The following is a 72089-nucleotide window of genomic DNA, read 5'->3' as shown; positions in this document are numbered from 1 at the left end:
ATTGTCATCATCCAAATGTTGGGCGTATTCATTCGCCTCTTGGGACAGTTTCGCTATTCTAAGTTTTAGTTTTCGATTATGCCTTTGTCGTTTCCATCGTTTTATGAGGCTACGCTTGGCTTCCCAGAGATGCAGTAGATGTGAGTCTACTGCCGGGACGTCGTCTGTTAGCGCCACCTTCTTGGTGGTCCGTCTATAGGCCGTCCGTATTTGTTCTGCCCAGGTCGCCGCATTGTTTAGCTGAGTGTTTGGTTGATTCTGCCGATACGCTTTCCAGTCAGTGATCGTTGCTTGGCCTCGTGGTCGTCTAATCTTGGGCGAGTTTACCGAAATGCTTAAGATGCTGTGGTCGCTACCTAGGTTTTCCTCGAGGTTAGTCCAGCTGATTCGGTCTAAAGTATTTGCAAACGTGAGGTCTGGAAAAGTATCTCTCGTGATGCTATTTCCTGTTCGCGTAGGAGAGTCCAGGATGGTGACTAGCCTCATATTGTGGTCCTCCATCGCCTCCACGAGGTTGCAACCTTTAGGAGAGTCCCTCGGATACCCCCAGTCTGTGTGTGGCGAGTTGAAGTCCCCAAGTATTAATATTTTATCCTGATTTCGTGCTAGGGATTTTGCATGCCAAAACAGATCTTTGAAATTGGCGGATCGTTCCCTTGGGGGGCTATAGATGTTGATTATGATGGTTTTGGATTTGCTGCGTTTACAGGGCCAGATAGTTAGAATTTGGTGCTGAATATTTGTTTGGGACATGTAGCTTACACTCACTGCGATGTCTTTTCGAACCAGCGTTGCGATTTTTGGGTGGTCGGGGTGGGTGTAGTAAACATAGCCCAGTAGGGTGTGTATTTTATTTCCTAGTTCCTGAATACATATTATGTCTGGCTGGATTGGCGCCGTTTGCATGAAGTGGGATAATGCGGCTATCTTATTGTGGAGAGTGCGACAATTCCATTGCCAAATTTCCAGGGTTTCGTTTGAATTTGGACGTCGATTAGCCATGATTAGTACCTTCGCTGTCCGTCGTCTCTATAGCCTTCAGGCGCCGCGTTGGGGCTCCCGGGCTAACATTTGCTCGCTTGCGCATGGCGCCGCGTACGCTGTTGACGGATTCATCTACATAGGTTTTTAATTTTTGTAGCTCGCTGCACATTTGTTGTTGGAAATTCTGCATTTGCTGCGCTAAAATTGCGATCTGATTGGACAGCGTGTCCTGATTGATGGGTTTTGGCTTCGCAGATTCCTTAGCTATCACCAATTCCGTATTTTTGGGTATGGTTTGAGTTTGGGTGGAGCGGAGTGCGGCCAGCTCTTGTTTGATTTCGGCTAAGCTAGCTTTAAGGAGTTTGTTTTCGGCAAGAATGCGTTGGTATTCGGGACTTTCAGTTATGGCTTTGGCAGTGGATGACGCAACTTGCGCCCAGCTTACCTGTGGGTTGGTTTGTTGCTGGCCTTTCTGTACGGCAGCCCTGGACTTTGTAGAGGGTGTTTGGGAGAGATTTGTGGGTTTTGAGAAAGGGAAAGTTTCATGGCGGCTCGTGCTGCGATGTCTGGATCCCGATCGAGATCTTGAGCTGGATCTTGATTGGTGTCTCGCTCGCGGAGTGCGGCTGCCAGATCCGTGTCCGAGTCTCGGGAATTCTTGGTCTCTGTAGGCTGCTTCTTCCTCTTCCGAGCTGAACCATCGGGATGGATGTTTATGTTGCAGCTTGCTACTGGTATGTGGTACAGTTTTCGAGGATGGTTTGTTGCGCCGAGATGCGTTGGTGTGCTGCAGGCGACGGTTTGGCTTCAGTCTTTTTTGCAGCTACGGTCTCCTGTGAGGTGTGGCTCCCCGCACATGGCACAGCGTGGGGTGCATTGGTGCCCTTCCGTGGGGTCCGATGTGCCACACGTGCGGCACACTTGGAGTTCTGGTTGTGGGCACACGTCTGTGCGGTGTCCCACTTGTTGGCACAGTTTGCAGACTTGCACCGTATTTTTGTAAGGGTAGCACGCTAGCTCTCCTCCTTGGTAGTAGACGTAGCGTGGTACAAACGTACCGTAGAATGTGATCACTGCAGTCTTTGAGTCTCCGAGCATGCGGGCTTGAATTATTTCCACACCTTGGGATCGGATACGTAAGTTGACCTTGAGGGTGTCAGATGGGGCGGTATGCCATGCACTACGCCGCGCACAGCCTCGTCTCCGGTGGCCACGTACGCGTTCACTGCATGCGGCCTGCCGTTGATGACGATGGAGGTAAGTTTGCGTACTCGTTCCGCCACTTCTTGCAAAGGGGTCGATACGATAAAAATATTTGAGCCCGGTTTAATACGGAGCATGAAGTGCTCACCTTGTACGTGGCCGTTGCATGCTTCGATGACCGCTTCGGCGAGCAACGGGCTGGTGAGGGATCGGATTGGAAGTCCTTGGTGGGGTCTTATGACGACCTTGAAATCGTCGCGTGGTAGTGGTGGAAGCTTGCGGTATTTTGGCCGTCGTCGGTTATTCCCGGAGGCGTTCTGGCCTTGAGCAATTTCGGAGCTGGGTCCGTTTCTCGATGCTTGTTGTTGGCGTTCCTTTGCTTGCGCTTTACGCTGTCGCAGGGTGAGTACCGTTTGCCAGTCCTCTTCTCCAGCGTTTAGTGTTCTCGTCGGACCGCCGCCGCTGTAGCTGCTGCTTGGTCCTGTGGTCATGGGCTTGGATGCTTGGGGTTCGGTGTCACGGCAATCCATGCCTTCAGTGTCTTCTTCGTGGCCTCCGCGGCTCCGATCTGGGGGATTCTTCGCGTCCTCTGCGCCAGACGCAGGTGTTTGCGCCGCCATCTAGGGCCGCGTTCCTCGGCGTTCCGCCGGGCGCTGCCGCTACCACCTACGCTCCGGTAGGCTTGGCGTGGCGCTCACGAGGTTGGTGACTTCTGAGGTCCGTGGTGGGATGAAAAACGGTCCCTGGTCCAGAAATTTGGTATCCACAGGTTCCGCTTGCATTCATGGATCGAATGGTGTCGGTCAATCCGGTGTTTTGAAGAAAAGTTAGCTGAAACGCATAGGTATTCCAAGAACGATGTGAGCGCGTCTGCCTCATGCGGGGCGCTGCGCGCGTCCTCCTGTCCTCGTTATTAGTATGTAACGTTCGTTTGCTTTCAAAGCGAATAGCGTTGCCTCCATTGACGGGTGTTTCTTATCTAAATGGCTGACAAGAGGCGAGGACCATGCAGAAGGGGAGATGGTTTCGGTAGGGCCGAGCTGGCGCAGTGAAAGTAGACAGTCTGATTAGGACGGTGATGACAGCGTCTGCGATTGGCTTGCGGTGGCTAGTCGAAAATCGCCGCGGCGTGCAACGGTAAACTAAAAACGCCTCTAAAACGGATCCTCTGCTAAGAAGAGTTGGCAAGCGATGTCATATACCTGCCGAAATGGCTGGACAACGTTATACAGCTGGGCAATTTTTTTATACGCAAATCAATATTTTCTCCGGGACCTACGAGTAGTCAGTGCCAGAACAATCGGCGAGCAGCCATCTTCTATTCCTTCCGGAACTGGGCCAGTCTCCGGTAATTGCGAAAAAAGTTTTGTTCGCCATATTAATGCATTTTTAACGCGTACACGTCACTTTGACCTGGTGAGTTTTCGTGGTTTTGTGACATCGCGTGACAGAAGGGCAAAGTGGGCGCTGCCAGAAATCTTTTGAACGTAAACGGATGGTTCATGGCGATAAATGCATAAGATCGGTAATAATTATATTTTTGTTTGGTCAAATCATTGTTAATCAGTGCAGAACATTTAATAACAGATGTTTTTGATGTTCTTGTCACGTCGCGTGACAGATAGGCGAAGTGGGGGTTGGCTCGAAAAATGTTTGACCACTCGGGGATGGCTGGTTGCAGAAACGAAGTATAAACAGTTTGAACTGGCTGTGCGTTATAGCGCCCACTATTTAGGCCGCAAGTGTGGAGGCAGTTTCTGTGTTAAATGCTTCATACACTCAATACTTGATGACTCGCTTTGAATGTCCCGCCTGGGACTTACAAGTAGATCCTGAAGCCAAAAGTTTTACTACTACTGATGTCACGAGCGAAATGACGCAGTTCCACCTACGAGATTGATCGATTTCGTTTTCTGTGTACAATTGCGGGGCTAGTATACAGTGCACTTGGCACCTGTGAATACAGTAAGGCACTGCATGAACTACTCGTCGTTGGGCTCAGATGTCGCTGTTAATTAATATTATGGGGTTTTATGTGCCAAAACCTTGATAGGATTATGAGGCATGTCGTAGTGGGGGATTCTGGATTAGTTTGAACCACCTGAGTTTCTTTAAAGTGCACGTAAGTCCAAGTGCACGGGTGTTTTCTGCATTTCACCCACATTGAAATGCGGCCGCCATGGCCGGGACTTGATCCCGCGAGTGCCACTGCTGGCATTGGCAACGTCAATGCCACTGTTGGCATTGACGTTGTCGATGCTTTCGACGTTGTTCATGAACAGCAACCTTATTCTCGGCACTTGCTCTATTGTGGGTATGTGCCTGGTGTGATGCTTATTCTTATTCTTGACATGTATGTGCACGCCTCCCTTGTGCCGGCTGACGTCGTTCTCACGAGCGTGCATGCCAATTAGACAGAGAGGGAGAAAAATGTTTTTACAGAAAGGCAGAGAGGTTGGCCAGAACTATAGCGTGCTCTGGCCTTAGGTTATTGAGAACGCTATCATTGCTCTTAACCTAATGTGACTCCATCAAGCACTATGCAGACTCTGCCCCGAGATATTGACAAAAGTAAAGAGTGAGCGAGATAGAAAACTGATAGAGCATTTTTCTGGGTTGGACTATGGATAGAGTACCAGTAAAATTTCTGGACCATTGGCATTATACCCAGAATAATTGATATTTAGAGATCGTAGGAACGTGGGAGTGGAAAGGCAGCATGTTTTTGTAAGCCATTCTGCATAAACGTTCTCGAGAATTTCAAGTCGGGCCGCAAGGACCTCACGCGGAGAGTCAGCAAGGAAATCTGCTATTGTCTTTAGTGTCCTCATCGCATGATTGAATAGCTGGTTTCTGTTCATTTTATGAAATGCTGGCCCTGGCATGGTTAGTGATACCATGCTTTTTTGTGATGTATCACAATTCTCTTCAGTATTGATGTCAGCAGCCATGACTCTGAGGGGATAAAACTTGAACCATCGTGCTTTGACAAATTTGGACCGGTCAGGCACAGCACCAGCTCTTTCATACACAGCCAGAATGTGACGACAAAGAAGCCCCATCCAGGAAAAAGTGGTGCACGTGCACGTGAAAAGTTTCTCTGAAACTACATGCCAGGTGTCACAAGCACTTGATACAGTATAAACAGCCGGCTCTAGTTGCTCTATTGCTGGAGGTGCTTTTCTAGCTTTGGCAGCTTCTTTGTAAATTGTAGAACAAGCATAAGGCGTTAACTTCTTGTTACATATTGCTTCAATATTACTTGATGCGTAATACGAGTAAAATGTGGATGTTTTCATGACAGATACACGATGTCGAGCTTCTTGCGTGGGTGCAGTTGACAGCTTCACAACGCGCCTCAGTGCCTAATGTAATTTGCCAGATGATGAAAAAATGTGCTTGATCTTGGCGTTGTGAGATTCGATTCTGTTGGTGGTGTTATTGCCCGCAGTGAATTCATTGTCACAGAGGTGTCTCGCCCACATATTGGCAGTGTTTCTCCAATTTTTTTCAATGTAAGTACATGCTTGACCATTGCCGTGTCGTAAATAGTCTGTCTGTGCCTCTTGAAAATTTTCTGAATTTGGGGCATTCACCATTTCACTGAAGCTGCCGACTAGTCTCGCCCTTTCTTCTGCAGAATGGGCCAACTGTCCAGCAGCTGCCCGGAAAGCCTTCATGACATGAAATTGGCAGAGCTGCACAGCAAGTTTTGAGTGAAACGTTTCTCGTATTGCAGCTATTTCTGTGAAGTCATTGTCCACAATGGCAACATTAGTTCGAGCTGCAGCTGAATTTGCATGAACAAATGTTTCACGCAGCTTAGTGACAACATGTCGTTGTTTGGATGCAACGAAGGCATATGCGACGACATGACTCGCACCTGCGCCATCTTCAACCATAAACACAAACAAAGGCATTCTGTGCTTGTTAGTTCGGTACGTGGCGTCTAGGATTAAAACCTCGGGATACCCCTTAAACATCCGGTGCATTTGTCTTGTTTGCACGCTGAGAACCTGGAGCACCTTGTTTTCATCTGTAATTGAAATAACTGTTGCCTTTTCCTTTTCACGAAGGTCGCAGATCACTTGCATGAGCTTTTCTACATCATTTCCTCTACTCTTGCTAGTTTTTATGTTCTGGATGTCCTTTGCAATGATTACTTTTCTTGTAAAGCAATTGAGACCGAAAGGTACAAGGCTTACTCATAATTACAGCAATGATGTGAGAATAGGGTTACCTGTGTCTTCCTTGAGCTTCTGTACGATGAGGCTGGGTCGCGCGGTCATCTCAAGGAGTGGATGCACAAGCTTGGCCACATTGTCATTCAGCTTCCTGCACTCCGGATAGGAGGCAAACATATCAGATGTGGTGTCATGATTGTGTTCTAGCATAACACAGGTGAGTTCCAGCTCTTGGCCTGCACGCCTGGCAGCAATCACAATTATAGCCGGGCAGTCATTCTTCATTGTTCTAGAAGAAAAAAAAAGATGGCTTCGTTATACCATACACAAATTGTCAAAAGTTACAATACACGAGCCAGCTTCGATTAAGGGACTGACTTACCTCTGGTTTGGCGTATCCCCGTGCCACTTGTTCCGTGGTTACTGACGTGCTTGCATGTGAATGTTGCGTTGGCGAAGTTCAATTTTCTGTCCAACTCAACAGCTCCGGATGCCAGGTGTGCCTTGACAACCTCTATTGATTTTGTAGTCTTTTTGACGAATAACGCATTTGTCTACAGCTGCAACTTGCGCAAAGCCCTATCAAATTCGTCATTCGACGCAAACCTTGCACCAACCTTAATGTCCATGATAACACTTGCGTAAACACCGATCCGCGGAGCCCACGTGAGCGGAGAGACTGACCCAGGCGCTGAACTCACAAACACGTGTTTTGCCCCTATGTACACTCGCAACTCGCATACATGGGGGATGGGGAGATGGAGAGGGAAAAATTCGACGGGATAAGAAGCGGAAACGATACTGCTAGGGCGCCTCGATGTGCTCGCACCCGAGGCATCGTCGCTGTTTCTAGACACGACAGCGGTTGCGGACAAACTGGATTAATTGAAGTACAAGTTAAAGCATGGTACGCTTCTGCTATTTCTTCTTCTTCTTTGTGGGGTTTTACCTGCCCAAACCAGTTCTGATTATGAGGCACGTCGTAGTGGAGGGCTCCGGAAAAATTTTGACCACCTGGGGTTCTTTAACGTGCACTACAACGCAAGCACGCGGGTGTTTTTGCATTTCGCCTCCATCGAAATGCGGCCGCCGCCGCCGGGATTAGATCCCGCGACCTCGTGCTCAGCAGCGCAACGCCTCAGCTAACTGAGCTACCTCGGCGGGCAATCTCTGAAAAATGAACCGCATGCATATTTGTCAAGCGTAGATTTGAGGCGCGGCGTGCATACTCAGAGCCGCCTTGAAGCACCGTAGCGTCTAGGCGTCGCACTTCTATTCAACACTTCTGTGCCCTCCGTGGTATCCTTGCTGCTATGGCATTGCTGTCGTGGTTTCGAGCCCGACCATGGCAGCCACATTACGAAGGAGACTAAATACGAAAATGTTCATGTACTTACGTTTATGTGGTCGTTAAATAACCCAAGGGGGTCAAAATTAATCCGATTTGAAGAAAGCCGCAACCCGCTGGCGGCCACTGGTTATGCAAGAGGTCTCCGGTGTGCGCCTCGTGATCTGCGACTCCAACCCACCATCACCAACTTCCAGAACCTATGGTGGACTCGATCCCGTTTTCGCAAGGGGAAATTCATGCAGTCAACGTTCAGCCCTACGTTTGGTGATTCTCCGTTCACGCGCCCATGCGCACCATTTTGCCGGCGTCGCAGTGTCAGGACGACACTACGCAAACGGCCAACTTAGCATGTCAACGCTACTGCCACGATGTGATGTGCCGTGGGAGATATGGACAAGGATAGCCTTCTCGCTAGCTACGAACCAAGGCTCACAACAACGCCTCAAAAAAAAAAAAAAAAAAAAAAAACATCACTCCGCGTGTTTTTTGTGCAATACGTGGACAAACTCATGTGGTGCAGGCAATGTAACATTTGACATCATATCAAGATTGTCGTATACCGTCAACTTCACCGCTAAATACCGTCAATGAACGCAAACAGCACAGAAAGATTCGCTTTCATCGATTCCCACAGTGCATGGGATATGCATATTCTTTTTTCCCCTTTTGATGGAGTTTAACTACACTGTATCTAATATTTATTGCAGTATCTCCTCACTCATACAGAAAGGCGGGGATCTCGCTTACCAGCTTCACGCGGGTGTGTTCAAGACAGACACAGATCAGTGTTCGCCCAAGACATGACTAGCATTATTAGGCCATATTATGTTTCACGTGCAGACGTTCTCATAAGTCTGGAGAAGCTTATTGTTCTGTAGGCGAACTAAACTAATATTTTCCTAAAACACACTCTGCTCTGTTGAACGCTCGTCACAACCGATTAAAGAATACGGCAGTTACGCTAAAAAACAATATAGCGAGGCTTGAGATCGAGCTCCTTACATTCTGTTCTAACAATACGCGGAGGCGACATGGTGTAATGCAGCGTATGAGGCAGCTTCCTGCTGTGCAGCAGAAACAGTGTCTCGGCAGACACAAGGCGTCTCACAACTTGGCGCGATGGGAAACACCGGCGGCAGCGTTATAGGTGTGGGGCCTCGATGTTTCCGTAGACCGACGAAAAACAAAAACCATCGGCGTTATTGAGGCATACCGTACTATGGGCTCCGGATTAATTTTGGACTCCTGGGGAAACCTAACGCGCTCCCAATGCACGACATACGGGCGTTTGGCCGTTTGCCCCAATTGAAATTTGGCCGCCGTGCGGCCGGAATTTCATCCAGAGACTTCGTGCGTAGCGGCGCGACGCCGCAGCGGCTAAGCCATTACGGAGGGTAACCATCCGCGTTTTTCCTCGGTCCAAAGAAAGAGGATTATACTTGTCGTGACACTTGCTGTCTGTTTCATTCATATCGGTGTATTATGAACCACGGTGTATTCTGCGCGCACCTTCTCCCCTGGAACGCGTATTTGCCAGTGGTGGTGGTGGAAAAAACTTATTAAAGTAATAATTACGGAGAGGTTGTTGGGAAAACCAGCCCTTAGTGAGCGAGCTCCCTTACAATACTAGCAATACTAGCAATACTAGCCCTGACACGACGGACCATGGCTTGTTGGGCCGGAATGTCCAATCAACCGAGGAGGGCCGCCTCCCAGTCCTCTAGGGTTGGGTTGTGGTTGGGGTATAGAGAAGGATTGAGTTGACACGCCCATACCATGTGGTAGTTGTCAGCCACTATCCCACAGTACTGGCAGAGGCCGGAAAAGCAAAGAGCCAAAGTGTTTGAGCACTGCCGGGCACGGTAGCGTATTAGTGAAAAGGCGAAAAAGAATTCTCTCGTCCGCCTTCTTCAGCCCTTTGCAGCGCCCAGGAAAGCGGCGGTGGGATTCCCGATAATGGTTACTTATGTCTTTAAAAGTGAGAAGAGGAGGATTATCTTCTGGATGAGAGTGGTTATCGGTGGACGAGGCAGTGGCCTGGGAATGAAGTGCTGCGGGCTGGCAGCTTGGGCTGCCTCATTGCCTGTGAGTTCCTGATGGCCGGAGGTCCAGATTAGTGAGCGGGGAGAGGGGTCATCTACCCGCGGACAAGGTCGAAGAATTTGGGCAGCTAGGGGTGAGATCCATCCCAGTTCGAAATTTCGGCAGGCTCCTCGGGAGTCAGATATGATGGTTTTGGAAGTGTCATGTGATATAGCTAGGGCTATCGCCACCTCTTTAGCAATGGTAGCATTGGGTGCACGGAAGGAGAGACCATCCACCGGCCGCACAACGCTCACGCCAGCAGCAGCAGCAGCAGCTCGAACGCCGCTCTGGCTCCGCGGCAGAGCGGAGCGAAGCGGAGTCCCGCGTTTGCGCGTGGACACCGTGACAGCACGACGGCGACGGCACTGCCGTCGCCAACGCTGCTCGTGTGTCCATATAACAGCTATCGCAATAAAATTCCTACGTTACAGCGTGTATTGCAGTGAACTTGCAGCATTTTTATTGCGTATGCATTCAAGGGTTACTTCCCTGGGTCCGTCTGTCCGTCGTGCGCCTGTCTGTAACCCATGACATGATGCCCTGACATAATGTGTGGGAATGCCTTATGACTACGTAAGGCCAATGAGATTTATGATTATGACTATATATAGTAAGTACTGAAGAGGTATTAAGAGTAATTAAAGTTAATAAAAGAATAATAAGAATAATTATGATGATATTAATTTAGTTTAAATAAGACTCCTTCTGACAAATTAAGGGTTTAAGGAAGCCTAATTGCTAATGTTTACGCGGAAATCACATAGGCGTATTCCGATTAAACGAAGGTAATTAATAATAGTGATCAGGCTAATTAAATTTATTATAGGGTAGAATATTTATCCCAATCAACAGTAAAGATGTACTTTCATTGAGTCTATTTGTAATAATTAAGAATATTTATTTTAATTACCTAATAATTCGATTGTTATTAAATGAAAAACAAAGAAACCGAGCAAACGTTGCCATGACACGATCATACGCGTCCGGATAACTAAGAGACGTTTGTGTGCAAGATGAGCAACTGAAAAAATGCTTATGCACTGTCTCATAATTCCCACTAGGGTGTCTTTCAAGTGATATTTTTTTCGTCCATTCTCTTCTGTTTGGCACGTTGCCCTCTTCTCCTGTACAAAATAAATAGAAACAGCCTAAATTTTGCCTTTAAAGAAAGTGAGTGTCCTCGTGTTGCTGTTACGGCAGTTCGTTCCCGTTATCCGAAGTGCGCTGATATCAGAGGGCACTTACAAGTATTTGGCGCTAGTTGCTTTCGAGCATTTCGCACCGTTCAAAATTAAAACCCACAATCGAATCCATAAGACGTGTTTGTAATACTGCTTAGTGGGTCCTGAAAAAAAAAAAACTATGGAGGCAGCTGAGCAATCCTTATGGCGTGTAATTGCGAGAGCATTGCTTGTTCCTCCACAGCCGCTCGCTCTGCCTCTTGCGTTGTCGCGAACGTGGGTAGTGAACGTTGTTTCGCTGCAGCAGCTCGCTTTGCAAGTTTCGCTACGATGCGATGGTTTCGTACTTCCTCGGCAGTCAACTGGTGCCTCCGGCCTGGCTTTGTTGTCTCGCCTGGATATGCAGACGCGAGTGATTCAACTTCGAATGATGAAGAACTCCATAGCGCCGACAGTGGCGCCACTGCTGTGCGCCAACTAGTGAATTACCCGCCAGGCCTGAGCCCAGCCACGTGCACAGCCTCGAAGATATTCAGTCATTGTCGCCTGTTGCTGACGGTGGCGCAGTGGTTAGGGCGCTCGGCTACAGAGTGGTAGCAATGGCGGTGGGGCAGAGGGTCGAATTCTCACCGTGGTCACTTTTGTCTTCTAGATGAAGATGACGTAATTTGTGTGCCGTTTTTCTGCCACGGATTTCTGATGACAGCGGGATCGCACAATGAGAGAAGTAACGCTCTCGCATTAACATGTCTTGACCGAAAAGCATGGCAGTCCATCGTAAGAAGGCGAGACTTCCGACAACTTTCACTTCTAAAAAATTGACATGTACGCGAATATAACGATATACGCCACATTACTAACAGTACTTTGTTGTTTCGAATGACCTTATTGAGCCAAAGAACTCCTAGAAATCGCGGTCCTCCAGTATTCCGTTAGGGCTTTGTCGAGAGTCGAACAGCTGAGCGAAAGGCTGTGACGCAGATTCGTACAATAGGTACGAATCTGTGTTGTGCCGCAAAAATTTAATATCTTGAAAATCAATTGTGCATGGCGCGGGTAACACTGCGATTTAGTTTGAATAATTATGCAGCGTGATGAACAATAAAGCAGAAAAGTTATCTTAGTCATTTTAAGCTATCTGGATATTCTTAAATTTAAAAACTCGGAATTCTTGGTAAATATGGGATTGACGTGCGCTTTTAAAACTAACAGAAAACTCGAACAGTATTTTATATACAAATTGTGAAATTATGCTATGATGATGATGATGTTCAGTGTGTATAAAGCCATGAAAGTTGTTTGCAATAGTTGACATACAGGAGGCAATTTTATAACAATGCGGGCATTACATGAGGTGGTTTAACTACAAAGATCTGCTTTCTAGAAACCTTTCTTCGCAATAGGTACAAAATCAATCTATGCTTAAATATAAAAGGTGAATAGAGGAGCATGACTGTGCACAGAGATAACATATACGTAGCTGGTCGGAACTGCCATTGTTCAGAAAAGGTGCAAAGACAATTACCAAGGAATCCCACAACTGAAGGCGATAGAAAACAATATCGCCACTCAGCGCAACACGAGGCAGCCATCATGAACCTGTCGATGAAGCCAAGCAGAGTGTGAACACGAACTTCTAAGGTATCAGGTTGGACCATTATACTTGTTCAAGCTATCATTGAAGTAGTTATATCAAAAGTTTCTTTGGCGCTGTGGGCAACAGTGAAAACGTGTATTTGCTTTAGAATGTTTTCTAGAGGACGCATGTGTTTTAGTGTAATAATGCAAACTGCTTCACTTAAGCCTTAAGACAGGAGCAAAGTTCCGTACGCATGCTGCATAGCCATCGGAAGTAGACCAAGAACCTTGCACTAGTTCTTTTTATTAATTCGACAGCTTCAAGGGCCCCGTTACACAGAAAATTCGGCGTCGTCGGCGTTGTTCGTGCGTTGACCATGCTTTGACCGCGCGTTGGACATGAGCGAATACTCCCGATGGAAGTAAAGAATTGATAACAGGACAAATAATGTTTGCATTGACGCCATATTTCCAGTGCGCTTTCCTGTAACAAGAAAAAAAAAGCACATAACCAAGCTGAAACGAAAATTGGGGTTTAAGTGTTAATCAAACCTAGGTTATTCGGAATGCGAAACGGCAACCAAGGCTCGTTGGTTCATGCTTGTTAGAGGGTTTCGTAGTGAAGGCTTTGGGGTCGTTGCCTTAATAACGTGTCTTAGAGAAAAGTACTGCTTCCTGCATGGTTATTATGACTACGGTATTTAAGAATGCTCAGATTAGACTGACGTGAATGCGAGTGTTGGGGTGGTTCGTTGCACGTAACACTTTATTAAAGAGTGTTGAAAACGGTAAAGCATGAAGAGGTAGACAACGCGTGAGGCGAAGGCTCGCGCTAGCGCCATTTTGGCAGTTGGATGAATAAACCGCACCCGACGGACGTCAGTCTCTGTGTTCAATATAGGTTTTGGTGTCGTGAAGCCTGGCAAAAACACGGAGGTGCTGCACCGACGATGGATCGACTGCGACGCAGCAGACAGTGGCGTAGCCAGACATTGTGTTCTGGCGGGGGGTGGGGGCTCAGGTTGCAGCATGGCCTCCTCCTTATATAATTTGTCGAGGGGTTAAATACATGAATAACAACTGCTTTGCCAATACCATTGTATATTAGATGCTGCAAACGAATTATTGAACGCTACGCACTGTAACGTAAAATGTGTATTTTTTCATAAAAGAATATATTCGTATGTCCCAAAAATTGTGGCAGAAATAACTGATAGAAATGCTCCCGCGTTTTTTTGTCTATTTAATAAGTAAAGAAAATATCACACGAACTTTAGAACTACATCAGTTCGAAACCAGCAAAGCAGTGCATGCAGCTGATGTGAAAAACGTAAAGGCCATGAAATGAATAAGTTGAGGACAAATATTTTGGTGAATCTTTGTCATTGAACGACCTTGTTTACATTTTTGCACGTATGCAACGGCCAGGAAAAAACCTCAATGACGCTGTCCCTCGTTGCAATAGATTGCACAGGAGCAGCTAATTACACCGAGATTATACTCGCAACAGTGAGTACAATAAAACGTAGGACTTCTGCAAAATATACATTAGAAATGCGAAGATAGAATGGAATATACAAATGCGAAGATACAAAATGCAAAAAAAAAAGAGTCGCTGGAAGCAAAGTTCACTGCTTGTACTCGTATACACAAAACCACGCAATAAGATATTTAAATATACGTCTAAGTCTCCAATAAATCTACGTATTTAAGCAAACGTCACTGTATATAATGCGTCAAAGAAGACAAATAAACATGTTGCTCAGTCACAGATAGTAAACTTTGTGCACAGAAAGAGAGATGATCTAGGCAAGAACAAAACTATGATCGCAAATCGTGATATGTACTCGGGCCATGCGGCGGTCGCGACAGCGCCATATGGGTAGAATAATAGAGGAATAATGCGGAAATCAGTACGAAAATATGTAATTTAACTGCCTGCACAGGGGCAACAATTATTCTCCCACGATGTCATTGGTATCCTTGCTTAGGTAACTCTTGCAGAAACAGTGGGCTGTTCGATTCCAGCATGTCCGTTGTTTCGTCAGGAAGTATGAAGAAGCAGCCTGCTTTTGCAACTAGGCTTTCTTTGATAATTTCACCACACATTTCTATAATTTGGTGTTGTGCGTCTGGGCTTAAATACGAGGCATTACTGGGGCAACTTTCCAAATGGTTCCTCAAATATGTATCTCAACAATCAGCTCGCATGCGAAGAAATGCTCTGAAAATACCTGTATTTTCAGCGGGGGCTATGCTTAAATCCATAGGGCCACTGTCCCTGTGGCCACCTTGTCGCCCGCAAAAAGAATATCCTCAATAATAGGCTATTTGCTTTCGTCTGTCTGTTTTCTCATATTTTAGTTTGCCTGCCCTGGTCCAGCTGATCAATCGCATTTGGCGCGCTTCCTGAAAATGTTTGGAGAAAATTATCAGCTACTAGCTCACAGTCACGGTGATATTTAGAATTTTAGTGTGTGTGGAAAATTGCGAGCGCGTGCTTTCATTTCTGGAACGTCTTAGACACGAGGGCTCCAGTGCGCGCATGTTGGCCCAAGCTTATAAGAGCATTAACTTCATAAAGTTCCAGAATTGAAAATCCTTTAGAGCACGCCTTTGGAAATGTCAGTGCACCTTTCGCGTCAAAAGTTTATGAGAACTTTATGCCCATAAAGTATCGTTATAAATATTCATGCGCTCCGTAGATCCCGCGGCCGCTGCGAGATGCCGCAACGCGCTCGCTCGCTATCGAAAAGCCCTTGAATGTTTGTGCTCGAATGGTGCTCCTTGCGTTACGTGACTTCAGGTGCAAGCGCGTTGCCACGAAATTGAGCCCGAGTTCGGAATTTTCGTGCCGAATTGTCTTTTCGAGTGTGAAAAAGACATTATAGACAGAATCCAGAATGATTCGCGGCGTCGGTGGTAGTTTTGGTCGGCGGCGCATGCCGGCACGAAAAAATTTCGGGGGGGGGGGGCCTCTGCTGCCAGGGGCGTAGCCAGGGGGGGGGGGCTGAAGCTCCATCAGCCCCCCCCCCCCTGGCTACGCCCCTGGCAGCAGAGGCGTACTTCGAGCCGCTGCTACAAGGGTCATCTCGTCCGCTATCGATGCGATACAAGCCGAGTAAGTTTCGCCATCCGACCTGCAAGTTATTTTGGTTGAACTGCAGGACAAGGAATCGGAGCTAGTAGCGCTCAACGAGAAGATTGCCGACCTCATGAACGACGGTGACGAGTATGAGGCGGAAGCCACCGTACCTCTGGAATACAACGACAGGATCCGCAACACCATGAGCCGGGTCCGCTTCCTTCTGAATCCGCCTTTTTCACGGTGCGGCGGTGCATGCACCCTGCCCTAGCGGATTAGTCGCGAAACGTTTTGGAAGGGACGCGCACCGCCGTGCGGCCCTGTCTCGAGGGAAGATCCCCGGAAAAAAAATGAAGGACGCTTACCCCCGTGTTCAGAAATGCAACTTCGCTTCAAGTCCGTGCTTGACTTGAATTAAGTGACGCCTATTGTGAACACGCCGAAGCAAACGCAAAGAACGTCCAGGGCATGTTCACAATAGGCGTCACTTAATTCAAGTCAAGCACGGACTTGAAGTGAAGTTGCATTTCTGAATACGGGGGTTAAGCTTCGCCCTTAAGATTGGAACGCGATAGCGTTATCGGGTCCCGTTCGAGCCCCGTTATCGGGCTTGGTCTTCGTAAGCTGGCTTTCCCACGTTCTGTGTGTGTTTTTTTCTGACGGATTTCACTGTGGGAAAGCCCGCTTACGAAGACCAAGCTTACACGGATCCCCTTAAAGTCGGCTTCACTTTTATACAGAAATGCATTGCTGGGAAGACGTTTTCCCATGGGCAATTTAAGTCGTGTTGTATTAAAATGTGAAGGCCCTAGCATCTTTTTTATTGTTTTATTATTTTTTTACTATTGCCTCGATGCGCGCGCGTGTCCAAAAAGCAATAGGCAGGCGAAGTCCCAATTTGACCTGCCGTAGAGAGCCTACATGCAAGCGCTGGTTTAAAAACAGCGCTTGCATGTAGGCTCCCTAACCTGCCGAGGATGCGAGCGCCATCTGGACATCATTTTAGCAAATAAACTACCCGAGCGCGCAGCTGTAGGTCTAGTAGAAATGCTGGAAAAGGGGTTTGTGTTTGAGTTTCCTCGTAACAAAATTATGATTTCATGCACATTAAAATTAGTCCGATGCCACCATGCCTGTCGGTTGTGGTTAAGTCGTACTTCACTGTTTTTTGACGGATTTCACTGTGAGAAAATCAATTTTTGTTCACCAAAACGTCGCACCTTGTGGAAGGCTTGCGCGGTTGGAATGGTTCGGGATGATTTTCTCCTCCAAGGACGCCGACATCGCTAGCCGACACCTACGTCGGACTTTCTGCGACACGGTGCCCTTAACGCTATCGCGTTAAAGAAATAAAGCGCTCGGACGCGCGCTACTGCAAATATTCGTGCCGTGTACCGCGTTGAAAGTGCACTGGTACCTTGACGCCGGTGAGGTGCCGGAAACGTGCGCAGCGTAACTGCAACTCTAATTTGAAACACAAAGCGGCCAGTGTGTCGCCTGGGCTGCACCCTGAGTGACGCAGTTGACGCCTTTCATTGATGGCTAGCAAATTTAACGAAGAACTCCTGCGCTACACTTGGGCGACTCTTAAAAACATCACGTTGCTGGCGAAGTCGTGTTGCAGCGTGGGCCCTCACTTGCTGGTGGCGGCAGCGCGCGCCTGAGTTCACGTATTCGTTTTAGGCGCTGTAACACTGCTCGATACGAGACCTACAAGACGCTCACGCCAATGATTGGTTTACTTCCAACGACCAAGAGGGCCAGAAGAACACTCGCGGCGACTCCACCTGCGAGGTCGCCTTGCTTCCTGGCGCGCTTGTGTGGCTCTTTGTCCCGTTCACCACCCCTGGCCTCTCATCGAAGCTACTCCCGAAATATGAAGGCCCTTACCGCGTCGTCGAACGCGCATCTCCCGTGAATTTTGTTATCGAGCCAGTTCAACCGTCTTCAGACCAGCGCCGTCGTGGACGAGACATTGTCCACGTCGACCGCCTCAAGCCATACTACGATCCTGTCATCCTGACAAGCTGTTAGGTCGCCGGACGGCCCCCTTATCACTCCCGGGGTAATTGTAGCGAAGAGAGACGCTAGTGGGTCCAGCGCTTTTGCTCGCAACGGCGCTCGTGCTTGAAACCCGTCTCGTTTGACTGTCGACGCTGCGCTGCTCCGATCTCTAATAAACCCTTTACAACAACAACAACAACAACAACAACAACAATAATAATAATAATAATAATAATAATAATAATAATAATAATAATAATAATAATAATAATAATAATAATAGCAATAATAATAGTTGCTTTATTTTTCATCATGAAGATGATGGAGGCTGGGAGAAAAGGCTGAGAACGAGCTTGACTAGCTCCGGCCTCCTGAAAATACACTTTGGTGATTGGACAGCATAAGTGCACATAATCAAGATCAAAAGGTGACGTGTACAGCAAATAAGACAAACAGCATTATGACGGGAAAAATTATATATCTATACATATTACACACATAGAAACAGCATTATCCACAACAATGCAAAGCATTTTCATCGGAAAGAAACAGTCAAAAGAACACACTGAAACTTTCATTATGGCAAAAACAAAACCCTCATAACTACAGAATGCAGTCAACTTTCACGCTTAAAACAGTAGCATGTTTCACATTTCTGACGAAACTGAGCAATTTTGCTTAAATTGCATAAGATACCTTTTAGCAGTGCTGCAAAAGATTTTAAAAGAAAGTGCATGGGATTTAAAACTCAAATACACTTAAACTTTCAGAACTTTTTTTCACAAAGGTTTCTTGTTGAGGAGCTGCCTCTTTGCATGTGCCTCAGTTAAATTATTCGAAACATGTGCCATGAAAGGCCTCATGAATTTTCGTAGAAGTAAATCCAGGAGAGCCACTTTGTGCGACACACTGTCATTCATGCTGCAATCAAACAGAGGATCCTTCATGAGGGCAGGAAGCACTGCGCTAGAAAACTTCTTCAACGGTTGCGGCCCTTTCACAAGGACAGCAGCTGCTCTAGAGGCGGTACTTTCAAGTAGGCTCAAAAACCCGACAAATGCTAAAGTCGGATAAGAAAGCCCTCCCCTATCAACTCCTGCAATCAGAGAAACTGTGGTAGAGCTCGATTTTGGTGACTGAAGTTTTAACAAACAGCCTTCACAGTTCACGTTATCTTGCACAGCTCTTACAAGGAAGCCAGCAATCAGTGCCAGCCTGCTCGTTCGCAAACTTTGTTGGGGTGGACCTGGGAGGACGAAGAAATGTTAGAGAACAATGGCGCAATTAGCACGAATGATTCAGTAGCAACATCTAAAATTGTAATACAAAACAGTCTGCCTTCACTGTAGAAATAACATAATCTACCCCTGTAATTCCCAACGTATCATATATGCTACGCTGAGTTTGATGCCTGGAAATGCTGATTGAAGTGGGGGAAAACAAATACAAAGCCCATAGTTGAGTTTTTAATACGCTGCAGTAAGTTTCAGCAGTGGACAGTGTAATAAATCATTTGCTAATTGATTAATTCGTACAGTAATTAAGTTGTAACCGAAAAAAACGTGTCTTGTCTTTTTTTCAACTAATGTATTCTCCATGGAAATGGAGAATAAATGTCAACAATTTGTTCCGATTTCCCTTGATGAGGAACTGTGTTTGGGCATTACAGGCTAAGCAAAGTGAACTAACCTGAGCAATTTATAAATATGTCGAAAAGCAGCAGCCATTGAGTTCACTAAGCAATCATAACGACAAGGGACTTATGACTGCCATTCAAAATTTCTCACTTTGATGCAGCTGCATGTCAGCTTTGCACACAAGTACTAAATCTTTAGGATACATTTTTCTCTTTACCTTCTTCACATGCATATTTTCATTAAAAACTTGCGTGAGTAATAGACGTTGATAACTAATCAAATGAAGAAAAAACACTTGGGTAGCGCTCCAGTGCAGCCAGGTGAGGAAGCAAAAGCTTCTTGATGTCTTTCTCAGGTGTTGCCACTGGCGCAGGTTGAGGGGCAAGTTTTGTTGCCTCCCCAACGGAGCCAATCACATTGCCCACATTGCCACTTGGGGATGAATGGATGATGCCTGTAACTAAAATCTTCTGAAGCGACGACAGTACCGCAAAGGCATCAGTTTGGTCATTTGACCCAAAAACAAGGATTCCACATCATCGCTTGAGAACTTTCCTGTTAAAACGAAATGGCATCCAAGGGCAAGGAGATGCCTGGGGCATAGAACAGTTTACATTGTCGTGATCCTTAGCGCCTCATAAGTTTCCTCGGACAAGAACTCCAGCTTGTATGCTGCATCCTTTTTCCATTTCTCAAAATAGGCAAAGCACTCATTTTCGAGCCAAGTGAGCCTGCAGGAATAAATGATGTATAATGTGATCAGTTAGAAAGTGTTGCTTAGCATATACATAAGCGGCAATACAATGTACAGAACCATGCATTTAAAGTAAAATGCAGCCACGCATGCTTTTACATTAATGCAAGATAAATGGCAATTATAAGCATTATCAGCTGGCATGCTTTTCAGCTGGCATCTGGACCATAGAGGTGCGTCCTCAAGGACTCCTTCCTCAACAAGAATAACGTTGTACTTTTGACATTGTGGAGAGTGAACCACTTATATACACGCTCCATAAATTCAATGGTGGGAAGACACCGGTCGAATCCACGAGCATCAAGTTGCCATCCATGTGTTTCCAGGAACCTGAGGACTGATGTGACCTATAATGAAATTATACTCCGGTTGATTAAGACCGAGTTGACCATTGTGAAATTGTAGGCGTGAGAAATGTGTATAATTTCTGCTAATAAACGATTACGCGTGCTTTACCTGAGGAGAAAAGATGGCAACAGCCCTGGCAACAGACGTCTTCTCAAAATTACTTGGCCAAAGGTGCTTTTTTGTCAAGCACTTGACGAGCTTGAATGCACCTTGCTTATCTTGTATTTCATGACGCTTCCTGTGACAAAATGCAAAGTTAAACTATAAATTTCTAAGGCAAGAAAAAGCTACATTTTTACCTCAGGTAGTCTGGAACGATCTGCACTCCATTATTCTTGAAAATTCTTCTCGTGTCGAGGAACTGATTTCTGATATTTTTCATGACATGGCAATAATCAAATGATAGGAAGAGTGGCCTATCTGGATTAAGAGGGTGGCTGGAACGAATCAGTCAGTACTGTTAGCACAGTGAGTGTAACTGTTAACAGTATACATTTGCTTTAAGCACATTTTGTAGTTATGATAGGAGATTTATTCATAATAAATGGCTTTGCATCCTTTACTAAAAAAAGTTGTCGCAGTTTCACCTGAAAGGCGAAGCATCAATTGTGATAGCAAATTTTTGGAGAGCTATACGGAGTAATGATATTAGCTTTATCAGCTGTATAAACTTGGACATGCAGCAGCACCGGCAACACGCAGAACTGTTGTCGACGCCGTCGGCGTTTTGCCCGCATTCGCTCAAAATGCGTGCGGAGCGAATGCGTTGCCGGAGCCTCTGATATAAATAGGCACTTGGTGCCGCAGCTAAACGTCGCCTCCCTTCCCTCCCCCACGCCCTCTCGCGCGTCGGAAGAAGGCGCGTTTGCTCTACATATATGGTGATTGTAAAGGAGGAAAGAGACGCCTACTTCTGCAGCCCTTAAGCGAGCACGGCGCAGAACGCGCGTTTGTTCTCCGCCGTGCGTTCACTCCCCGTGAAAGCGCGCGCCCCTCGCGCCCTTTCACTCGCACATACAGCGTTCGGCGCCAACCTTTCCATTGGCGCTGAGCCGTGCTCCCTCAAGGGCTGCAGAAGATAGCGCCAACCTTTCCCTTTCCCTCAAGAACCACTTACCACCAACCTTTCCCTTTCCCTCAAGAACCACTTATATCGCGGCGACGATTTCGATAGCGCCAACCTTTCCCTTTCCCTCAAGAACCACTTATCATCATCATCATCTCCATTGACGTCATACGGACCCTCACGGCGACGGCGACGCCGACGGCAGAAATCTGCTTTTGAGTGTCCATATAATTGCTATCGCAATAAAATCTGACTTAGATTTAGCAACTAGGTACGACTTAGCAACTAGGTACTCACGCGACAACAGGGCGTATAAGGCCTCCAGACAAACTGGCAAAAACTTGCAGTTAGTGCTATGGTTATCAGCAACTAAACTCATCACCTGAAAGCCAGCTTCTTCAACTGATGTCATCACTTTGAGAGCAAGGAGCTCAAGCTGCTTTCCTGTCAAACCTTTCGTGAAGTAATACCCCACAGGGAGCCTGGATTTTTTTTGTAAAAGCGCTGTCAGGTGAAAGACATGATATTCCTCTGAGGGATTAAAAACAATCTGCACAGGTCCATGTGACACTCACGGGCACTAGCCAAATATACAATATACCTGTAGTGGGGAGACAGTCCTACAAAGACGAAACAGAGCAGGTGAGTCGCCAGTTCCTCTTCTAAGCCAAAGTCCACTTCAGCACCCCCAAGGTCCATCAATCCATGCACAGCATCCGACTGCTTTTGGTAGACCGCAGCTTGCTTCAGGGACATCTCATCCATTACTAGAGACCCACAGCGTGCCTGCAAGAATTACAAGAACATGGCTCCAATATTTTTACCTCAAGGCAAAAAATTATTTACCTCCTTGGAGTGCAGTTTCACCTCGGCATGAAGGTGCTGCTCGATGAGAGAGGACACTACCTCTCCTGTACATGGACCAATGTAACGCTTAAGAGTAGAGCGACTTGGTAGAGTCAAGACAGCAGTCTCGCGAAGAAGGCGGTACCCAGCTGGTGTCTTTGCATGCCAAAGAACACATTTGCGTATGGTCTCCTCAGGCCATCGTCCTTTTTTTCTACTCAGGAAAGCAAGCTGGTCTTGAAGGAAGAGTGCTTTTTCATCGTTCTCCTCCACCTTTCCCTGCACATATGACATATTTATGCATTGGGAATTTTTCTAAAAGAATGTTGAAACAGAGATTAGTTCGCACCTGGAGGATTGTGACGTTCGTTTCCTTCGACAAAATTCCGCCTTTTTAGCCTGCTGTCTCAGAGTAGACAGCTCTCCTTGTAACTTTTCCTGCTTCTTCCGGAGCCTTTGACATTTCCGGGTGAGGTTTTTCACTTGCCTCAGAAGATTCGTCATTCGTGAAAAAGACATCCTCGTCCTGAACTCCACATGGCCTGGTTGCCTTTGATGAAGTTGTGATGCTTTGGGTAGACTTAATACACTGGGTCCTCTCACATGTGTCAGGCAAGCAACAAGCAGACTCAGGTGAAGGCAGAAATGGAAACACAGAGGGAGATTCACTAACAGGCACTCCCATTGGTGGTGCCTGCGAATGACCCTCCTTGTGTGCTTTTGTTGCTGCCTTTGCCTGAATCTCGTCCATTGTTGGTGCCTGTGAATGACTTTGTGAAAGCGGCAACAGTGGTTCTGTCATCATTTCAGCAACTTGATGAGCGATATTGCTGCCAGACACGCCCATATCTGTCTGTTGGTCAGCTGTTTCAGATGGAGGGCAATTGGGGTTTGAAGTGTCTGGCTTGGAACGTCAAGAACCTCATTTGTAATCATGTTCATCGGTTTATGAGTTAGGCAACAAAGCATATATTATACACAGAATTCAGGTGTGCCTCTGATTGAGAAGGTTGATGCAAAACACTTGCCTATTTCTCTTGGCATCTATATGAGGCTTGCTTCCCAACAGCCCCGGAACAGCACTCCTCTTCACAGCTTCTCGCTTCTTTTTGGGTGGTTCCTGCAGTTAGACTGCGTAGATCGGGAATATTGAAGGTATTTATTTATTTATTTATTTATTTATTTATTCAACATACTCTCAATGCCTGATGGCGTTACAGAGAGGAGTGGTGAATCATTATATAAAGTTAGATACAGCAGTCTGAAAGGATGAATGAACCGGATTGCTGGCGACCGAGGCGGGAAGGTGGTTCCATTCGGATGCTGTCTTGGGCAGGAATGAATTGAAGAAAAGGTTCGTGCGGCATGTTGGTACTTGTACCTTGACGTTGTGGTCGATTCGCGATGAAATATAAGGGGATGATATAAAAAGGTCATTTTTTATTTCTAGGTTAGTATAGTACATTTTATGAAAGAGTAATAACCGCGCGAGTTTCCTTCTTGATAGGTCTGGCAGATGAAGGCTAGTTTTGATTGCGCGAATAATTGCATACAATGAAACGTGCAGAGCGGTTCTGAATAGCTTCAAGTAAGTATGCTAGCTGTGTTGTAGAGGGATCCCTAATTGATGAAGCATACTCTAGTTTAGATCTTACTAGCGTTTTATACAATGGAAGTTTAACGGAAGAGAGGCGCGCGAGAAAAATTGCGACGTAAAAAACCTAGTGCTCGATTGGCGGAGTTTGTCACGTATTCAATGTGAGTTTGCCACGACAGGTTGTTAGTAATGTGAACACGTAAATATTTATAGGAAGTGACAGAGGACAGAATAGTGTTGTTAATTTTGTATGAGGATGTAGAAACAGCACTACCACAAGAAAATTTCATCATTTTACATTTTTTTACGTTTAATTTCATTAACCACTGGTTGCACCACGAAGAAATGGTGTTAAGGTCTGATTGAAGTAAAAATGAATCATCTGGGTTAGTTATTTCACGATAAATAACACAGTCATCAGCATAAAGACGAATGTTAGACGTCAATTTCTCCGGCAGATCGTTAATGTAAATAAGAAATAAAAGAAGCCCAAGGACTGAGCCTTGGGGCACACCAGAAGTTACAAAACGGGTATAGCATCTGCTTTTTAACTTCGCATCTTCAGAGCTTCCCTGTAGTCTTCTAGCTTGAAATGCAAGCTGCAGACCTTGCTGCGGTCGCTCGGCACCCATGGCTGTTTCCCTGGGCCTGCAAATGTATCCGCGTGTATAATTTCGCACCACAAATTTCTGGTGGTAGGCAATGTAAGCATAAATTTGCTATTTATGTGGAGCCCACTACGCGACAGATAAGGAAAGCTTGTAGGCTCACTAGTGTGACCACTATCCCAATTTAGTGGCGGATAGATGCGTTCACGGCAGCTGCACTTGTGCCTGTTGCCCTTAACGAGAACAACCTCGGTGTTTTCTTAAGGTCGTGGTTTTGCCATGGCACAGCGTTTGCGCAAAACAGAGCGCTATGTACTAAAAGAAGCTTCTCATAAAAAAGAAAAGCGTACATCGCGTTAGTATGGATCGGTGGCAAGCGGGTGCTGAATCCCTGCCACGGCGTGGTCAGGCTAGAGCACAACAAAAGGCAACTGCAGTTGTTCGGTTCTGTATATGATGTACACCAGTCGCAATCGTGTTTCTAGCCGCCAGCAAACATGCTGCCGCAACACAGTAATCTAGCTTTCTATGGTAGACAACGTTACGTGAAAAAGGTTTTAAGTAGCAACTGACCAGCCAGTAAGCCGATTTTCACGGAGTACGGAATTCAGCTTTTTCGATAGCTTACCTTCTTCGTGTCGAGATATCTTCTTCAACCACTCGTGTCGAATTTCGGTAATGGCAAACTCGTGGAACGATATTCTTGACCGCCGCCCGCTCGACTTGCAGAAAGGGACGCAACTGCAGTACACCATTTCCGGGAAACGGTGTTACTGCTACCGTAACCTAATGCTGTTGGTGACTGTGCAGTCGCTAATTGACACGCGATTAACATGATCAACGCCAAATGTCACAAAGACAAACGCCTACCACACGAAGCACACCACACTGAGCACATGTGGCCACAGCGTGCGATGCGATAGGGGTAAGTTGTGGCGCCACGGCATGCAGTGGCAGTTCGGCGAAAAAAAAAAAGAAAAAAAAAACTAGACAAGCGAAAGCAAATCTGGCGTCAAGGGGAGTGTTGGCATGAGCAGGTCGGAAGTTTATAGAGGAGGTTGTGGGCGGCGAAGGCACGCAACGCATGCTGGTCTCGCCCGCGGGGCGAAGGAAACCGGCGAAGAGCAGACGCTCAGCTTATTCTTGACCGCGCCGGACCTTCTGAGACCTTCGGGTGACATTGTAAGCTGCACCAACCATTCGGATCTGTCAAACAGTCACAGTTATGATTCAGACGAATTCAATAGCCACTTATCGCCGTCCGCATTCGACCCGCCACCACGAGAGCCAGCGCCCATGCGCAACATATCGCGCTGCAACATGAAGACCAAGGGTAGCCCTGACCACTTATTGTTATACGTGCTGCTTGCTATGTTACGTGTTTTACAACTTCTCAGGGAAGTGCTTCGCATGCTCAATGTGGAGCACGACTTTCCGAGTTTGTATCCCGCAAGAACGCCGCTGACAGTCCAAAGCACCGACCGGTGCATTTGTTTACATCGGCAGGTACAGCAACCACCCGTAGTTCGCTGGAGATAGCCGCTCATTGGTGACATCAATTAATTTCAGAACATATCAAAACACGCCGATTTTGTGCCTGTAAGCACCGTTACATCACTCTGGGTCACTCTGATATGAGTGACCACACACCTTTGAAAACAGCGAGCGGGAGACCGTAGTATAGGGGAGCGTTGTTGTGCAACCTGCTTATCATTCTTCGTATTCTCGCCATGCGCACAATTAGTGTTCCGTAAAGTATACATAGAATAGGACATTGCGCGTATGATCGTTCATTTAGAGAACGCATAGTTTTCTCGAGGAAACGCCGATGCCGTCAAGTATGACATCGTTGGCAGCTGAACGAGACGGTTGTTTATGCGTGCTCTATCGAAGGGGTCTCCGCTTGCTCCCCATTTGGGATACGAGACAGACAGTCCACCTCGTAAGGTAAATAATGAGTCAGCATAACAATGGGTAAAAATACACCCATAGATGTCCGTAGTCACATTTCATTTAGGGAAACGCCGGCCAGTGCGACTGGCTGCATTCGAGAACGGCGACGTATACAGGGATGTTGATCGTCGTGTCGTCGCTTCTAGCTTTTTGCGTGTGCACTGTACGAAATGAGGAATAGTTTATTTCAAATCCGTATGGTCAAAAACTGAACTGCAGCTTTCTTCATCCTAATGGCTTAATTAGCTTCATATCAGTCGCTCAGGTCCGCCAGCAGCAGACACACGAAGTCGGCCACTGTGATAGGCTTTACGTCGGCTGAACGCGATCGGCATTGGCTAAACTGTGTTTGCGGATGGCGAGGGCTGAAATTCTTGCAGCTAACAAAGCAACACCGCTTCCCACCCCCCCATTACTTGCCCGTCTACAGGGAACGCAACTTCTCGCGACAGCAACATCTCACACCAAGCACTTGCTCACGATCGTCGAATCCTGCACGCTCTCGTCCACGGTGGCGCTCTCGTCGCTGTCACCTGCATGATCCCGGCATGCTCTGCGTGGTACACTCCTAACGTCATACACAATGTGGCCTGTAACTGAGGAGGAGGTGAGGTAGTGTGTTCGAGGCAATTAATTAAATTCGATTGTAAAAAAAAATCTGCGCAACTCCTAAGCCTGCTTTTTTTAGGACATGGCGGAATTGTTCAGAGGAATATACCCAGCGAATTTCACCGACATCCGTTGACATCTAAAGATAGCCGGAGTGGCCCTTTAAAGCAGGCGCCGATGATCCGAGCCTGCGCCAGTATGGTGGCGCCATCTAGTTAAGGCGCCTGCAAACGCATCGTGCGCAGGCGCAGACGATGAGATGCCATTTAAACAGACGCGCAAAAAAAAAAAAACGCGATGCCCAGTCTCCGACGGTATGGTAACGCCATCTAGTTAAGGTGCCTACAAAGACGGCGCGCCCGACATGTAAGTTGCAGTTGTAAGGCTAGATCGGGCTCAGCAGACTGCTGTGCAGAGAGCATTACAAGCCGCCGCTCGCCGTCTACGCCGGACGGACAGTTCAGATCGTTCTCGTCAAAACGAGGCGAATAGACTGCCGCGAAGACCCTGTTGTGCGCGGTGCCCAAATTGGAGCTACTCTTGAGCCACTCCACGAGCTTACGCTGTGACTGTGAAGCGTGTGCCACGCAGGCCGGTGACTTCTTCTACTTGTCTTGACACTTACTGTCTGGTTCATTCATATCAGTGTGTTCTGAACTACAGGTGGCTACATACTACTACTACTACTACAGAGGAGGGAACGACCCACACCCTAAGGAGCTTCGCCCATAAAATGCCACGCTAGGAGATCGGGTGTCTGATTGTCGTCTCCCGCGAGAGCCCTGAGACTTTAGCGGTCTACGTGGTCGCTCGTCGCCACAAACTAGAGCATTAAAAGTATTCTAGATCACGTATCTTACCAGCTAAAGGGTAAATGAGCCAGATAACTCCTAGAAACCGTGGTCCTCCAGTACTGCCCTGTGGGCTTTGTCGAGAGTCGAACAGCTGGGCGAAAGGCTGTGACTGCAAGTGGGGACGAATCAGTGTGGCGCCGCAAAATTTTGATAACTTGAAGATAGCTGTGCTTGGCCTCGGTAACCCTGAGATTTTGTTTGTATTATTAGGCAGCATGATGAGCAACATGAAAGGAGAAAAGCTATCGTAAACATTTTAAGCTATTTGGATATTCTTAAGTTTCAGATATGAGATTTCATGGTAAATATGCAATTGAGATTCGCTTCTAAATCTTACAGAAAACACGAACAGTAGTTTGTATAAAAATTGTGAAATTATGCTATGATGATGTTCAGTGTGTACAAAGCCATGAAAGCTATTGGCAATAGATGAGATACAGGAGGTAATTTTCATAATAATGCAGTGATAACATGTGGTCGTTTAACTACAAATATCTGCTTTCTGGAAACCTTTATTCGCGATATGTAGAAAACTAATCTACGCTTAAATATAAAAGCTGAATAGAGGAACACGATTTCGCACACAGGTAACAAATATAAGGTATGTCCCAAAAGTGATGGCAGTGAGTCCGTTAAACAAATTTACTGATCAGATCGCTACAACACAATAAAGGTTTTCAAAATAGGCTCCTTCTCCGTCGATACGTTGCTTCCGGCGAGATTTCCAAGCATCGAAGGTGTCATGGTAGGCCTCCTCCGGAATGTCCTTTAGATCCTTGGTGCGAGCCCCTGACTTTGTCAGCTGTCTCGAAATGATGTCATTTCATACCAGTCTGCAAGTGCGGAAACAAAAAGAAGTCGGGGGGAGGATAGTAGGGCGGCTGGGGAATCTGCCCCTTTGAAGCTGGTCACGAGGAAGGCTGTGTGGGCTGGCGTGTTGCCATGTCGAAGTTCCTAATCGCCCGCGATGTCAGACGGGCAGCGATCATCCCTTTGTTTGAGTCTCTTGAGTTTACGTAGAATTTGTCGTTGATGATTGTACCATATGGACGAGCATCATGGTGTCAAGGAACAAAGTGAGCATGGTCTATACCTTTGACTTACTCATTCTGGGCTTCTTGGGGCGAGGGGATGCTAAAGGGTGACACTGGGCACTTCGCCTTATGGTTTCTGGGTCGTATGCAAGCACCCAACACTTGTTGCCTGTGATACCATTGTATAAACACAATATACAAACACAAATAAACACCCACCGTGGTTGCTTAGTGGCTATGGTGTTGGGCTGCTAAGCACGAGGTCGCGGGATGGAATCTTGGCCACGGCGGCCGCATCTCGATGGGGGCGAAATGCGAAAACACCCGTGTACTTATATTTCGGTGCACGTTAAAGTACCGCAGGTGGTTCAAATTTCCGGAGTCCCCCACTACGGCGTGCCTCATAATCATATCGTGGTTTTGGCACGTAAAACCCCATAATTTTTTTAAACACAACTAAACACGAAACAGAATTCCTAAATACAATTGACACAATTCCCAAACTTCCTGATACGTTTAAAATTGGCGCGAATTTGGGTCGTCCGTTAACACCTTGAGCACAATCTTCGCACACTTATGACATCTGCAAATTCATTTTAAAATCGCGTGAACGGTACTATTTGGAACGTTTAATGTCTGTCCCACTAAACGGACACCCAAACGAAGGTCAGAGTTGAAAAGATCTCTCACACGCGCCGGTGATTCCCGTCCAGCGCAGACTTCATTGCTCACCTGCTGATGACCTTCTAAAAGGCCTTGTGCCTCCGGTAGACTTTACGTTCCGACAAACAATCATAACCAAAGGAAGTATTTATCATTGGAACATTTCCACTGCGGACTTGCCGAGTTTCACTCAAAACTTCACGGCAACCCCTGGTTCCAACGAGCGCTGTATTACGGCTTGCACGGGAAATGAAAACGAGTTTCACGGAAAACCCTGTCCTGCTCTCCAGTTGGTCGCTGATGACTGAGCGATAGCGCGTGCGTAAGATAGCGGCTCCCTCTAACAATCCCAACCCGTCCTAGCGCGCTGCGATGTATAGTCGCTTCACAATGTAATCACTGACATTACTTTTCGGGCAAACCCTGTACGCAGCTCGTTGGAACACTCATGTATAGCAAAGGTGCAAGCATATTTGACAAGGACGACACTACTAAAGGCGATACAAGAAATTACCCCAGTGTGTGGTAATGCATGATAACTTGATGAACATGCTTGACTAGGGAGCCTACATGCAACGCCGGCGTTGCATGTAGGCTCCCTATGCTTGACTTGATTTAAATGACGCCCATCGCGAACGCGCCGAAGGAAACGCAATGAGCGTCTTGGACACATTCACGCCAGACGTCATATAAATAATTGGCTTCGAGTAAAGATGCATTTCTGCCCACGGGGGTTAATCGCCACCAAGGGAAAAACGAGCAAAAAGACCCCATACTGTCAATGGAGCCAAGCCTGCAGCGGACATTCTGCTCTAAGGTATCAGGTAGGACCGTTATAGTTGTTCACGCTATCAGTGAAGTAGATATATAAAAAAGTTTCTTTGGCGCTGTGGGTACCATTGCAATCGAGTATTTCCTTTAGAATGTTTTTACAGGACGCATATGTTTTAGTCAGGTAGTTCTAATATTGCAAGCTGCTTCACTTAAGCCTGAAGACAGGAGCATACTTCCGTACGCATGCTAATACCCATAGGAAGTTGACCAAGAACCTTGCATTCATTTCAAGCGAAGCTTTATAGGCTCACAAGTGTCGGCGATGGCGTTTGTGGTGGTGTTACTACGCTGAAAAGTGGGCCGATCCTGGCGATAGTGCAGAAAGGGTCCAAGCTCAATGACACATATATACCCCTGTCGTGTGTGCCGATCCTGATGATAGTGCAGAAAGCGTCCAAACTGAATAGCCATACCAGGGACAAGAAAGAAAGAAAGAAAGGAAGGAAGACAGAAACAGAAAAAAAGAAAGAACTCACGTGCGGCGCACACCCGCATTGGATATGCTACACGCGTAATCACGGATAACGTGACACGCGCGTGACCAATCAGGTTCGTTTGGTGTGTCGCGAAGAGGGACGCCGTGCCGTTAACACGGCGTTGCATGTAGACTGCCTACTCAATATTTACTCTATTAATGTACATATATAACAACCGACAAGCATTGTTACGGTGTCATTTTTTACAAAATAATCAGTCGATTGCTTTTATTTTACTTCTGTTATTGAAGTCCATGCTTTGTTACTTGATTAAAGGTTTTGAGGCCTCAATGACTTGTGATCAGCAGTAGCCCACTGGTATCGATTGCAGTCTGGGCCGTTTCTCGATTCAAATTGTACGGCGCTAATATTTGCGAACGGGGGTGTGGTCGTTTCCTATGAGCAGCATCACGCAGGTTCGTTTTAATTAGATGGGAATGATAACTCAGCCAGTTTATGCGTCCAACATTTGATAGCGGCCACCGAGCAAACGTGTTTAAAGACCGTGAACTTTATCAGCTGTGCGTTTCACTGGCATAACGGCTGCATGCACGGCTTCCACCGTTAGTGGTCTGCCGCGTCTGGCCGCGTAATGACGTGTTGCTTAGAAAAAATGTCACAGTTTCGCCCTAAGGGCGAAGCAATGAATGCGATAGCAACACAGCAATGTCATACGAAGTAAGGTGAGCGGCTTTGGTAGCAACAACACGCAGAACTGTTGTCGACGCCATCGGCGTTTTGCCCGCGTTAGCTCAAAATGCGTGCGGCGTTGGTGACTGTTGCTGGAGCCTCTCATATAAATAGGCACTTGGTGCCGCAGCTAAACGTCGCGTCCCTTCCTTCCCCCTCCCCCACGGCCTCTCGCGCGTCTGAAGAAGGCGCGTTTGCTCTACATATATGGTGATTGTAAAGGAGGAAAGAGACGCCTACTTCTGCAGCCCTTAAGGAAGCACGGCGCAGAACGCGCGTTTGTTCTCCGCCGTGCGTTCACTCCCCGTGAAAGAGCGCGTCCCTCGCGCCCTTTCACTCGCACATACAGCGTTCGGCGGCGCGCGGCCACGATTTCATCTCCATTGACGTCATACGGAACCTCACGGCGACGCCGACGGCGACGGCGACGCCGACGGCAGAAATCTGCTTTTGAGTGTCCATATAATTGCTATCGCAATAAAAGTTGTCGCAGTTTCACCTGAAAGGCGAAGCATCAATTGCGATAGCAAATTTGTAGAGAGCTATACGGAGTAATGATATTAGCTTTATCAGCTGTATAAACTTGCACATGCAGCAGCACCGGCAACACGCAGAACTGTTGTCGACGCCGTCGGCGTTTTGCCCGCGTTCGCTCAAAATGCGTGCGGCGTTGGTGACAGTTGCCGGAGCCTCTGATATAAATAGGCACTTGGTGCCGCAGCTAAACGTCGCCTCCCTTCCCTCCCTCCCCTCCCCCTCCCCCACGCCCTCTCGCGCGTCGGAAGAAGGCGCGTTTGCTCTACATATATGGTGATTGTAAAGGAGGAAAGAGACGCCTACTTCTGCAGCCCTTAAGCGAGCACGGCGCAGAACGCACGTTTATTCTCCGCCGTGCGTTCACTCCCCGTGAAAGCGCGCGTCCCTCGCGCCCTTTCACTCGCACATACAGCGTTCGGCGCGCGGCGACGATTTCATCTCCATTGACGTCATACGGAACCTCACGGCGACGGCGACGCCGACGGCAGGAATCTGCTTTTGAGTGTCCATATAATTGCTATCGCAATAAAAGAAGTGCTAGCTAGCGCGAAAATTCATCCCCGGAACCGAGCACAGCCTGCTTGAAGACTACGCACGAAAGCGGATTAACCTTGCAGCTCCTGGGCGTGTGCGCCGGTGAGTAAAATAGCAGTGCGTCGCATTTTCAACTTTGAATTTCTTTGCACGCGAGGCGGATAAAACAGATTCCGGTAGTCATTTCTTAAAAAGTAGAAAATAGTAATAATTATAAAATGTTTGCCCTTCCAAAGCAATTCAAACAAGGCTTTTGCTAGTTTGCCAACTTGATAAAATTACTAACATGAGTACAGCATAAATAATAAAATTCTAGCTGTTTCTGCATAAATGATACACCGCGATAAACCCACTGCACAATAGTGACAAAGGTGGTTGCGGTTATACAGTAAGATTAATTGCATTTGAGACAGAATGAAATGAATGTGCTTATTACTAGTATCTGACAGAAACAATTGTCATTTAATCGAGGCTTGACTAAGCACAGCCGACACAAGGACATCACTGAAAGAAATGCACACTCAAAACAGTGTTGTGCGTATGTGTGCATTTTTTGTGTCATTGAGCGTTTCATGCACAGTTCTTTGCCATACATGAATCACAAAATGACCCACACTTCTACCATACCCAATTGAGGCTCTCTTTTCTCTCAACTCCAGCCTCCGAGACGCTGCTCATATTTGAACTCATCCCGTTAGACTCTATTGTCTCTGTACATACAAGTCAATAGTGTACGTGTCACCACTGGAAGTAACATCAAGGACCAGAATCCTCACAGCGCATGTTTCTGAACACTTCAACTAGAACCGTGATTTGTTCATTTATGAGACGAACTTTTGTTTCACCCTTTTTTGCTTGCATGTGTGTCATGGCTTCGTCATTTCTATTTTCAGGAAGACGGACAAGAGAGGGATTATTGGTCTGCAAGCTGCCCATGCTAAACCACAAGAAGCTCGACTGTCACCATAATGATAACAGGCCCGGTTGAACTACGTGCCTCACCATGAAATGTTTGCAAGTTTACCACATAGAGAGGTGTGAGCCCTATTAAGAAAGCAGCAGTCCACAGTTCTGTATCGTACCGAGCGGGAATGATAAATTTGACATACAAGCTTAGTTGATTTTAAGGGCGTTTTATGACAATCGGAGGAGTAACATATACAGTGCCAACTTGCTTATTTTCCAGTCATTAAAGCCAAGGCAACCACAACAGAAACAATGTAGCAAGCTCCTATACTAGCTAATGTGCAAACTCTGTCATCTGTTCTTTGCAAATCAGTTTGACTTGCATTAGTACCGCGCAGTATCACATGCTCCCTCACAACGATAATTTGTTACATGAAAATGCAAAGAATTTTAAAACGAACAAAAGCGCTCAATGGCAATTTTAATGCGATTTTAAGTAAATGATACTTCACGTTGACTGAAACTCTGGCAGTCACTCCTCATTTTATTATTTTGTTTTTTATTTAAAGTATTCTTAGGCCACATGACATCAAAGAGGGGAGTGGTTACGAAGTAGTAGAATAAAACGAACAACAGTTCTTGTAACATAATGATTCTCCTGATCACAAAATGCTAGAGATCAACGAGGGATGAAAGATTGAAAGAAAGACTTCGTGTTACATGAATCAATTCCTACCTTACTGCGATGATCGATGCAGTTTGAAATGTATAATGAGGCCGCAGTGCGAAGTCGTCATGAAGTGTGGTGCGATGGAAAATGTTATGAAATAGCAAAAGACGTGCGACTTTGCGGTAATTAGCTAGTGCAATAAGTGCTAGGTTAGTTAACATTGAGGTTATAATTAGAAAGAATGGAACGAGTAGAATCATTTTGCACTAGTTCAAGTGGAGTAATAAGATTAATGCGACTGGGATCCCGTATTGCAGATGCATATTGAAGTTTCGAGCGAATTAGAGTTTTGCAAAGCTGTAGTTCTAAAGTAGACGGTGCTTTGGAAAAGTTGAGCCGTATAAGTACCCGAGCGTGTGATTAGCATGGTTAATGATGTATTCTATATTAATGGTTCAATTTAAGTTATTTCTAGTGTGTACACCGAGATATTTATATGACATGACAAAATCTAAGGGTACGTTGTTAACATGGCAAGTTCTAGGATTAGATTTAGATCTGTATACGCGAATTATTTTACATTTGTTTACTACAAGATGCTCATGTACAGTTTGCATGAAATCAATGGTGCTAGCCCTGCACCATAAGAGATAGCTAGAAATTTAGGCAAGCTCACGCAACCGGCCAGCCTATTTCACACTTCACAAACTTGAGAAATCACAAAAACAAATTTTCTTTCTCTTCAAACAGCACATGACAAACCCGAGCACAGTGTGCTCTCAAAAAGATTTTGAAATGTACTCGCATAACAAGTTCGGCTTAACATTCAGCGAATCAACAGTGGACGAGGAAGGGAAACCTCAGCGTGGGAACTTGTCTTCTTCTCGGCCCTCACAAATATGTTTGTTTGGTGAAATGTTGGCTCCAAGCTGAGGCTTCCCTTGGTCACCTCTGTTAGTCAACTGAAGTGTTCATCTCCTTGCAACCACTTTGTCTTGTTTGAATGCATATACCGAGATTCTTTTTCAACATGAAACAGAAAATGGCATTTTCCGAGGATCTGTGAGCATTATTTGGGCTTGCTTACCCTATTAAAAATTTGCCCGATGCTGGGCATGATGGAATCCATCATCCAGCATGACGGTGGATTATGGTACTGGGCATGCTGGGCAGTGGGCATGCTGGGTGATGGGTAGAAAGCTGGGTGATGGGTGGAATGCTGGGTGATGGGTGGAATGCTGGGTGATGGGTAGAATGCCGGGCGATTGGTGGAATTCCAGGCGATGGGTGGAATGCTGAGTATAACAGTGGGCACATCAGGTCAAATGCAAGTTGTGTAATGAATCGAAGGAGCAGCCACTGCACTTAGTAAGCTCATGATGGGCTATCTTCATGCGTGCTTGAGTCTTGCAAAGTGTGCAGTCTGTATCTACATGTGGCCAAGTATGCCGCTACATTTTCATGCCATAAGGAATCAATGTATAGCACCATAATATGTTCCATATCTTCACAGTTTATTGAAAAAGTGCAATAGGTTAAGGCGATTCACGTCTTCCATACTCGCTTGCCCTCGCGTCCGCTTCTGTGAAGAAACTCCAAAGGGGCTTCCTTACAGAAGCAAGGCGGTGCTCTGGAGGTGGTGCTGGTGGCCCCATCGGATGTTCCCCGATGTACTTCTCCAGGCAGTCTAAAAGAAGAGTGCAATAAATATAGAAAAAATTGTTTTTGAAACCATTTGTAGTAATAAGTGAATGTAGGAAATCTGCTGCAAAAGATTCAACAAGTTTCAAATAATACAATGCAGCATATATTACACACAAATATGCTACCCAGCGCGCATGGCAGAGCAGATTTATTTGCAGTCAGAATGCATGCACATGCATCACACTGTTTTGCTTAGTCGCATGGGATTTCAGTAGGTGTTTGCCAAAGCCACGCCTCTTCTCATCAGGAGTTTGGCTTTACTGCAAAGTTTAGTCAAACGGCAGCTGCATTCGAAGCACCGTCAGGCGGACTTATTGCTTCCGATTTCGCATAATTTGTCTGCTCTTCAAGCACCCAAATTTCTGTCACATTTCGAGAGCCACGACTTGGCTAGACTGTCTCTAACGCAAGGCTGGCTGAACAGGCGTGTTGGTAAAGTTTCAACTTAGGTTAGCAACGCGACGATCTACGTCGAAGCGAGAGAAGGGATGGGAAAGAGCGCTGACTTACAACAATTTTATTGCGCACATAACCAAGGTTTAAATACCACGCTAAGGCACAAAAGAAAAAAAACAGAAAGGTAGCACGTATTCAGGACTCGGCTTCCAACATACGATATGCAAATCATGTGGTTAAATATTGCACTTCTTTATCGCACAGTGACAATGAAGGGGCACTGACACAGCGCTTCCCAGATTTGAGAATTTCGAGTACTTCAATAATTTTTCTAGTATGCTTGTTTTTGTTGCGACTGATAATTTGTGCGCTATCAAGTAAGGGTTTGCAACGATGGTCTCTGCAATGAATACCGAGATGACCAGAAACGGAGTTGAAAAGATGATTATTATGCTCATTTAATCGTTCATTGAGACAGCGTCCCGTCAGACCAATGTACTCGCGGCCGCAGGAAAGAGGAATGTTGTAAACAACACCTACAGCGCACATGACAAGCGGTTATTATGGTTGGTTCCGCAGCAAGCCGTTGACTTCAAGGACTACCACCTGAGCACGAACCTGTACCCCACCGTGTCAGAAGGATGAGTCCATCAGTTCCTTCTTCCTCAGCCGCACCGACCGAGGTCGTGCTTAACCAGCCGCGAATCCACAAATCCTTCCATTGGGAAACTTTCGAGGATGTTGAATACTGGCTCGATCATTTCGAGCTCGTCGCCGAATACAACGGCAGGACTCCGGAGCGCAAGCTACGCAACGCCTACTTTGCCCTCGAGGACTATGCGCGGACATGGTTTGAGAACCGTGAAGCGGCTCTATCGACTTGGAACGAATTCCGACGGCAGCCAAGCAACACGTATGCAAGCCTCTATCGCAAGGAGCGAGTTGAATCTGCAATTCAGGCGAGAGTACAGCGGCCGAACGAAAGCGTCGCTATGTTTGTCGAAGATATGTGCCGACTCTTCCGACGCGCGGATCCGTCCATGCCGGAAGAAAAGAAGCTCAGGAACTTAATGCGTGGTGTCAAGCAAGAGTTATCCGGCGCCCTGATACGCAACCCACCAAAGACCATTGCAGAATTTCTCGCCGAAGCCATATCAATGGAAAAGGCACTGCAGCAGCGAACAAGGCAGTACAACCGCGACGTGTCTACCTTATCGCGTGACCCTTTCGCTGTACCCTTTGACAATACCGACGGCTTGCGGGAGCTCATTAGGCTTGTTGTTCGAGAAGAGCTCCGAAAGCTTCAGGTGGTTCCGGCATCGGTACCGCGACTCGCTCTGGCTGAGGTCGTCCGGGAAGAAATCAGGCAGGCAGTCCAAGTTCCAGAGCGAAGCGAGACACCACAGCACGAGGTAGGGCAGCTACAGCCTCGCATGTCGTATGCGGAAGCTGCGCGAAGTTCTTTGTCCCCGATTTTTCATGGTGTGCGTGCCGTTGAACAAGCAACTGGTGACTTCAGGCCTCGCCGCACGCCGTTCATGGCTGAAGCACAACCACCCCGCAAGAGCGACGTATAGCGCCCTGCAGACCAGACGCCCTTGTGTTTTACCTCGCTCGCTCGTTCGTGGCTTATCATCGTACTGTTTGCACGACAACGTCCTTTACAGGAAAAATTGCGGAAGCGGTCCAAATACGTACATACCTCCTTGTCGTGCCGTCGGCATTGCGCCAAGACATTTTGCAAGCCTGCCATGATGAACCATGCGCGGGACACCTGGGATTCGCGAAGACATTATCAAGGATACGACAGAAGTATTACTGGCCCCGGCTTTTTTCTTCTGTGCAACGGTACGTGAAGACCTGCCGCGATTGTGAGCGCCGCAAGAAACCTCCCGTTATACAGGCCGGCTTTCTGCACCCTGTGGACCCTCCTCAAGCACCGTTCCAAGAAATAGGAATGGATCTATTTGGTCCATTTCCAGTGACCTCTTCGCGAAGAGCCGACGATCCCGAGGCGAGGGCTTCCAAAGCCTAGGCCCGCCGTCAGCGACGATCAGAGAATCCCGAGTGACGGCTTCCGAGCGTTACACTCACGAAGGTCAGACACACACACGACAAGCTTCGCTTACCCCTATTTTCGCGACAGGGGAAGGGCTGGTGTTTTTTTTTTATTATTGCCACATCTTCAAGGGCCCCGTTACGCAGAAAATCCAGCGTCGTCTGCGTTCATGCGTTGCCCGTGCTTTGGCCGCGCGTTGGACTTCACCGAAAAGTCCCGATGGAAGTGAAGGATCGATTACAGACCAAAGAATGTTTGCACTAGGCGCCAAATTTCTCAGGGAGGGTACTGTAACAGAAAAAAACAACATAAAGGAGTTGAAAAGAAAATCGGAGTTTAAGTAGTAATCGAGCCCGTCATATTGGCAATGCGAAACGGCAACGAATGGTCGTTGGTTCAAGCGTCGTAGTGAATTCTTTGTGGTCTTTGACTTCGTAAAATGTCTTAGAGAAATGTACTGTTTCTATCTTGGTTATTATGAGTACGGTAGTTAAGAATGCGCGAAATAGACTGAAGTGAATGCGAGTGTTGGAGTGGTTCATTGCACTTCACCGTTTATTGATTAGTGTTGCCTACAAGCAACGTACTAGGAAAAAACATTTTTTCTTGACGAGTTTCAGTATATTGAGTACGAAGTTTCTGGCTAAATGTATTCGACCAACACTGATTGACCGGCAGCAAGCGCCATTTGTTGGTTTAGAGCAGGAACACTGGATGAAGAAGATATTTGGCACAAGACTCACTGTCTTTTGAAAGCAAGGTCAGAGGAGACAGGCCGATGCAGATATCCAGTTTCATTGGTGTCACACTTGTGATGTAAAGCTCATGAAATGTACACCTGCGGTTCACATATAATGAGAGTTGTCTATACAAATTACAAATGAAGCCTTAGGTGGCCTGGGGTGAAGCCCACTTCCCATTTCCTGCCTGGGGTTTTGCTCTACTACTAAAACATTTCCACGAAATATTTTTTCGTTTTCTATATGATGCGTACTCTTGATCTGCTTTATACATTTAGGTAGAAAATGAACATTTTTTCTGAATAAGTCTCGTCCTTAAATGATTAAACAAACTAATGTGCGTGTATGTTTGATGTATCAATAAGCATGTTGTGTTCTTACTTGCTAAAGTGTCTTAGAGAAATGTACTGACTCGTACATGGAAATGATGAGTATGCTAATCAGGAATGAAATAATTAGGTTGAAGTAAAGGCGAGTGGTGGTTCATTGAACCTAAACGACTGTATGCATGTGCATTTGTGACGTACCCAGAAGGTTATCGTTCAGGTATGTGGTATCCTTGACCTAAGGAGCATGTACGCTACAACCTACGTATTAACGTACTTACTGATTGTAAGTACGTGAATTAGAGGTGTTATGCGAGTGTTTGGAATGTTCGTTGAATTTGAATTGATGTTATTGTGAATGTAGAGAAGCATGTCACAGGAGTAAGTAAACATAAATGTCGCAGTAACTAGTGACTAGTGATCGATTTTCAAATGGTGATTAGTGATTGGTGATCGATAGCGATTGGTCATCTGTTAAAAAGGAATTGATGTGCGTTGCGTGATGTTCCGTATGAAGTCCATGGGCTAGAACAGCATCGCTGCGCGCCGTATGCTGTATGTGTGAGTGAAAGCGCGCGAGGGAAGCCAACGATCGGCGCTCAATTGGCGCACGCAAGAGAGGGAAGCTGACAGGAAGCGCGCCGTCTTCCATCGTGCGAAAGGCCGTGGGGGATGGGAAAGAGGGAAGAGGAGGGGGGGTGGTGTTCTCGGGCAGAAACTGCACATTTCGTGACCGCGTGCATAGCAAACAACGATCGCCGCTCAATCCCGCGTGCGCAGAGAGGGAGGCAGCGCTCGAGCAGGGAGGGAGGGGCGGTGTTCTACTCCGGCACCCATTGCGTACCTTGCGCGGTCGCGCGCGCCTTATCTTGAGAGTGATCTGCAGGCGGCTCATACCTTTGTACGTCCGGTGTTCTCGTCGCTTAGTTAGCGTTGAAGCGATAGACAGCAGGAACATCACTTCGCTCGCTGTGGCTGCCGTGCTTCCTCACGCCAGCGTTTTGACAGCGAGTGCCCGCGGCCATCGAGGGAGATGTGTTCATGTGTGCCTGTGCGCGCTGGCACTATGCTTGTTAATTTATTTAATAAGCAAATATTTCTATGTGTACACGGCCGATAAAACTACTATCCTTACTTCGTATAGCTTTCTACTAAGTGCTATCGTAATGGATGCTTCGCATTTCGTGCGAAACTGCGTCTTTTCATTTTCCAGTGTTATTTAAGACCGCCTGTTAAAGCAATCCAGCCAATGAATAGATTTGTCCTTAAGCCCCAGAGGAAATCTTAAAATGTTGTTAGCCTTAAATAAAGCACCAGGTTTAAATAACCAATGTTTACAGCCTTCCGTGCTATTTCTAGAGCTGTGATACGTACCAGGGATGGTTTTCTGGCAAATCCCGGTCACACTAGGCCGACACGACACCGATTTTCCGTCTCCCTTTCTCTGTCAAGAACGGGTGTGTCAGAGAAAGTTGACATACTTGCGAATGACGGCCACCCAGTCGTTGTGGAAAACACCTAGTTCTCAGCACAGACGTCTGCGTCGCCTTGACCCCTTTCGACGACTATGTCCACCTCCATGACTATACCGAACCGAAGGAAACGTACATTGCAGCAGTACAGTAAAATGACGTGGCCTTGCTTTTACAAAACGATTTGCTTTCAGCATCCGAAGGAACTACACTGCTGCTTTCGAGCACAGCTGCAAGACGCAAAATATCGAGCATGTCGTATAGCGTTGTCTTCACTACCACGCGCGGCGGTTGCTTAGTGGCTTCACTTTTCGTTCCACTCTTAAAAGCTTGAAGAGGGGAGCGCGATGGCATTCAAATATCCCTGACTGTTTCTCACGCTTCCCGGCAACTGCAGCTTACGCCGACGTAATTGTTGTCGGGAAACGCTGGTGGCGTACGCGATGCATGAAGGGGAGCTGTATGGTAAAAACGTGGCCTATTGCGTGCGCCTATCCGGGAGATGGTGCATAACCACGCCAAAAATTACATCATTCTCAGATATCCGTTTGTGTTTGGCGGTTCAAATATTTCTGTCTGAGAAGATTTAACATAAAAGGCATGCGCTGTGGGTGTTTTGTTTCATGACATTTGTTTGTGAATTGTCCTTCTCAATATTCCGAGGAATAGCGCTTTCAAGACTGTAAGACAAGGTATGAGCAACATTAGGGATCCGCCTAAGTCGTTTAGCCTTATGACCTAACAATTCCCGCTGCATAAGCTCGAGCTTCAACATTACCTTTATCATCCTGTCCACACGGGAAAATAAAAGCGAGCGGAAGGAACGGTCGTGTTTTACGCGTCGGGGTCTAGTAATAGCGACCTTCTAAGGCCGAAAGTGTGCAACACAACCGAAAGCGTACCGCTACGTTGCTACAGCGACTATTCGCAACTAGAATAGTTTCAAAGTGATCCCTACCACCGTTAGTTCTCGCGGTTACGGCCACCGCTCGAGCTTCGCTGGCATTGACGCGTATATCGCATCGGCACTGCTCCCGCGCGTTAATCATTGCTTCTGCTGCATCGTATTAAGAATAAGCTTCAGATAAAAGCGTGAGGAGAGAAACTGAACTCAATTCGGCAGCTCTTGCGAGCACTATACTGATGCATGGGAATGTTGTGTAGGAACAGCCAAACTTAAATGATTTAGTATGACTAATTATGACACTCTACCCATGAAAATCTTGCGCAGAGAAACTGCTTTTCATCGGATTTCTGTTTTGTAAAGGACATGCAATTTGGCTGTCTGTCCACCACATTGCACCATCATCCTATTTTTTTGTTCCACTAATTTTTAGATGTCACAGCCTATTCACAAAATTCGATTAACCTGCAAGATATAGTCAACTGCTAATGCACTTTTCTGATCAATCGCTGCATTTTCTAAATTTTTGGTTTACATCATGCGCGTGATGCCTGACATCTGAAAACCTTCTGTGGCATGAAATTCAAGAACGAAATTTTATTGCACCCATTCCATTCACCATCGAAGTAAAATGCTCAGTGGACACGTCACCTTATGACCGCTACATATTTTCATAATCTCCACGCTAAAAGCTTTTGCAGGCAGCTGTATGTAACACTTTTGCACTGCAAGAAATAGAAATGAGAAGGAAGCTTACAGTTCAAAGTTTTATTCCCTGAACATATGGTACATTGCTGCACCAGTACTTGTAGTGAAGATTCGTGTTCACATTTGCAAACATTGCTTCTGAAGCATCACAAATATAGGAAAATGAGTAATCATGTTCATACCAGCAAAACTCATTTTATTGGTATGCGCAGCCCACAAACACTAACACTGCAGTCTACAATACTACCATTTAAAAGCTGGCTGTACGACTAAGGAAAAAGTCAAGTATATCGGAGTTCAAACTACCTAGCACCAAGCAATTTATCGACAGCGAATCAACATCACATCTGAAGAAAGTACACAGGAATCAACTTCCCGCTTACTCTGGCAGAATTAAAATCAGCCCTGCTCCAACTGCAATGAAATACTGCCCTAGAACCTGACAAATCCCTAAATGAGACCGCACAGGATAATAATAATAATAATAATAATAATAATAATAATAATAATAATAATAATAATAATAATAATAATAATAATAATAATAATAATAATAATAGTTCCTTTATTTTTCATCATGGAGATGATGGAGGCTGGGAGAAAAGGCTGAGAACCAGCTTGACTAGCTCAGGCCTCCTGGAAATACACTTTGGTGATTGAACAGCATAAGTGCACATAATCAAGATCAACAGGTCACGTGTACAGCAAATAAGACAAACAGCATTATGACGGAAAAAATTATATATCTATACATATTGCACACATAGAAACAGCATTATCCACAACAATGCAAAGCATTTTCATCGGAAAGAAACAGTCAAAAGAACACACTGAAACTTTCATTATGGCAAAAACAAAACCCTCATAACTACAGAATGCAGGCAACTTTCACGCTTAAAACAGTAGCATGTTTCACATTTCTGACGAAACGGAGCAATTGTGCTTAAATTGCATAAGATACCTTTTAGCATTGGTGCAATTGGATTTAAAAGAAAGTGCATGGGATTTAAAACTCGCAAGCGCGAGAACAAAAATACACTTAAACTTTCAGAACTTTTCTTGACAAAGGTTTCTTGTTGAGGAGCTGCCTCTTTGCATGTGTCTCAGTTAAATTATTCGAAAAATTTGCCAAGAAAGGTCTCGTGAATTTTCGTAGAAGTAAATCCAGGAGAGCCACTTTGTGCGACACACCGTAATTCATGCTGCAATCAAACAGAGGATCCTTCATGAGGGCAGGAAGCACTGCGCTAGAAAACTTCTTCAATGGTTGCGGCCCTTTCAGAAGGACAGCAGCTGCTCTAGAGGCGGTACATTCAAGTAGGCTCAGAAACCCGACAAATGCTAAAGTCGGATAAGAAAGCCCTCCCCTATCAACTCCTGCAATCAGAGAAACTGTGGTAGAGCTCGATTTTGGCGACTGAATATTTAACAAACAGCCTTCGCAGCTCACGTTATCTTGCACAGTTCTTACAAGGAAGCCAGCAATCAGTGCCAGCCTGCTCGTTCGCAAACTTTGTTGGGGTGGACCTGGGAGGACGAAGAAATGTTAGAGAATAATGGCGCAATTAGTATGAATGATTCAGTAGCAACATCTAAAATTATAATACAAAACAGTCTGCCTTCACTGTAGGAAAGCATAATCTAACCCTGTAATGCCCAACGTATCATATATGCTACGCTGAGTGATGCCTGGAAATGCTGATTGAAGTGCGCGAAACCAAATACAAAGCCCACAGTTGCGTTTTTAATATGCTGCAGTAAGTTTCAGCAGTGGACAGTGTAACAAATCATTTGCTAATTGATTAATTCGTACAGTAATTAAGTTGCAACCGAAAAAAACGTGTCTTGTCTTTTTTTCAACTAATGTATTCTCCATGGAAATGGAGAATAAATGTAAACAATTTGTTCCGATTTCCCTTGATGAGGAACTGTGTTTGGGCATTACAGACTAAGCAAGTGAACTAACCTGAGCAATTTATAAATATTTCGAAAAACAGCAGCCATTGAGTTCACTGAGCAATCATAACGACAAGGGACTTGTGACTGCCATTCAAAATTTATCATTTTGATGCAGCTGCATGTCAGCTTTGCACACAAGTACTAAATATTTTGGATACATTTTTCTCTTTACCTTCTTCACATGCATATTTTCATCAGAAACTTGCGTGAGTAATGAAAGTTGATAACTAATCAAATAAAGAAAAAACACTTGTGTAGCGCTCCAGTGCAGCCAGGTGAGGAAGCAAAAGCTTCTTGATGTCTTTCTCAGGTGTTGCCACTGGCGCAGGTTGAGGGGCAAGTTTTGTTGCCTCCCCAAAGGAGCCTATCACACTGCCCACGTTGCCACTTGGGGATGAATGGATGGTGCTTGTAACTAAAATCTTCTGAAGCGACGACAGTACCGCATAGGCATCAGTTTTGTCATTTGACCCGTTGAGTTGCCGGATAGTCGAAGACAAGGATTCCACATCATCGCTTGAGAACTTTCCTGTTAAAACGAAATGGAATCCAAGGGCAAGGAGATGCCTGGTGCACACAACAGTTGACATTGTCGTGATCCTTAGAGCCTCATAAGTTTCCTCGGACAAGAACTCCAGCTTGTATGCGGCATCGTTTTTCCTTTTCTCAAAATAGGCAAGGCACTCATTTTCGAGCCAAGTGAGCCTGCAGGAATAAATGATGTATAATGTGATCAGTTAGAAAGTGTTGCTTAGCATATACATAAGCGGCAATACAATGTACAGAACCATGCATTTAAAGTAAAATGCAGCCACGCATGCTTTTACATTAATGCAAGATAAATGGCAATTATAAGCAGTTTATCAGCTGGCATGCTTTTCAGCTGGCATCTGGACCATAGAGGTGCGTCCTCAAGGAGTCCTTCCTCAACAAGAATAACGTTGTACTTTTGACATTGTGGAGAGTGAACCACTTAAATACAAGCTCCATAAATTCAATGGTGGGAAGACACCGGTCGAATCCACTAGCACCAAGTTACCGTCAATGTTTTTCTAGGAACCTGAGGACTGATGTGACCTAAAATGAAATTATATTCCGGTTGATTATGACTGAGTTGACCATTGTGAAATTGTAGGCGTGAGAAATGTGTATCATTTCTACAAATAAACAATTACGCGTGCTTTACCTGAGGAGAAAAGATGGCAACAGCCCTGGCAACAGACATCTTCTCAAAATTACTTGGCCAAAGGTGCTTTTTTGTCAAGCACCTGACGAGCTTGAATGCACCTTGCTTCTCTTGTATGTCATCAAGCTTCCTGTGACAAAATGCAAAGTTGAACTATAAATTTCTAAGGCAAGAAAAAGCTACATTTTTACCTCAGGTAGTCTGCAACGATCAGCAGTCCATTATTCCTGAAAATTATTCTCGTGTCCAGGAACTGATTTCTGATATTTTTCATGACATGACAATAATCAAATGATAGGAAGAGTGGCCTATCTGGATTAAGAGGGTGGCTGGAACGAATCAGTCAGTACTGTTAGCACAGTGAGTGAAACTGTTAACAGTATACATTTGCTTTAAGCACATTTTGTAGTTATGATAGATTTATCCATAATAAATGGCTTTGCATCCTTTACTAAAAATCTGACTTAGCAACTAGGTACTCACGCGACAACAGGTCGTATAAGGCCTCCAGACAAACTGGCAAAAACTTGCAGTTAGTGCTATGGTTATCAGCAACTAACCTCACCACCTGAAAGCCAGCTTCTTCAACTGATGTCATCACTTTGAGAGCAAGGAGCTCAAGCTGCTCTCCTGTCAAACCTTTCGTGAAGTAATACCCCACAGGGAGCCTGCATTTTTTTTGTAAAAGGGCTGTCAGGTGAAAGGCATGATATTCCTCTGAGGGATTAAAAACAATCTGCACAGGTGCATGTGACACTCACGGGCACTAGCCAAATATCCCATATACCTGTAGTGGGTAGACAGTCCTACAAAGACGAAACAGAGCAGGTGAGTCGCCAGTTCCTCTTCTAAGCCAAAGTCCACTTCAGAACCCCCAAGGTCCACCAATCCATGCACAGCATCCGACTCCTTTTGGTAGACCGCAGCTTGCTTCAGGGACATCTCATCCATTACTAGAGACCCACAGCGTGCCTGCAAGAATTACAAGAGCATGGCTCCAATATTTTTACCTCAAGGCAAAAAATTATTTACCTCCTTGGAGTGCAGTTTCACCTCGGAATGAAGGCGCTGCTCGATGACAGAGAACACTACCTCTCCTGTACATGGACCAATGTAACACTTAAGAGTAGAGCGACTTGGTAGAATCAAGACAGCAGTCTCCCGAAGAAGGCGGTACCCAGCTGGTGACTTTACATGCCAAAGAACACATTTGCGTATGGTCTCCTCACGCTATCGTCCTTTTTTTCTACTGAGGAAAGCAAGCTGCTCTTGAAGGAAGAGTGCTTTTTCATCGTTCTCCTCCACCTTTTCCTGCAAATATGACATATTTATACAACGGGAATTTTTCTAAAAGAACGTTGAAACAGAGATTAGTTCGCTCCTGGAGGATTGTGACGTTCGTTTTCTTCGTCAAAACTTCTGCCTTTTTAGCCTGCTGTTTCAGAGTAGAGAGCTCTCCTCGTAACTTTTCCTGCTTCTTCCGGAGCCTTTGACATTTCCAGGGGAGGTTTTTCACTTGCCTCCGAAGATTCGTCATTCGTGAAAAAGACAGCCTCGTCCTGAACTCCACATGGCCTGGTTGCCTTTGAGGAACTTGTGATGCTTTGTGTAGACTTAGTACACTGGGGCCTCTCACATGTTTCAGGCAAGCAACAAGCAGACTCAGGTAAAGGCAGAAATTTAAGCATAGAGGGAGATTCACTAACAAGCACCCCCATTGGTGGTGCCTGCGAATGACCCTCCTTGTGTGCTTTTGTTGCTACCTTTGTCTGAATCTCGTCCATTGTTGGTGCCTGTGGATGACTTTGTGAAAGCGGCAACAGTGGTTCTGTCATCATTTCAGGAACTTGATGGACGATATTGCTGTTTCAGATGGAGGGCTGGAGGTGTCTGGCCTGCAACATCAAGAACCTCATTTGTAATCATGTTAAGTGGTTTAGAGTTAGGTAACGAAGCATATATTATACACAAAATTCAGATGTGCCTCTGATGGAAAAGATTGATGCAAAACACTTGCCTATTTTTCTCGACATCTATATGAGGCTTGCTTGCCGATAGCCCCGGAACAGCACTCCTCTTCACAGCTTTTCGCTTCTTTTTGGGTGGGTCCTGCAGGTAGACTGGGTAGCTCGGGAATATTGAAGGTATTTATTTATTTATTTATTTATTTATTTATTTATTTATTTATTTATTTATTTATTTATTTAGCATACTCTCAATGCCTGATGGCGTTACAGAGAGGAGTGGTGAATAATTATATAAAGTTAGATACAGCAGTCTGAAAGGATGAATGAACCGGATTGCTGGCGACCGAGGCGGGAAGGTGGTTCCATTCGGATGCTGTCTTGGGCAGGAATGAATTGAAGAAAAGGTTCGTGCGGCAAGTTGGTACTTGTACCTTGACGTTGTGGTCGATTCGCGATGAAATATAAGGGGATGATATAAAAAGGTCATTTTTTATTTCTGGGTTATTGTTATAACCACTTATTGTTATACGTGCTGCTTGCTATGTTACGTGTTTTACCCCTTGTCAGGGAAGCGCTTCGCATGCTCAATGTGGAGCACGACTTTCCGCGTTCGTATCCCACCAGAACGCCGCTGACAGTCCAAAGCACCGACCGGTGCATTTGTTCACATCGGCAGGTACGGCAACCACCCGTAGTTCGCTTGAGATAGCCGCTCATTGGTGACATCAATTAATTTCAGAACATATCAAAACACGCCGATTTTGTGCATGTAAGCACCGTTACACCACTTTGGGTCGCTCTGATATGAGCGACCACATACCTTCGAAAACAGCGAGCGGGAGACCGTAGTTTAGGGGAGGGTTGTTGTGCAACCTGCTTATCGTTCTTCGTATTCTCGCCATGCGCACAATTAGTGTTCCGTAAAGTATACATAGAATAGGACTTTGCGCGTATGATCGTTCATTTAGAGAACGCATAGTTTTCTCGAGGAAACGCCGATGCCGTGAAGTATGACATCGTTGGCAGCTGAACGAGACGGTTGTTTACGCGTGCTGTATCGAAGGGACCTCCGCTTGCTGCCCATTTGGGATACGAGACAGACAGTCCACCTCGTAAGGTAAATAATGAGTCAGCATAACAATGGGTAAAAATACACCCATAGATGTCCGTATTCACATTTCATTTAGGGAAACGCCGGCCAGAGCGACTGGCTGCATTCGAGAACGACAACGTTTACACGGATGTTGATTGCGCGTCGTGTCGTCGCTTCCAGCTTTTTGCGCGTGCACTGTACGAAATGAGGAATTGTTTATTTAAAATCCGTATGGTCAAAAACTGAACTACAGGAGCAGCTTTCTTCATCCTAATGGCTTAATTAGCTTCATATCAGTCGCTCAGGTCCGCCAGCAGCAGACACACGAACTCGGCCACTGTGAAAGGCTCAACGTCGGCTGAACGCGATCGGCACCGGCTCAAACTGTGTTTGCGGATGGCGAGGGCTGAAATTCTTGCAGCTAACAAAGCAACACCGCTTGCCATCCCCCATTACTTGCCCGTCTACAGGGAACGCAACTTCTCGCGACAGCAACATCTCACACCAAGCACTTGCTCACGATCGTGAATCCTGCACGCTCTCGTCCACGGTGGTGCTCTCGTCGCTGTCGCCTGCATGATCCCGGCATGCTCTGCGTGGTACACTCCTAACGTCATACAAAATGTGGCCTGTAACTGAGGAGGAGGCAAGGTAGGGTGTTCGAGGCAATTAATTAAATTCGATTGTAAAAAATCTGCGCTACTCTTAAGCCTGGTTTTTTTAGGACATGGCGGAAGTGTTCAGAGGAACATACCCAGCAAATTTCATCGACATCCGTTGACATCTAAAAATAAGCCGGAGTGGCCCTTTAAAGCAGGCGCCGAAAGAAGCGCCTGCGCCAGTATGGTGGCACCATCAAGTTAAGACGCCTGCAAGCGCATCGTGCGTAGGCGCAGACGACGAGATGCCATTTAAACGAGACGCGCAATCAAAAAAAAAAACAAAAAAACAAAAAAAAAAAAAAAACAAAAAAAAAAGGACGCGATGCCCAGCCTCCGACGGTATGGTGGCGCCATCTAGTTAAGGTACCTACAAAGACGGCGCGCCCGACATGTAAGTTGCAGGTGTAAGGCTAGATCGGGCGCAGCAGACTGCTGAGCAGAGACCATTGCATTCCGCAGCTCGCCGTCTACGCCGGACGGACGGTTCAGATCGTTCTCGTCAAAACGAGGCGAATAGACTGCCGCGAAGGCCCTGTTGTGCGCGGTGCCCAAATTGAAGCTACTCTTCAGCCACTTCACCAACTTGCGCTGTGACTGTGCTGCGTGTGCCGCGCAGGCGGGTGACTTCTTCTACTTGTCTTGACACTTACTGTCTGTTTCATTCATATCAGTGTATTCTGAAGCACGGTGTTGTCTGGGCTCGAATCTCGGCCGCGGCGGCCGTATTTCGATGGAGGCGAAACTCAAGAACGCCCGTGTGCTTGCGTTGTAGTGCACGTTAAAAAACCCCAGGTGGCCAAATTATACATAACTTGCTACTACGTCACACCGCGGAGCTCTGGGATACGATCTCGCAAGGCGCCGCCATTACCGAGCACATTGCGGCAGACGACACAGCGCCAAGGCTTTCTCATTTCCCGTCGACGCTGTACGTCGCAATGGCGATTTGTGCAATATTTGGCTGCAGTACGAGAAGTAAGTGCAAATCGCATGAAAAGGGACCAGACTCGGGGATGTACTGTTTGCCTAAGGTAATAACAAATCAGTGCGACCGCACAAAGGCGCTGTCGGAGAAGCGGAGAAGTACTTGGCTTGCGCGCATCAACAGGAAGGACCTCAAGACACTGAGCAACCTTCGTGTATGCGGGCGTCATTTCATTACAGGTAAGTTGTGTTCGCAAATCTCCCCATCTTTGCGCTCAGCGTATCACCGCGGAGTTGATGAGTGCTTACTGCGTTATGCGCGAGGCAAATGTTTGTCAATGCACCGAGTTGAATGTAGAGAACAACCCTTGCTTTTTCAGGGAGGCCGGCTAAGCTGTTTGACGAAACAAACCCCGACTGGGCGCCAAACAAATTATTGGGCCATGGATGCGAGCAGCAGTCGGCGGCGACGAAATCTGCGCGGTTTGACCGCCGTAAAATGCGTGCAGCGAAGAACGCCGCTGTTTCTGCAGTGGGCGCATTAGGTGAATCGTGCGAAGCCGTTGCACCAAGCATGGGCAACACCATAATCTCGGACGCTGCCCACACGGAGGAACCGAGTTCCCCAGTCCACAGTGCTTCACCAGACTGCAGTTTTACTGCCGCCGACAGAGGTTTGTTAACTAAAACTCGTAATACCTGCCCAATTTCCATTTTTACATAAAATTTAGGACTGTTTTTGCCATAGCTTTCGCAGATGCGGCCACACAGACGGACGTGACCGTCGCGGACCTAAGGCGCTGGAGGAAGACAATCGGCGTCTGACTTCCGAGCTTCACGCATTAGAGATCCAGAAGAGCCAGCTTGAAATTACAGAGTCATCACTGCGTGAAGACCCATAGAAAGTTTGCTTCTATACTGGGCTTCTAGTTTTACTGTTCTCTTCGCCATCTATCAGCTGATAGAGGTGTCTGTGACACATACTCCACAGCGCTGCCTTGGCAAGCTCCAAGAATTCATTGTGTTTTTGATGAAACTGAAATGGAACTTCCCACTGCAGGACCTTGGCTTTCGTTTTGGAGTGTCAGACTCAACCATAAGCAGAGTATTTGAGAAATGGCTACACGCCGCTTTTTGGCGGCTGAAAGCAACTATTGTGTGGCCTTCACGAGATGAAATTTGTAGAACAATGCCACAGGCATTCTATGACTCTTTCGGTAGAAAGGTAGCGGTCATAATAGATTGCTTTGAGATCAAAATTGAACGACCATCCTCACTACAGCCGAGATGCGAGACGTGGTCCCAGTATAAGTCGAGCAATACAGCAAAATACTTAATAGGAATCTTTCCACAAGGCGTAATCACATTCATATCTGAGGGCTGGGGAGGTAGAACATCTGACAAACACATCACCGAGAACTGCTTAATTCTGGACAAGCTGTCACACGGTGATGTGGTTCTCGCGGACAGAGGGTTTGACATTGCCGATAGCTTAGCTCTGTACTGTGCAAAGCTCCACATCCCTGCTTTTACCAAAGGCAAGAGGCAACTGTCGGCTTTGGAGGTAGAGACTACAAGGAAGATTGCAAATGTCAGAATACATGTAGAAAGGGTGATTGGTTTGGTGCGAAACAAGTATGTCATAATGAAAGCTCTTCAGCCAGTTAGTTTTGCAACGCGTAAGGAAGGTGACAGTGTTTCACCGTTAGACAAAGTAGTTACAATATGCTGTGCACTGACATTTGTCCATCTGTTGTGTCTGCAAATGCGGAATAATTTTTTCCTAAATGCCTATTTCTATTTGTGTGCTCATATTTCTTCCTGTCCCGCTGTCCGTGAGAACCACATTACCGTGCGACAGCTTGTCCAGAATTCCACAGTTCTCAGTGATGTGTTTGTCAGTCAGATGTTCTACCCCCCCTGCCATTGCTTAAAATTTAAAATTATGGAGGTTTTCGTGCCAAAACTACGATCTGATTATGAGGCATGCCATAGTGGGGGACTCCTCAAATTTGGACCACCTGGGGTTCCTTAACGTGCACCTAAATCTAAGTACACGGGTGTTTTCGCATTTCGCCCCCATCGAAATGTGGCCGCCGTGGCTGGGATTCGATCACGCAACCTCGTGCTCCGCAGCCCAACACCATAGCCACTGAGCAACCACAGCGGGTAAAAGAAAGGTGCCATCATCACTCTGTGTTCCCTCCCAAGTACTGACCGAGCCCAATGCTGCTTAAAATTGTGTGAGACTGTGTTACATATACACAACATGTGAAGATTCCCTAAAACTTTCTACAAAATGAAAGTACTGGCTTATTTTGATGTTACATGTATCGAAGAGAACACCTATCAAAACCTAGTAAAAAACATCTAATGCACGAACTACAGCTCACCTTTCTTTTGCTTTGGTTCAATGATGCTTTCTTTTTTTTTTTCATTTTTCTCTGTACCTAGTGTTCTTGAATAGTTCTTCGCTCCGCCAGTGTGTATACTGCACTTGTATGATGCTGTGCATGTATTTGTAATACATAACTTCTAAAAATATGCCGCAGTGATCCCTGTTTGACCATGTGTATCCTGTTTTTTTAACTTTTTTTGGTTGAATGACTTTTCACGTGTTATTTCCCAATAAACTTTTTTATCATTGACCGATTTTAGTGAATTCTGCATATATATATACTCCCCCCACCACCATATTTAATACCCCAAACAGGGGCCTTTAAATGAATAATAAATGATGTGCAATGCAGGCCAACATATCATTTTCTAAAATATTTTATTACGTCTACTAATAATGATTCAATTTGAATTTTCGTAGCAAAACATTTGAGTCAGTTACGAGATGGCACCCTGCAACTTCCAGGTATATAATTGTGCATGGTGAGGGACCTTTCAAGAGGTGCTGTTTAGGCATTTAACAGAACACACTACTCGGGACATTTTTCTGTAGAACAGTCTGAACATAACCATGTCTTCTGCCTTGGTGCCCGCTTGATTCCAATGCAAGTGTAGTGAAACCACCTGTAAGGGCAATTTTCACCATCACAGGCCAACATCTTCCCAATTTCTGGGCCTCTGCAGTAGCAGAATGCAGCAGTTGAACCACCACTTTCAGCTATGGCTTTACCTTTCTTTGAGAAAAATTCTGCGAACAGTTCTGGCAGTACAACATGCGTGAAAAAGTGGGTTGCCTTCGGCAAAATCTCATTAAAAAAACTGCATCTTCCAACACTCTTTCAATGTGGAGTGACGTTGGTGTCCACAGAACAAAATCACAATATTTTACACGACACACTGCGATCTGTGTTTGAACTTGGAAATAGTATGCATGAGTTCTTTTCAAGCCAAGCCTTCCATTGATTTGTTCAAGACAACAGTTAGGACTGTTCAATGTGTCTAGAATGTCACAATGTGCTGCAGAATACGGACACTTCACTTCAACAATGCCATCACCGCAGCACGCACAACTCGTAAATGAATCGGGGCTAGCTGCAAGGTGTGGATGCTTCACACACAAAAAAACACCAGTCTTTCTAAGAACAAAATCCTTATGCTGTTGCACTGCTTTGGCCTTGTATCTGGAAAGGGCTGCATTCTCATGTTGCAGTCCCCATTCGGTTGCCGCTGATGAAAATTTGTGCTTCTCGGGGTAACAAATTCGCTTTACTAAACTCACTGATGGCTGGCTCACACTTGTCGCGCAGATGCTTGTCATTAGAGATGCTGTTATTCTCCCAGCTCGGTATGTGAACCACTTCAAACATTTTGACTGTTCTCTCGTGTTACTCTCAACACGAGTCACCATTTCTTCAGTTATTGTAAGTCCATGAAATACCTTTTCTGCGCGAACTACTAAGGCTGGCAAATCTTCTGTTCTGGCTTCTACGCTTCCTAAACTTCGAAGAAGACAAGGCTCATTCACTTTCGGTGGATGAAAGTTCAAACTGTACTTTGGGTGCACCATAAATAATGCAGGATTAGCTCCGGCATCTGCTATCGCAGCATAGCACCGTTCGAGTTCATCTGGCGTTGGACCAAGAACTTGTGGCACTGGTCGGGATGGCTGACGGGTGTCTGGAGAATGGATGTGGATGGTGTCCATTCTTTTTTTTCTTGGCCTTAGATGACGAAAAATCAATGTCCTGCAGCCGTTTGAACTCCGTCATAGGGCTGTGTGCAGGAAGCCACACATTGCTCTTGTCTGTGCAAGTTGCTGAGTCCCTAATCCGCACTGCTGTTTCCACAGCAAAGAGAGTCGCTCCCACGTGAGAGCAAGCCTCTCCTGCACCAGCCATACAAGTACAGTGCGCAGTAATGATACTGCCATCCATATCTGCCAACAGCCAAACTTTCAGCGGTGCCTCCCGCAGACGCTGAGAATGGTTTACCTGCAGAGAAACAGTCAAAACAAGGTATCGGTCACAGCCTCCTTTACTCTGTCAGCAAACACATGAAGTCGTTTTTGTTTTTTTTATTCCTCACAACAGTTGTTCACTCTTGTGTTCGGCTGCAAAGCAAAAAAAAAAAAAAACAATGTGGTGACTGAGCATCACAATTGCTGTTTGCAGTGTTGTTGGCTGACACAAAGCTGGTAATGATCATGCACAAGTTTTGAAAGCAGCTGTCGTGCTCCTGTTGCAGGTAATTCCAAGTAATTTAAGGAAAAGAACATGGACTCAGGGGCAGTAAAAAATACAGTTCGGCAGTAGACACACTAAAGCTGCTTTCTTTTAACGTCCCGTAACTTTTAAAACAGGAGCGTTCTTTTTTTTTTTGCTCTCACTCTGCATTGGCTCATTTCTGATCCAGATTGGGAAATTCGCTGTACGTTATCCCCGCTCGGCGACATCGCCGCGTGGCCCACGCGAGTTGAAGCTCCAATTTTACTTAGGCTGATGTATGTCCTTTATGTGGTTATTACTGTTTTTTCTTTTATCACAGCTATGAAATGCGGAGTGCATTCAACTCACCTGGCTAAGCAAGACAACTCGCTTAGACGGCAACTTCTTGGCAATGAGGTTCCGGACCCATCCGCTGGTGAAGTAGTTGTGCGAATTCGAGCGACTTGTAAGCCTTCATCTGATCTAATGAAACATAACTTGTTGACAACACGAGATAATTTATAATGTCAACATGAGTAACCGGTGGTAGCAAGCTTGCATTAACAGCGGCTTGCGCACCAACTGGTAGCTGATATGGATCCACGCCGTCACATAGGGCGATATTTTCTTTGTACCTGGTCCGCGTTGGTCCCACAAGTTCATCAAAGTATGCAGGACAAAGTCCTGCACGATTCTCCTTCGTCATACGCGCAAGGCAACCGGTTAAAGCATACGCACTAAGCAAAACGATCCACCGCACGGACGTAAACACAGCTCCGGCACCACGACGTATGTGCTCGGTAATGGCGGACGCAAAACCGGAAGGCAGGAACTGACGTCACGTGCAACTTATGTATTCCGGAGTCCTCCACTACGGCGTGCCTCATAATCAGAACTGGTTTTGGCACGTTAAAACCCAGAAAGAAAAAAAGATGTCTGTGAGCACCTCATCTACACGAACGCTTATTTGCCGCAAAACGCTCACGCCAGCAGCAGCAGCAGCAGCAGCAGCGGCGGCAGCAGCAGCAGCAGCAGCAGCAGCAGCAGCAGCAGCAGCAGCAGCAGCAGCAGCAGCAGCAGCAGCAGCAGCAGCAGCAGCAGCAGCAGCAGCAGCAGCAGCAGCAGCAGCAGCAGCAGCAGCAGCAGCAGCAGCAGCAGCAGCAGCAGCAGCAGCAGCAGCAGCAGCAGCAGCAGCAGCAGCAGCAGCAGCAGCAGCAGCAGCAGCAGCAGCAGCAGCAGCAGCAGCAGCAGCAGCAGCAGCAGCAGCAGCAGCAGCAGCAGCAGCAGCAGCAGCAGCAGCAGCAGCAGCAGCAGCAGCAGCAGCAGCAGCAGCAGCAGCAGCAGCAGCAGCAGCAGCAGCAGCAGCAGCAGCAGCAGCAGCAGCAGCAGCAGCCGCAGCAGCAGCAGCAGCAGCAGCAGCAGCAGCAGCAGCAGCAGCAGCAGCAGCAGCAGCAGCAGCAGCAGCAGCAGCAGCAGCAGCAGCAGCAGCAGCAGCAGCAGCAGCAGCAGCAGCAGCAGCAGCAGCAGCAGCAGCAGCAGCAGCAGCAGCAGCAGCAGCAGCAGCAGCAGCAGCAGCAGCAGCAGCAGCAGCAGCAGCAGCAGCAGCAGCAGCAGCAGCAGCAGCAGCAGCAGCAGCAGCAGCAGCAGCAGCAGCAGCAGCAGCAGCAGCAGCAGCAGCAGCAGCAGCAGCAGCAGCAGCAGCAGCAGCAGCAGCAGCAGCGCAGCGCAGCAGCAGCAGCAGCAGCACAGCAGCAGCAGCAGCAGCAGCAGCAGCAGCAGCAGCAGCAGCAGCAGCAGCAGCAGCAGCAGCAGCAGCAGCAGAGCAGCAGAAGCAGCAGCAGCAGCAGCCGCAGCAGCAGCAGCAGCAGCAGCAGCAGCAGCAGCAGCAAGCAGCAGCAGCAGCAGCAGCAGCAGCAGCAGCAGCAGCAGCAGAGCAGCAGCAGCAGCAGAAGCAGCAGCAGCAGCAGCAGCAGCAGCAGCAGCAGCGCAGCAGCAGCAGCAGCAGCAGCAGCAGCAGCAGCAGCAGCAGCAGCAGCAGCAGCAGCAGCAGCAGCAGCAGCAGCAGCTCGAAGCTCGAACGCTGCTTTGGCTCCGTTGCTGAGCGGAGTGGAGCGAAGGCAGGCGGCGGCGGCGGCAGCAGCAGCAGCAGCAGCAGCAGCAGCAGCAGCTCGAAGCTCGAACGCTGCTTTGGCTCCGCTGCTGAGCGGAGTGGAGCGAAGAGTCACGCGTTTGCACGTGGAGACCGTGACAGCACGACGGCGACGGCACCACCATCGCGAACATTGCTCGTGTGTCCATATACTTGCTATCGCAATAAAATTCCTACGTCATAGCGTGTATTGCAGTGAACTTGCAGCATTTTTGTTGCGTATGCCCATTCTAGGGTTACTTCCCTCGTGCTTGCGCCTGTCTGTAACGCATGACATGAAGCGCTGAAATAATGTATGGGAATGCCTTATGACTACGTATCGCCAGTGACATTTGTGATTATGACTCTATATAGTAAGTACTGAAGAGGTACTAAGAGTAATTAAGGTTAATAAAATACTAATAAGGGGAATTATTACGATGAAGTTAATAGGTTAAATAAGACTTAAATTACATAAGTGTATTTTGACTAACTGAAGGTAATCAATAATAGTGAGGCTAAATGAAATTAATACAGGGTAGAATAAATGTACCAATGAACAGTAAATAATTAGGCCTAGTAGGGATAGCGAAGGGTACGTAATATTAAAACCAATTTAGAGAAAATAAAGTTCATTAAGGTCAATCGATTAAGCGGAATTGAGATGAATTAAGTATACTTGATAATGATTACCTCTAACCTTTCATTGAATGTATTTGTAATAATTAGGAATATTTACATTAATTAACGATTCATTGAAATAAAATTAAATGACAAACAAAAGAAGAAGCCGACCGAACGTTGTCATCTCACGACCATTCGCGTTCGGATAAGTAAGAGACGTTTGTGTGCAAGATGAGAAATAGAGAAGAATGCCTTATGCACTCGCTGGTAAGTTCCACTTTCAGGGCGTTTCTGAAGTAATATTCTTTTCGGACATTCTCTTGTGTGTGTTCTGTTTTGCACGCTGCCCCCTCTTCCTGTACAAAATAAAAAGAAACAGCGTAATCTTCGCCTCTAAAGAAAGTTAGTGTCCTCATGTTGCTGTTACGGCAGTTCCGTTCCCGTTATCCGAAGTGCACTGATATCAGAGGGCAGATATACGTGTTTGACGCTCGTAGCATTCGAAGATTTCACATCGTTCAACTGCAAAGCCCCACAATCGAATCCATAAGACGTGTTAGTGGTACTGCTGAGTGGGTCCTGAAAAAGCAACGGGGCACCTAAGCAATCCTTATGGTGTGTAAATGCGAGCGCATTGCTTGTCTCTCCACAGCCGCTCGCTCTGCCTTTCGCGTTGTCGGGAAACGTGGGTGGTGAACGTTGTTTCGCTGCAGCAGCTCGCTTCGTAATTTACGCTGCGTCGCAATTGTTTCATACTTCCTCGGATGTGAACTGGCGCCTCCGGCCTCGCTAAGCTGTCTCACCTGGGGATGTAGACGCGAGCGACTCAACCTCGAATGATGAAGACTCCATAGCGCCGACAGTGGCGCCACTCCTGTAACTGCGCCATCTGGTGAATCACCCGCCAGGCCGAGCCCAACCACGTGCACAGCGTCGAAGCTATTCATCACTGCCGCCTGTTGCGACGGCGGCGCCATGCGATGGTGGCGCGGTGGTTAGATCGCGCGGCTACGGAGTGGTAGGAATTCTGTGGGGCAGCTGTTCGAATCCTCACCGTGGTCACTTTTGTTTTAGGGGCGAAGCTCCTTACGCCGTGGGTCAGTCTCTCCTCATTCGTAGCCACCTCGTCTAGTTCGTGAAGTGATCACTACACGGCGTTGGTGACGCTCGCTCCATAGAGATACATGGTAAAGGCTAGTGTGACGGGATATCACTAGATGGCGCTAGCGCAGCATAGTTGCAGTTAGTTATTTATTTGTACATGAGGAATGTTGATACAAAATGGAGGAAGCTGACCAGAAAACTGTCAATCAAATATTTGGACTGCAGTAGGGGTGCAAACCAGGAAACAGCGGTTAAGAAAAAGGTTAAGGAAACAGAGAGGGGTCTGTGGAAAACAGGGATGCAGACGAAATCAGCACTGGGAACATACCGAACTTTCAAGCAAGAAATTGCCAAAGAAAATATCTACGATAATTCTAGGGGAAGCTCTTTGTTGTTTGAAGCCAGGACGGGAGTATTGCGGACTAAGATGTACCGAGTCAAGTACCAAGGTATAGACACGTTGTGCTGTGCGTGTGGAGAAGAAGAGGAAACGGCTGAACACCTCATACTTTTCTGTAAAGGGCTTAACCCTACAGTGCAAGGCAACGGGGCTGATTTTTTCAAAGCATTGGGGTTTAGGGACAGTGAAGGCAAAATAGACTTTAAGCGGGTAGAAATAACCAAACAGAGGTTATCTGATTGGTGGATAAAATCAAGGCAGGGGTGAAATTTCACCCACCACAAAGTACAAAATATGTTAATAGTCATGGCTAGGTGGCGTATGCCACCGCCCGGTTTAAAGGGTTCAGCCTCATCCATCCATCCATCCATCCATGCATTAAAATACGAGATGGCGCTGCGGCGCTCGCTCCATTCAGATGTATGGGAGCGCATAGTGTGATGAGCGATCACTAGATCATTGGATGGAGGCGATCGTTCGAGATGTTTCGATGCAGTGCGATGGGAGACCGCTAGGGGTGAGAGCTATAAAATGCGCTCGCTCTTGGCGCGCTTCCTCTTTCGCTCGGAGTCGCTGCGTTATATGGAAGACAAGGCCGCGGAGCGGAGGGCACGGAAAGCGGCTGCAGCGCTCGCTCGCAGACAGAACCCGGAGGTGAGAGCCCGCGAAGCCGAAGCTGCACGGAGGCGCCGAGAAACGGATCTCGACGTTCGAGCCCGCGAAGGAGAAGGTGCACGGCGACGCCGAGAAGCGGATCCAGAAACTGTGAGAGCCCGAGAAGCGGCGAGGAAACGCGCGTACAGGCGGGCGGATCCCGAGGCGGATCCCGAAGCCAAACCTCATCTAAGAAAATGAATAAAAGTTCTTTATAACCTCACACACTAGTTCTCACGTCTTTCATGATGATGCAATGGGCGAATTTTCACGGAAGAGTCATGAACCTCCGGAGCTTCGCCCACTCATCATCATTCACCCCGTGGATATGCTGTGAAATTTCTTTGGATGAAGATGACGTAATTTGTGTTCTGCTTTTCTGCCACGGCTTCCTGATGATGGCGTGGTCGCACAATGAGCCAAGTAATGCTCTCGCATTAAAATGTCTGGCGCGATAAGCATGCCGGTCCATCGTAAGAAGGCGAGACTTCCCACAACTGTCATTTCGCAAAAATGACAACATGTACGCGAATATAACGAAATATGCCGACATTACCGACACTAGGTTGTTGTTTCGAATGACCTCATTGAGCCAAATAACTCCTAGAAACCGCGGTCCTCGAGTACTGCCCTTTGGGCTTTGTCGAGAGTCGCACAGCTGGGCAAAAAGGTGTGACTGCCAATAGGCGTGACTGTCAACCTTGGCAAAGCAAGTGCCAGAGACCAGTTTTGGACCATTCATTTACCAGTCAGCACCTGGTCAACCATAATTTTGACCTACTGTATCTCGCTTAGTTTTCAGAGAAGCCATCTGATATTTCACAGGGTATGTATTTGACCAAAGTAAAGAAGAACTAATGCAATAAACTATTCTAGGTTAAGTCGTTCTTATCTTGCGAGTTAAAGGGTGAATGAGCCAGATAACTCCTAGAAACCATGGTCCTCCAGTACTGCCCTTTGGGGTTTGTCGAGAGTCTAACAGCTGGGCGAAAGGGTGTGGCTGTCAATAGGCACGTATCTGTGTAGCGCCGCTAAAATTTGATTACTTGAAAATCAGTAGTGCTTGGCCGGAGTAATCCTGAAATTACGTTTTAATTATTATGTTTGATGATGAGCAAAAATAAAGCAGAAAAGTTATCCTAATCATTTTAAGCTATCTGGATAAATTTAAGTTGAGGATCTCGGAATTAAAGGTAAATATGCGATAGAGATTCGCTTATAAAGGTAGCAATTAACACGAACAGTATTATATGCACAAATTGTGACATTTTGTTGTGATAATTTTCAATGTGCCTAAACAGAAGAAAGCTATTTGCAATAAATGACATTTAGGAGGCACTTTGCAAAATAATGCAGTGATAACATGAGGTGGTTTAACTACAAAGTTATGCTTTATGGAAACCTTTCTTCGCAATATGTACACATAATAATAATGATATGTGGGTTTTATTGGTGCAAGGGCCAGATATGGCCAAAGACCACCATGACACATGGTGATGGTTTTTCAGTGTATTAGAAATAGAGTGGACTATGAGTAATAAATGGTTGATATAATGCGGCTGGTAAAAAGGATTCAAAGAAAGTCGCTGTAAACTGCGTAAAATATGTTGGTAATAAAATAATGACAACGACTAATCATTACTGTAAGGACTCTAAAATTTCCCTTACGAATTAATCGTTATGTACACAACTAATCCACGCTCAAATATAAAAGGTGAGTAGAGGAACGTATCTTTGCGAAAGAGTTAACATATGCGTAGTTCGTTGGAACAAAAATGGTACAGGAAAGGCGAAAGCATAATTGGCAAGGATTCACACTACTAAAGCTGACACAAGAAATTAATTAACAAGGCATATTTGAATGGTACATGAATCGCTGCCCATGGGAAATAATCATCGTACTAGTGCACTGTTCATGGAGCCAACCAAACGCGAACACGCACATATAAGGTGTCTGGTAGAACCATTATACTTTTTCAAGTTGTCAGTGAAGTAGTTATATCAGTAGTTTCTTTGGTGCTGTTGGCAACAGTGAGCAGAAATATTTTTGATAACGCGTTTTCTACACGACGCGTCAGTTTTAGTCGAGCAGTTCTAATAATACAAGCTGCTTCACTTAAGCCTTAAGAACGCCGGCCACACAGCTGGATGCTTCGCGTAACAGTGATTTAATGTTAACAGTGCGTGGCACGCGCTGCCGGCATTTGGCTCAGTCTCAATAGATTGCGCACGGCTTATTTCGGTGATTTCTCAGTTATCCCCCGCGCCTGTGTGTACGGTGACGGCGCGGTTTCAACTCTCAGCTGCAAGAAAGTGTCGCGCGAAAAGATAACAATTACGTGGAAGCATTTTGGACGAACAAAAGAAGTGGCGCTGCCAAGGTTCTGAGCGCGCGCTTCGCGCGTATTTCGTGGATAATTTCGCTAGGCGCGGCAACCGCAAAGCGCGTAGACGCGACCTTTCCGCATTTGGTCTGGGCATTACGCGGTCGCCGTCGTGCCTTCTGTCTTGTATTCGTCACAAGCGCACACGCCTGCTCGCCTTAAGTGTTTTTGCCGTCTGAAAACACTTTCCGAAGAACACAGCAATGCTTCGCGTAACAGTGATTTCCGCACTGCGTGGCAGTCTCCGAATAGTTTTATCTTTATTTCCCCCCGCGTGTGTGTGGATTTCTTAGCTGCGTGTCGCGCGAATTTATGGAAGGGACGAACAAAAGCGCTTTCTTTTCATTTAATTTAATTTGATTTGATTACATTACGTCGTCATCGTTTTCTTGTTCGCACTTACGCACAGCTACATTCGTGTCAGATATAAGACCGCTCGCATTGCTTGCTGAAATTCAAATCTCTTCTTTCCGAGAGGCCTCTAGAAACAATTCCGTTCAGTGCGCGTAGTCCCTCCACGTGATCAGTTCGCACTTCGGCGCGCTTGGTGCGTCTTCAGCCCCAAGTCGCTCCTAGAGTGCCTCGAAAACGGCAATGTTCTGACGAATCGCTACAAAATCCACACGACTGCGAGCTGAAGATTGCGCCTACATTCGAGGGCCGAAGAGCGGGCTTGTTGCGCCGTATAACCAAGCAAAATGGCGAACTTGGAGGGGCGCGCGAGACGTCCCAGTGCGGTGACACCGCGTATAGAGGTCGCCGCCGCGTGAGCACTTGAGCGCATTCGGTTGTCCAGACTGATTTGTGGCAATCGAGCCCGACCCTGGGTGCTTTTGAGTCGAGTCCGGGCTTTGTAAGAAGTCACCGGCGTCCAGCTTAGTAAAGAGGGCAGCTATACGTATATATACTTCGCGAAATGAATAAGAACTGTGGTATATGGAGCAGTTATTGTAAGGGTACCGTTGGTGGTTTGTCAACCAGTGTTGTTGGCGATATGTATGATGTCCCAGCTAGGTAACGTGAGCCAAGTTGTTTTGACGAAAAAAAAAAAACGAAAAAAAAAAACGGCGCAAGATGCGATCTTAAAACCTGTACAATGTTTGATCGTATGACGACCGAACACCGTATATTGATATTCAGACCTTATCTCGCACCATGCCTTCTCAATCTTTTTTTTTTTTTCGTCAGAACGACTTGGCTAAAGTTACTTGGGACACATGGTATATAAGTATAGGGTTGTTCATTTTCGGGTAAAACCCGATTGCACCCGATTTTTGCACCCCGAACGTGTTTTAGGAGGATCGGGTTAAACCCGATTTCTCCCCGAATTCCAAGACCACATACGATCCTTTTTTACGTAACGTTTTGTACGTTACATGGAGTTTGAGGGTGCACACGCGCTGGCAACCCTGCCTCGGGACAACGAAGTGAGATCCTGTTGAACTCCAGTGACCTATAGTTCATTTCACAAGCTGCATGCACCACTGTGGACGCTACATAAAAAAAAAACGATTGTAATGTATTATGCTTAGTACATTTGTCAATTTAACCCCCAAAAAACACGAATTTCGGAATGGTTCCACCGAAAACCCTATTTCTTCCCGATTATCAGCGTGAAAAATTGCACCCGATTTTTGCTCCCCGAATTTAAAACAATATAAAACCCGAAAACAACCCTATATATAAGCAGCTAGAGCTGTTACTCTGAAAAGACTTATATTTTCCTACAACCTATCTCCTGCCCTAAAAAAAAATAATGAAAAAAAAAAAACAATACAAAGTCGTAGCTGTGTAAGCACTCGGACGATGCACGCAAACAGTGTTCGCGGCGGTTCGCTTTATCCTCCCTGGCCGTGCACCAGTCGCGAGGTCTTTCACGCTCACGCGGGCCTTGTGGCTGGCCTATATTCCTTCCGCGCAGGCCGCTCTCGACCCCTTTCAGCTTTTTTTTTTTCTTTTCCCCCTACGCGTTCTGCGCGGAGGCCGCGAAATGCGAGGCTCACGCGGGCCCATATGTTCTCGACTTGGAACCTTGGAACGGCGAAGCCTTTCGGCGCAGAGGTCCATGGCAGTGACTGCGAAGGGGAAGGGTTCGTCCAATTAAGTGCGCGTATGAAAAAGATGCCGAATTGTCTCTCTTTCCCTTTGTACTGCTAACGAAATACAATGTGGCAGACTTTACGCTAAAGGAAAGGCAGGCTTCCGAACCAGAAATGCAATAGAGTGGAGCCCTGTTGACCCGTGATTCAGTGGAGAACAAACAGAGCACGGGGGAGACTGATTGAAACGACGATGTGTTGGCCCCTAATCGTCGTCGTCATCATCTTTTATATTCACTGCAGGACAGAGGCCTCGGTCTCCTAAGCGATCTATGCTGACTGGCTTTGTTACTATATGCCTGCAAAAAAAAAAAAAAGTCCCCCATCTCATCGCTCCATAAAGTCGTCAGCCGTCATCGACTGCGTTTTTTCTTCCAATTCTTTTACTCTGATAGACTACCGATCATCTTCTCTCTCTATTGATTCACATCGGCTGTACTTGCGGGCAACTTTCTGCGGCATTGAAGGGAAAGCTGCGGAGGCAAAGCGCGCTCAAGCGAGAAGGCTTCTGAAAGTAGTTCCCTACTTTATCATGCGCGTTATAGTTTAGGCTTGGGTAGAAAACACGTAAACACCTTCCTTGTTTACGACAGCTAAACCAGACAAAAAACACACCACTGAGTGTTGAAGTTTACTTATTTTTAGTGCGATAGCAATTATATGGACACTTCAACCGGATTTCTGCCGTCGGCGTCGCCGTCGCCGTGAGGTTCCCTATATATAAAATCTTCGCCGCGCGCCGTATGCCCGAGCGGAAGCGTGCGGGGACGCGCGCTATCACGGAGAGCGAACGCACTCAATCTCCCACGCGCAAGCAAGGAAGCGGGAAGCCAGCGCCGGAGGGAGCGGGGGGGGGGGGGGGGGGGGGGCACTTCTGCTCTGCCAACAACCGCGCTCGTCGCTCGCTCGCACCGTCGCTTATCTCCACACGGATCTGACCTTTATGCGCCGTGCATTCGCCGCTCAGTTTCCGTTGAAGCGATAGACCGCACGTACCTTCGCCCGCTGCTGCGGCGTATATATGCGCTTGCTGCCAGCGTTTTGACAGTCGTTGTCTGCAGTCATTCAGTGTGATCTATTCATGTTTGTTTGTGCGCGCTCACACCACGCTTGTTCAATCAGTTAGTAATAGTCGGGCCACATTTTCCAACGCACGCTACACATGCAATGCTGCCCGGGTCGGCAGTGCAGCGCTACAGGTGTGTCCCTTCGCACGCGCTGCCCACGGGAAGCGCTTCTCATCAACACCACCATTAATTCACACGCGCCTTCCTCGTGGTCATCGAGTCTCTCTTCATGTCGGTCTACTTACGCCGCAGCACACCTGCTTACTTAATCAGCTCATGTTTACTACAATTCATATTGCTACCAAAGCCGCTCACCTTACTTCGTATGACATTGCTGTGTTGCTATCGCATTCATTGCTTCGCCCTTAGGGCGTAACTGTGACTTTTCACTTCCTCGTCTGGACTAACGCAAAGCCGTGGAAGAAGCTGCGTCGATACCAGTGTCGTCTGTTCCGAGAAACCAAAAGCCCTGGCATACGCTGCCGGACTATACTTGGCGCAGTGTAACATGTACAGAAACTGCGCCCCCGTAGCTTTGCGTTGATTGCCACACAAAGTTGTCTGCGATTATAGTAGGACATCAAATGCGCATCCTTCGGTTCGCTATAGTTTCGTGCGTTTCTTCCGCGCAAAATAAAAGCCGAGAACTCCGTCGGAAACAATGCCGAAAAGTAGGCGCATATAAAATCTGCTTGCCGCGGCTGGACCGACAAGCGTATATCTCGCTTTCTCGAGCGAACTTTTAGTCGGCTCTTCGCAGCGCAAGTTATTTCCCACCAACGCGTCGATATGATCGACCGCAGAAACTGCCCGCCGCCCGAAACTTTACGAATGTTCCCGCCATTCCGGGCAACACCCACTTTTTTTTTCTCTCCGCACAAATCGAAAGGCGCCTCGCGACAGCGGCGGGCAGCAACACCTTCATTTCGGCGGTCGTTCATCCTTACCACTACGCGCACATCAGCAAAGCCCGTCGGAGACAACCTTGGCGTGACCACGACGCGCGCGCCGCGGGATTTCGTTTCGCCATGCCCGCGCGGATCGAAGGGTTGCCGAACCGCGAAGCTGCACTCCGCGGGAAATAAGAACGCGCTTGTGTGCGTTACGGCGCATGCGTCCACGTGTTGCTCGCCTCTCCCTGCGCGCGTGCGTGATTGGCTGTTCGTAAAGTTGTGTTTTGTGTGCGTATGGGGAAAGGGGCTGTATCTGAATGGCTGTCCAGGGTGCCTCAGTGCGCACCTAGGGTGGGCGAGGAGGACATCGAGGCATCCTATTGGCGGGTGGGGGGCTTGCCTAAACTATACTGCGAATATGATCTGCAGTGCGGCCTGTTTTCGTAGAAGCGAGATGGAAGAATTAGAAAGATAAAAAAAAAGAACCAGAAAAGCAGAACAGACAGACAAGGGGCTCTATTCGGTGACGAATTATGGCCTGCATAGGCGAATATGACATTGCCCCCTACGTTTTAGGTCCATTCAACTCGCTTGCACTTCGTGAACTAGAGTAACATCAGTGTTTCTGTAGTAACGTCGTCTGTTACTTTCGTTCGCCGCTGGCTTCACCCAGTGCAGGTTTCGTGCGGGAGAGAGTTAGTGCGGGGCTCGTAATTGAACAACGGCAGTTGTCGATGCCGGTTCCGCAAGCGCACGCAACTGACACTGCGCGCACTGCAGCGAACTGTGTGTCGTTGGAGGAGTGCAGCGCGCTAATAGCTAGACCTCGAGATTGCGAGCTCGCTGGCTTCGTGGTTCACGGGGTGCCTCCGTTATGCACGTCTATCGCCGGGCAGCAACGCGTGTTTCCTGTGGCGCAAAACGGCGGTTAATTAAAGAGAGGCACTCGGGAGTCGTCCGATGCGCCTCGGGAAGAGACAGAGTACGAGAAAGAGAGAGGCCGTTGGCAACGCCGCCAAGTGTAGTGGCGTGTCGCTGTCGGCCACGCAACCTATAGTCGTTGTGACGCAACTCGCAGTCGCGCCTCACTGGGAGCCCGGATATGGCGCTGCATGTGGAAGCCTAAGTGGAAGCGTGACGCCATTTCCCGATGACGTCAGTATTGCCCGGAAAGAAAGTGGAAAACCCGGGAGAAGAGCGAGCGGATGGAATGAGCTGTATACAAGTCGGGGACCTGCGGCCCAAAACAGGGTCAAAGGGGACAAATAAAGACGCCTGGCCGGGGGGGGGGGGGGGGGGGGAATTGGATTCACTACGGGCACATCGCGAACTAGTGCACTGCCAAGTTCTGTGCCTGCGCTGTGCAACCCCGGCACGAAACCTGCGCAATTAGCTCTATACACGAAGTGCCCGGAGGTCGAGGGCTTTGAATTCTATACTTCTGTTTTCGGAGTAATGCTAAAGTTGGAATTCATTACGGTTCTATTAATTCTGTAGTCCGACATCTTGTACGTAAGAATCGCCATTTTGTTGGCCGGGATTCTAGCGTAGGTTAAGATAATCAAAAAGCTGCAGTCGCGCAGATTTCCCCCCACTATACTCATATATACTATCTTAATCGCACTTAGCGGGAGTTCACGCTTGCCTCGCCACAAGTCAGCTTTGCGGACCCGCCGTGGTTGCTCAGTGGCTATGGTGTTGGGCTGCTGAGCACGAGGTCGCGGGATCGAATCCCGGCCACGGCGGCCGCATTTCGATGGGGGCGAAATGCGAAAACACCCGTGTACTTAGATTTAGGTGCACGTTAAAGAACCCCAGGTGTTCCAAATTTCCGGAGTCCCCCACTACGGCGTGCCTCATAATCAGAACTGGTTTTGGCACGTAAAACCCCATCATTTAATTTAAGTCAGCTTTGCGGGCCCACACAATGTAGCAGACGACATGAAGTCGCGCCTCCAGGCGTGCGCCTGCGCATAATTGCTTCGCAAGTTTGCCACGCCAGAATGGAAATGGAAAATGGTATAATATAAAAGCTACTTCGAAGCCCCCAGGCGTTTCACTATAATGAGCTATTCGGTGTGTCTTCAGAAGTATAGGGTCGAAGCCGCGCTCGCTACCTGCACCGCAGCGATAAGGTCCCTAGATAAAACAAGTTTTATCTCTATAGGGGGACCTTACGGACCTTAGCTAGGGTATTCTAGAGTGCCTAGAATACCCTAGCGGTGATCCCGCTAAGTGTGATTTAGATACGTAAGGTGTACGTCTGTGGTGACACAAATACTCTCTATACCTGCAAGAATTGCCTGCCCTGGGCAACGAATGTCGACGTGCTGATATGCCCCACGTTGCAGCTGCGTGGTGAAACGAATAGCGAAGGTTTCGGTACTCGTTGCACGTGGAATGCAGTGCAGTGTTTGTTTACCAGGTAAACAGGAAACTGTATAGACACCTGAGTAGGACGCTGTCAACATCCACGACGTCGCGGTGAACTCCTGCGGAAGCTCCAGAGCGGCTTACGTCACATCCGGTCTTTCGTTGTTGCCTTGCCAGGCCCCTTTCTCAGCGACCTTCGCGATGTTGGGGAAGGGTAATTTATTAATACGACTCAATATTTTTTTTATTTATTTTATCTATGAAATACTGCAGGCCTTGGAAGGCCCAAGCAGGAGGGGTAAAGTACATACACAATAAAGCAGTAATTGTAGAGTCGATGTACAACACAAAAAAGATATAGCGAAAAGCACGCTAGAAAAGTAAAATGTTACATAATACAAACAATACAACCGAAATCATTTTTATGCAACACAGCTTCTGTAGTGCAACAGTACAAGTCATTAATAAACCAGAAAAACAACAGCTACATAAAATAGCACTCTTCTTCTTTAGTGTTCTCTTTTAAAGTGACACTAAACAGAAACATCAAATGATTCTAGACTGATAAAGTACTCTCTCAAAACTATATACTTTCGTTAATTTCGCCATAGGAGGTTGATTAGTAGTACACAAAGTGAAGGTCAAACTTTAAATTGAATTTCGCGCAGTTACCCCATCACTGTACGTCATTGTGACGTCGCGGGGATCACGGACCTTTTTTTCCGTGATTGAGCGCGCTGTGGCGTATATAGTTTAAGGTCATTGACCCTTGCTAGGTTCTGTCTTGCGGCTACCCTCTGGTTACCTCCTGCTATGGCGGGTCAACGGTCGTAACGTGAGAATGCCAAACACCCCCCCCCCCCCCCCCCCCGATTTCCTAAAACGGTATCGGATCTTAATATCTTGCATTGCCAAAACAGCTTTTCAATGGAAAAACTATTTGGAATCCCCTGGCGGTTTACTAATGAGCTTTTCTTTGCGTTTTAAGACGTATAGGAAGGAGGCGCATATATTCCTCTTTACGATAAAACGGAGGCAAGGCATTGAACGTAGGTGAAGTCCCTTGAGAAATTTCGCTAGAGAAGTTCGACATGTTTACGTCAACAACAACATCATCAATAAAAAAGACTCCAAAAAGTCACTGTTGTCGTTAACGTGACTAAACACTCGCTAAATTTAGCGGCCTTCTCGATAAGTTGCCAAAGCTCGTCGCCGTTATTTGGATCATGGTGGTAGAATTTGACCACCGTGATCCCAAATTTCATACCCTCAGTATGGGGGGAAGGGGGGTTGTCCGATAGGCGAAATTTTCGGACAGCTAGCTGCTATAACGCCAGATGTGCGCACCAAACGTTCTATTTCCCCCCTCGATTTTCGAGCAAGCCAGCTATGTCACCGATAGTGTCATTCTCGCAATTAAGCAAATGTATATGTAGGCCGCGGGCATGCGGTACTATACGGCGCGCTCTCCCTGTAAACAGCGCGGGAACTGAGTTGGAAGGGGGAGGGGGGGGGGGCGATTTTGGCTCGCTTCAGCTGCGTATTTGCCGCGATTTTTGTTTGTTTGCTTATTTCGGAGGTTAAACGAACCGCATCGGGCCACGCGCGCTTGCCACCAGAGCGGGTGCCTGCGTGTTCAGTGCACCGCACCGGCACCCAACGACTGTTGTTGGTGCCAATGCGTGGTAACCGTGAGAGTATGTATCGCGCAGCGAACTGCGGCCATCTTGGCCATTGGCCCTGGCGCACGTGTCTTAAGCTGGCGAGGTACTCGGCGCTGTAAACAACGGCGCGTGGAATCGAGGCGTGCGAGCGAGCGAGGTCAAGACGCAGCGCTGTTTTTGTCTTCTTTCGTTATTGCTTTGTTTTTTAAAGCTTCGTGTGTGTGTCCGAGGGGCGGCGCGCGCTTCGTTCCGCTCTGCTTTTCACCCTTCTTATTTTTTTCCCCCGTCGCGCTAAAAGCGTGCACTGTTATTAAATGCGAAAGCATTATATGTCGCATGAAGTAGAAAAGCCCGGCGTTGTCCGCGACGAGTGGTAACAAAAAAAAATAATAATAATGATAATAAGTGTGACGTCACCAGCGTCTTGTATGACGTCATTAGTGATACAGAAGATAGCAAATGGTATAACAACGGTAAATTAGTGGTAATTATGGGTAATTAATGTGAACTAAGGTGAATTAGAGGGAAGTAAAGTGACTGACTGCGTAAAGTTAGGACAAGTTAGAGTAAGGTGACTTAAGGTGGAGTATAGTGAATTAAGGTATGTGAAAATGAGTAGCCGGTGCCAATTAAAGGCGACATCTCCTAAGTACCATATAATAAAAAAGGTGCATTAAGGTTGACACAAATTAGAGCAAGGTGGATTAAGGTAGAATTGTGAAGGACACGTGGCAATGTGTGACGTGTGTCATGGACGTAACCAATTAATTACAGAAATCATAATGATTTCGCCTTGAAATCGCGTAAGGATACTTAAGTGACTCAATTTTTTTCGAACCCAGTTAATTGCGTTATGCTGTAACGCAAGTATGCTATGCTGTATTATGCTAATAATGAACAATTATTATTATTACATAGAGGATGTTTCCATGATACATTCGAAATTACTTAAAGGGAGACATATAGAAACATTATTTTTCCTGTGTTAGCGAATTAGCCTTCCACAATACACAAAAGAAAAGCCATTCTTACTGAGAAAAGGCGCAATAACGAAATTCGGGCGTCTGCGAAATAAACTGCGAAATCAACGAAAGTAGAGTACAAGAATTTTTTAGCAATCTAAACTGATCCAGTCTTTCTATGTGGTGTGTCCTCTAAATATAGCAAAGATGAAGTCATAAAGAAATTTCATTGGGAACGGTTCTGTCACCGCGGCATACATTACCGCCACAATTTAAGTGATTAAGCGTCTCATATTAAGAAAGCTTCGGGCGATTACAAGTCACCCCTCCTCCCTTGCCATGCTTTTTCTCCTCAACTCGTTCGCCAAGTGATCCGCCTTCACTGGCTCTACGTCACTATGTGACGTCGTGTCGTCTACTTCCGGTTGTCTTGGAGCCAGCGCGCGAAGCCTCTCCAACCTGTCCGCTAGCCCTAGCCTGGCCGTCGATCCCCCGCGAGAGCTATTCAAGCAGCGTCGAGTGTCAATTTAACGCGGAGCGCTTGAATGCGTCACTTTAATGATCAGAAGGATCTACCCTTACGACTCAGTACGTATGTACAATATTGTCAAAATCGTTTCAGGGGTCCCTTTAACCAAGAGTCAGTCGATCTATCCTAATGTGAAACTCGAATGAAGCCTGTCGTATGAAGCGTTCGTTTACACGCTCACACAAATCCGATGCTGTGAATTTCACCGGAGAAAACTGACATGCCGACGAGCGCTT

At 46.8% G+C, this 72089-nt stretch overlaps 1 protein-coding gene and 2 pseudogenes across 1 annotated transcript; 1 reads left to right on the top strand and 2 right to left on the bottom strand.

Annotated features, from left to right (window-relative positions):
• Positions 1–18413: 18413 nt before the first annotated feature.
• Positions 18414–37132, bottom strand: LOC119452475 (uncharacterized; annotated as a pseudogene).
• A 6487-nt stretch (positions 37133–43619) lies between these two features.
• LOC119452474 (uncharacterized) lies at positions 43620–47262 on the bottom strand (annotated as a pseudogene).
• A 5951-nt stretch (positions 47263–53213) lies between these two features.
• On the top strand, positions 53214–57073 carry LOC125945724 (putative uncharacterized protein DDB_G0271606). Its single transcript, XM_049667980.1, has 3 exons — positions 53214–53234; positions 56002–56794; positions 56958–57073. The coding sequence occupies exons 1-3, from the start codon at positions 53214–53216 to the stop codon at positions 57071–57073; spliced, it is 930 nt and encodes a 309-aa protein (XP_049523937.1).
• The last annotated feature ends 15016 nt before the right edge of the window (positions 57074–72089 follow it).

Source organism: Dermacentor silvarum, chromosome 5 (genome assembly GCF_013339745.2).
Source record: "Dermacentor silvarum isolate Dsil-2018 chromosome 5, BIME_Dsil_1.4, whole genome shotgun sequence".
Taxonomy (NCBI): Eukaryota; Metazoa; Arthropoda; class Arachnida; order Ixodida; family Ixodidae; genus Dermacentor; species Dermacentor silvarum.
This window is presented reverse-complemented; position numbering and strand designations above follow the sequence as displayed.

Coding starts and splice junctions, on each gene's coding strand:
- LOC125945724 (XM_049667980.1), top strand. CDS start 53,214: ATGGCACCCTGCAACTTCCAG. Junction 53,235..56,001: donor TGGCACCCTGCAACTTCCAG/GTATATAATTGT, acceptor CAGCAGCAGCAG/CAGCAGCAGCAGCAGCAGCA. Junction 56,795..56,957: donor GCAGCAGCAGCAGCAGCAGA/GCAGCAGAAGCA, acceptor CAGCAGCAGCAG/CGCAGCAGCAGCAGCAGCAG.